General features: G+C 37.3%; 5 protein-coding genes and 1 long non-coding RNA gene across 10 annotated transcripts in view; 5 read left to right on the forward strand and 1 right to left on the reverse strand.

The window, feature by feature from the left end:
• Nucleotides 1-1,802, forward strand: part of LOC114289081 (SPX domain-containing protein 1) — a 4,673-nt gene extending 2,871 nt beyond the window's left edge. The window contains exon 3 of the mRNA XM_028232722.2: nucleotides 1,191-1,802. Coding sequence (XP_028088523.2) covers nucleotides 1,191-1,618 — 428 coding nt within the window. The 3' untranslated portion in view covers nucleotides 1,619-1,802. The remainder of the gene's footprint in view (nucleotides 1-1,190) is intronic.
• A 4,274-nt stretch (nucleotides 1,803-6,076) lies between these two features.
• LOC114289106 (putative carboxylesterase 17) lies at nucleotides 6,077-7,024 on the forward strand. Its single transcript, XM_028232760.2, has one exon. It carries the CDS (start codon nucleotides 6,095-6,097, stop codon nucleotides 7,022-7,024), a length of 930 nt encoding a protein of 309 aa, XP_028088561.1. The 5' UTR covers nucleotides 6,077-6,094.
• A 243-nt stretch (nucleotides 7,025-7,267) lies between these two features.
• Nucleotides 7,268-11,050, reverse strand: LOC114289108 (protein BUNDLE SHEATH DEFECTIVE 2, chloroplastic). Of its 2 annotated transcripts, none has more exons than XM_082894623.1 (5): nucleotides 10,753-11,050; nucleotides 10,569-10,642; nucleotides 10,331-10,394; nucleotides 7,802-7,898; nucleotides 7,268-7,606 (listed from the first exon to the last, which is right to left on the reverse strand). In XM_082894623.1, exons 1-5 carry the CDS (start codon nucleotides 10,808-10,810, stop codon nucleotides 7,528-7,530), a joined length of 372 nt encoding a protein of 123 aa, XP_082750749.1. In that variant the 5' UTR covers nucleotides 10,811-11,050; the 3' UTR covers nucleotides 7,268-7,527. The 2 variants fall into 2 exon arrangements, with proteins under 2 accessions (XP_082750749.1, XP_082750748.1); XM_082894622.1 differs by having other exon boundaries at nucleotides 7,793-7,898; nucleotides 10,753-11,038.
• A 16,274-nt stretch (nucleotides 11,051-27,324) lies between these two features.
• Nucleotides 27,325-37,594, forward strand: LOC114300613 (DEAD-box ATP-dependent RNA helicase 15). 4 transcript variants are annotated; one of them, XM_028245473.2, is made up of 12 exons: nucleotides 27,325-27,503; nucleotides 27,612-27,728; nucleotides 28,184-28,284; nucleotides 32,707-32,879; nucleotides 33,024-33,255; nucleotides 33,367-33,485; nucleotides 34,049-34,105; nucleotides 34,256-34,440; nucleotides 35,684-35,828; nucleotides 35,938-36,021; nucleotides 36,113-36,176; nucleotides 37,321-37,594. In XM_028245473.2, the coding sequence occupies exons 2-12, from the start codon at nucleotides 27,613-27,615 to the stop codon at nucleotides 37,329-37,331; spliced, it is 1,287 nt and encodes a 428-aa protein (XP_028101274.1). In that variant the 5' UTR covers nucleotides 27,325-27,503; nucleotide 27,612; the 3' UTR covers nucleotides 37,332-37,594. The 4 variants fall into 4 exon arrangements, with proteins under 4 accessions (XP_028101274.1, XP_082750751.1, XP_082750752.1 ...); XM_082894625.1 differs by having other exon boundaries at nucleotides 27,349-27,503; nucleotides 32,597-32,879; nucleotides 36,274-37,594; XM_082894626.1 differs by having other exon boundaries at nucleotides 27,349-27,503; nucleotides 32,597-32,879.
• A 531-nt stretch (nucleotides 37,595-38,125) lies between these two features.
• LOC114300614 (L-type lectin-domain containing receptor kinase IX.1) lies at nucleotides 38,126-42,969 on the forward strand. The gene is made up of 3 exons (XM_028245475.2): nucleotides 38,126-40,048; nucleotides 40,753-41,463; nucleotides 41,867-42,969. The coding sequence occupies exons 1-3, from the start codon at nucleotides 39,616-39,618 to the stop codon at nucleotides 42,685-42,687; spliced, it is 1,965 nt and encodes a 654-aa protein (XP_028101276.1). The 5' UTR covers nucleotides 38,126-39,615; the 3' UTR covers nucleotides 42,688-42,969.
• A 24,440-nt stretch (nucleotides 42,970-67,409) lies between these two features.
• Nucleotides 67,410-69,612, forward strand: LOC145803232 (uncharacterized). The gene is made up of 2 exons (XR_014345358.1): nucleotides 67,410-67,699; nucleotides 68,501-69,612. It is a non-coding gene; the product is annotated as an uncharacterized LOC145803232 (long non-coding RNA).
• Nucleotides 69,613-71,240: the final 1,628 nt, after the last annotated feature.

Genomic DNA, 71,240 nt, shown 5'->3' on the forward strand with positions numbered 1-71,240 from the left:
GGTTTTGTTGTTGAATTATAGTGCCCTGAATTACACAGGTACTTTGGCTCTCTTACATGGCAGTCCTCTTTGTTTTCCATTCAATTTTTCTTTTTCCTCTTTTTTCTTTTTCTTTTTTTCATCGTCCAATTTGTCCTTTTTATTTTCTTTCTTAATTTTATCTTTCTTTTCAAGTTATTAACTCTCTTCCACCCCTGATAAATTTCTATATTAACTCATTACCTCTTTATCAATTTACCATGACAAATAACTAGCAAGGGGGAAAAAAAACTTCACTTTTTATCGTACCATCCATTAAAATTTTTCTTTTTCAGCATTCCTTATTTACACATGTGGGAAATTCTAAACATACAGAATTTTGTTTTAAAATATATGGTAGTGGCATTTTTGAAATTGTAAACCACCTTGATGGATTTTTATTTTTTTATTTTTTTTTGGGGTGATAAGATCCAAAATATGCTCATTATATAAGAAGTACGGATACTTCTAAAATGGTGGTGTGTTTGTGATAGATACTGACACTCGTTGGACACCTTCCAACTCATGTCCAACACTCGTCAAAATGAGTCCTATTTTTTAATAAGTTTTTAAGATCCGGACACTCTTCAAACACTGGTGTCCTTTGCTTAAACACGTGTGTCTACTAATTAGACATACATGAAACTAATTATAATTTTGAACTAAATAACTTAGAATACAATAATGAAAGAAAAAATAATGTAAATCTATAAAATAAGTGTTATATTATATTTTTTTTTATTATGTTTGAATGAAATATTCATATATGACAAATAATAAATATATATAATTATATATATCGTGCGTTTTCTCCGCATGTGGTGTGTCTTGTAATTTTTGAAAACTGGCATGCCAGCGTGTTCATGTCGTGTTGCGCATGTCTCTGTCCTGTTTCTTAGCTCATTATTTTATACGAGAGTTCCTTATCATTTTCCTGTTTGTATAAGGTTTCTCTATGTGTACTTGTATTGTTGGATTACATGAAAATTGAATACATGTTTTATTAAAATAATACAATACTATAAAACAAGAAATCAAAAATCAAATAGAAAATAAGTTGACTGCTCAGTGGATAGCTCAAATTGATGAAAGAAATTTTTTGGCCGCTGATGGTGGTGCTTGTTAGAAGGCTTAAATTGATTATTTTCCAACTCAAATTTGCTCTTGTGCAGGACTAGTGAAGATACTAAAGAAATACGACAAGCGAAGCGGTGCTCTCATTCGCTTGCCTTTCATCCAAAAGGTTTTGCAACAGCCATTCTTCACAACCGATGTTCTAAACCAGCTTGTGAAGGAGTGTGAGACAATGCTTGATCAATTTTTCAGCATGAATGAGCAATTGGTCGTCGCATATCAAGCAGCAGCTGAAGGGAAAGAAGAGCTTAATGCCATGTCTGCTGAAGGCAGGCTCCAGAAAATTCCGGAAGAACTTGCAGAAATTAAGAACATTGAGAGTATGTACATGAAGCATACTTCAACAGCTTTGGAGGTGTTGAATAAGATTCGAAGTGGAAGTTCTACAAGAAGCATGTTTTCATTGCCTCCACTGCAGGGTAACAAGGCAGAGGCGGCATGGAAGAAAATCCCTATAATAGAGTAACCAGCTAAGTAGTTCGGTGAAGTTTTTCTGTTTTAGTAGGTGTTATCTCCCTCTTTTTTCCTTTGCAGATGCTTTTGCGAGGTGCTTGATTCGAATGGGCCATGTTCAAACCGTTGTTCTGTGGAACTCTCGCTAAACTTTTGTAAAGAATTTTTGTTAAATAAAAGATGTGCCTTCTTCTCTCTCTTCTTTTTGTGCGTAGTTAATGAGAGTGTGCTGATTCCCGTATGTTTGCATTAGGTACTTGCTTTGAAAAGTTAGGTTTAGGGTTGTTTGTTTGGTGAAAAAGACCCCACGCATATGGTTTTGGATGATGTTGTGGGTTTTTATGAAATTTTAGGCTAAAATTTGACAGTGTCAAGAAGGTGATATTGCTGCTGGCAGCTGCCCTTTTCTTTCTTTCTTTTTTTTCATTATTTATAATTTCTCCAATAGTAATGGCTCTAGGGTGTTTTGTTTTTGTCTATCACTAAGAGAGTAATTATAAATTTAAGAAGTATTAAATCGGTAGAAGAGTAATTATACATTCGAGACGTATTACATCAAACAAATTACTAGCTCTATAATAATTAGAAAGTCAACAATTACCATAAATAATTATCGCTAAAATCCAAATAACTACCTATAATCTCCATGGGTGAGGCTTGTCTCTAGTTCAATGTGTGGACTAGCAGGTGTTGTTGAGCTTTGTAGGTTTATCATAGGATTCATTTTAACAATTTGAATTATCTATTTTGTCAGATTTTATATGTAGATCATCTAATTATTAAATTTAAATTTTTTGTGAATGATTTACACATAACATTTGACAAAATGAATAATTCAAGTCGTCGAACCCACGAAGCCCAACAACACGCTCAACCAGAGACAAACCTAACCCAATCCACATATTAAGAAATAAATAAACATCATAAACAAAGGATATCAAACTCTTATTTATAAAAGAGTTTCGCAACTTCATACTACAGTGATATTACACAACTATTGGGGTAAATTACATTTTGTACCAAATTTTACTTGGGCCTCTACACATGAAATTATGACAGTCAACCCCTTGCACTTCTGGTTAAATCTCACTTTGGTCCCTACGCATGAAATCGTGACAGTCAGCCTCTTGTACTTTTGATCAAATCCCATTTTAGTCCCTACACAAGTGTCAATGTCTCTCTTCTATTATTTTATTTTTAAATCTTCAACAAAATCCAATCATGTGACAAAAATGTGATTACGAAATGAGTGTAAGAGAGGAAAATAATTCATATTTTCCATCAATACACTTTGTCTTATGTAATAAGTACGTGAGAATTATATAATATAATATATATATATATATATATATATATATATATATTCTTATGCTAAGAATTGAGATGAGGAGGTAAAAAAATAAAACTTTTGAAATAAAAAAAAAATGCGACTAAGAAATAAAAGAGAAAATGAAGATGAATAGACAAAAGATTATATTACCGTGAAAAACAGAGTTTCTTAATTTTAATTTATACAAAATTATAGTATCATTTTCTTAATTGTTCACAATTTCCATTTTGTTTTAGCTTAATATAATCATAATTTGATGTAAATTTTGGGACAATGCGTGCATTGGTGAAAAATGAAAATAATTTTCTTCTCTTACTCTCATGTCGTAGTCACATTCTTGTCACATTAATAGATTTTGTTAAAGATTTAAACAATTGAGTAATAAAAAAAATAACATTGATACTTTTGTAGGGACTAAAGTGAGATTCGACAAAAAATATAATGAGTTGACTCACAATTTCATGTGTAATGATCAAAATAAAATTTAACCAAAATGTAAGAAATTGACTATCATAATTTTATATATAAGAATCAAAGTAAAATTTAATACAAAATAGAGAGGTGCAAAGCGTAATTTATCCCTCCAACTCTTAAGTCAAAGACTCCCTAACTCATCGACTGTTGAGACATGACATGAGAGAATGGGAGGGACCGACGATCACGTGTGATGATATGTTGTACCTTGAAAATTGGTTGACATAGATTGCCCCTTCCAATGTGAGTTGGCAAGCATTTCCAGATTTGAGTTACAATTTCGAGTGTGGTAGAAATGGAAGTATCAGTTGGATGTTTTAGAGTAGCTCCAATGCAACTTCATGAATTTGATGTCGAATATCAAAATTCCCCAAAAGCATACTTGATAGATATGAATAGTTAGTTTGGCTTTAGTTGGTAATAATCACACACAAAACTACACTAAATTCTGTTTGTAAATATGTATTTTTTTCTCAACCCTACCTCAAATCCAATATTAAAAATAAAAATAAAAAAGGTCTAGAAATATACAAATTAATTTTTAAAAAATCAGACACAATCATTTCAGATGAAATAGATTGTACATTTTTGTGGGTTCTACTTTTCAAATAGATTATTTCTCATTTTATGATTAGTTTTTATGTAGGTAAAAAGAACTGTAATAGAATATACCATGATATTCAAATATGATCTTTTCAAAACTAATAACAAAAATATAGCTATCACTACTATAGTAAAAGAGGTATTTCAACCTGGCAGATGTATTCCTGTGCCATGCTTTTGATGCCCCCACCAATCCATTGATGACAAACTCAAGATAGAGATTATGTGCCGTTTTGGGAAGTGTCTAAAAAATGTTTTGGGAGCAGCCCAAAAATGCCAACCAGCTCAAAAACGCCAATCATCCCATTTGGCAAGAACCAAAAAAGCAACATCTAAATTTACTAAACTACTCTTTGAAATATTTTAATTAATTAATTCAAAAATCATAAAGTAAAGATATTTTGATCATTTTAAAGTGATGTGACACTTTAAAAAATATTAAATCAAAAATTAAAAAAGTCAACTTTTTATTAATTTTCCAAATCACTTTTAAAAAAGTCACAAAATTTGATAAAAAGTCAAAAATCAATTTTTTATCAACTTCCTATGCGTAATGTTGCTTATCCAAAATAAAAGACAAAGAGGAAGATATTTTGACATGATCATTACCCTTCTCATCTACGAAACACTACTCTTCAGCAATGATACATGTCTAGAAATTTATTTAGAAAAATCGATATGTGATGTAAATTCATTCACCCCGTTTGGGTATAACTAAATGTTACTTTTTGGTTAAAAAAGCTAAATGTAAATAATTTAATTTATTTTTTGCTAAATAAATAAGAGTATTATAGTAATTTCTCACAAAGAACAAAAGTTGAAAACACCACTTTCTTAAAATAGTAATTCCCAAACTCCATTTAAGTCGCACCATATAAAAATTAAATCCGTACCACACAAGTTCTTAGGGAAAGTTTTTTAGTACAAACTCTACCTTTCTTTCTTTTTTTTTTTTTTTTTTTTTTTAGTAAATTTTAAACACATCCCTTGAGATTTATTTAAAATATAAATTATTTTTTTGTGATTTAAAAAATTATAAATACCCCCTTATTAAACATTTTTATTTAACAAAATTAACAAAAAAAATAAAATTCATAATTGCTCTCCTATACAATAATAAAATTACCTAAATTATTAATTGAAACATATTTTTAATATCATTAAAAACTGTTAATTGACTTGATAATTTATTAATAAAAGAAGCGATTTGTTATGAAATTATAAACCTCAGGAAGTAGAATGTAATTTTTAAAACTACAGAAAGCGATTTGTATTTTAATCAAATATCAAAAAGAATATTTGTAATTTACCCTCTCTTTTTTTTTTTGGGAACTAAAACTCGACCTTTCTTCATGTACCAATTTACGAAACACTGCTCTGCCAAAGTTTCTCTCCTTCACTACCATACCCTCTTTACATTTTGTCCTGTTTGGGAAGTTGGCTATTTTTGCAGTTGACTATTTTAGCCTGATTAAAATAGTTGTGTTTGAGAAGAGGGTTAGATTTTTTTTGTAATTGAGGCCTCGTTTGGGAACTTTTATTTTTAGTTAAAAAGTCAAAAAGTTATTAAATTAGCCAAAAAGGCAACAATCCATACTAAAAAGTCAAAGATTTTCTTTTCTCTCTATTTTTTGCACATCTTTTCGTAAAAAGCCAAAAAATCATCCCAAACGTACTAGTTTTTTTTAGCTCATATTTTAGCCAAATAGTCAAAAAATTACTAAATTAGCCTGTTCCCAAACGAGGCCTGAATGTGATGTTTGTGAGAAAAAAAAAATAAAATAATTATAGATTTGATGTGACATTTTGTCTTATTAACTATTTTAGTCTATTTTATTTTTAGTACTATTTTAACTCAAAAAGTTAAAAAAGCCTCTTCCCAAACACCACATAATGTTGGTAAGAATTATTTCCAATCCACTTTGCATGATCAAACCACCATTCAATCCATCCTAACAAAAATCTCATATACTAGCCTTTCTTTACACACCCAATGAACCTATTTAACACCACACACTCTCTACTTTCATGCAACAATAACTTAGAACCTCTGAATCACACCTACTTCCATCTCCAAGCAAAATGTCCATAGTTGCCGAGGCTCCCGGTTACATTCAAGTCTTTTCTGACGGATCAGTGAAGCGTTTCGCGCCTGAAATAGCCTCCGCATCTTCTGAATCAGCCAATGGATACAAGTCCAAGGACGTGATCATCGACCCATCAAGGGCACTAACGGCTAGGATATTCCTCCCCGACGCCCCAACATCAGCCAATCACCTGCCTGTTATTGTGTATTTCCACGGAGGCGGTTTTAGCATCGGCTCAACCATGTGGCTCGGCTACCACAATTTCCTAGGAGATCTATCTGTTGCATCCCAATCCATTGTCTTCTCTGTAGACTACCGTCTTGCACCAGAGAATAAGCTTCCTATTGCTTACGATGATTGTTATAGCTCGGTTGAGTGGCTAAGGAACATGGTAAGCTCTGAACCATGGCTCAAAAGAGCCGACCTGTCTTGCTTGTTTCTGTCAGGAGACAGCGCAGGAGGCAACATAGCACACCAGGTTGCTATCAAGGCGATTCATTACAAGCCTTGTAATGTAACGATCAAAGGACTTTTGTCGATACATCCTTATTTTGGAAGTGAAAAGAGGACTGACAGAGAGATGGGTGATGGAGCAGAGGGGGATGTGGCAATGAATGACTTGTTTTGGGGGCTAAGTTTGCCTGAAGGGTCAAATCGTGACTACTTTGGATGTAATTTTGAGATGGACGAGGTGTCCACGGTTGTGTGGCAACAGTTTCCAAAAGTGGTGGTTTTCGTGGCGGGGTTGGATTTCTTGAAGGAAAGGGGAGTTATGTATGCGGAGTTTCTAAAGAGGAAAGGAGTGAAAGGCGTGAAACTGGTTGAAGCTGATGAGGAATCACATATTTTTCACGTGTTTCGTCCTGAATCTGAGGCAACTCATTTGCTCCAAAAGCAAATGAGTGATTTCATACACAGCTTTTAGAGATTCATATGATCATTGCTAAGCATGCTGCTATATCAGCATCTAGGGATTAAATAAACTGCTGAAAAATAAATATCGTATTCTTTTTGGAAAGACTATAATCTAGAATTATATGCACATGATATTGCAGTTCTAGCAATTGATTGACAACAAAAGATCCCAACTAAACCTACAAGACTCAACTATGCAAAATAAAATTGCCTTCAGGAAATTTTAGACACATGGGCAACTGATAGGCTGTGGTAAAGAAGAAAAGATCGAGATTCATAAATGCGTAAAGATATTATACAAAACTATTTAACTGGCCTAATATAAAGAAATTGAAAACAGCAGAATTATGGAGTAGAGGTGCAAGAATTGTAATTGTCTACCAAGTTGCAGCACCTAAATTTTTTATGATTATGTATACACAATATGATACATGGCTTTATGTAACATTTATACACATTCACACTCGATGCTAAGAAGGGTTTTCTGTAACTGAGATTGCCTTCCACTTCCACTTAATAATCGAAACCACTCATGAAACCACCTACAAAGCCAGCACCATTGCAGTTTCCACACAACATATCCTTTTTCCCCCTGCAAGACAAGTAGTTTATTTTGCAGAAGATGGTTGACACAGTACAAGAAGGCAAGATAAAGTGTCTTTCATGTTTTGATAATAATCTTCATCTAAACGTAGATAATAAACATATGATTTTGTTTAGTGATCTGGTGATATATGAGCATAATAGATACTAATTTGACAGAAATCAAGGCTTATACAGTGGATACCCGCAAAGCCAACATGATTCACCAGCTTTAAATTGTCCGCCAAAATAATCAACAGGATTCACCCCACTACCCTTGCATTGTGAGCATATAACTGCACCTGGCAATTGCACATCAAACTGTCAATTTGAATGAATCAAAATACTCATTCTTATGCAAGTCCAAACTAAAAGACGTTGATCTTCCAATTCTTAAGTAAAGAGTGCATCACCAGAGATCTTCATCAACTACGGCTGTGTTTGTGTTTGGATCATGGATTTAGGGATTTCGAAAGGGAAAGGGCAAAAAAGTAGGTGAAATATGAATAAAATATAATTACATTTCACCCACTTTTTTCATTTCCCTGTCCAAATCTATGATTCAAACACAACCTAATTGTTATAGTTCCAGGTAAATAATAGCGTTGTGTTTAGTTAGGGGATTTAGGAAGCGATTTTGAAAGGAAAAGGGAAAAGGGGTGTCAAACTAGGTGAAATGTAATTTCACCTACTGTTGGCACCATAAATCTGCAATTTTTATTATTATTTATTATTTATATAATTGCAGGACATGTGGCATCCTCCTATTCATTTGAAGGTTATGAGAAGTTATGAAATGTGAAAAGATGATGGAGAATGAAGTGGAAAACATGGAGCATTAATTGGAGGTTAAAGGAAGTTATGAAGACATGAAAGAATATGTGGCATTGTGGGAATGAAAATAGAAAAGTGGGTAGTTTTAGGTGGTTATGGGTAGTTATTGCTGGAAGTTTTTTCCTACAAATATTTGTCTATAAATAGCCATTCGTGGCTACATTGTAAAGGACCCTGAATTCAAATCAAAGACAATTGATTTCAATATTTCTTGTCATTTTTCTTATCTTAGGAGTAGTTTAACATAGATTTATACTTCGAAGTATTTATTTTCAGCACTTTCTTTTCGAAGCATTTTATGCACTTCATTTTCGAAGCATAGGAGTAGAGGTAAGTAATGATTACTTTGATTGTTCACTCAATCGTCTTTCTCCGTCTCCCTCATTCTTCTTTTAATTTTTCTTTTCTCTATACTTGGCAATTTTGAAGTTCTCTTTGTTGAGGCAAAAGAACCGTCAACGTAATCGCTTGATAATTAACTTGAATTTAATCTGTAAAGATTTTTCAATCCTTGCTGGCACGCTCGCATTTATGATATTTTCCTTCGTAGGAAAAATAAGCCAACACCTACCTTCTCCTTTTTTCTTCTCAAATCCCCCAACCAAATACAATGTAGAAGAATTGTTGGATAAACTTGGGTGACAACAATAGAACTTAGTAATAATTGGAAGAGAAAATGCAATTCACTTATGCATAGCTGACCTTGAGAAATTTTCGGCACTCCTAGAGGCTGCTCATTTTAATAAATAGTAAATCAGTGACAAATAGTAAAATATTTTCAGACAAATCGTGTGCCATTATGATGGATTCCTTTTAAATCTTTAAGGAATGGAGCTTTCTATGTGCCCTAAGTGCCAATTCCCTCTCCTCAAGTTAGTTCATGCACCCTGCTGGAGCTATAAACATAGACCATGTTGATTCGCAGGTAACGGGCGGGATAAGACTATTTTATGCTGAGATATAAAATTATTCTGCATTTTGTGACCCTGGATAACTTATTCCAAGGACCCTTTCATCCTGCATATACAGGATTATTTTGTCCCAGATGGGAGGTGGAACAACCTATCCATGACAATATTTTTGTTGAAAAACACATAAAATGCCCTTCTCAAGTAACTTATCCCGCCTAATCTTGCCCACGAATGAAAAATGGTGATAGAGAAATAGCTGCCTCCAGCAGAGCAATTTTCTCTGATTTTTCGCAAAAGATCCAAATAGCGCCTAGAACAAAAACAGATTATTATTTATTTTTTTGCCAAATATTTCAATAATACAATAACCAAAACATCAATAAGAAAGGGAAGACTAATAACAGCCTCTCTTTTTTTATAACTAACTAATTACAGAGTTTCTTCTAGTATAATGAATTAAACCATTAGATCATCATCATCTTTAAATGTAAAATTATGACAATAACAATAAATAAATAAATAAATAAACCCCAATAACATAATAATGTATATAGGAGAAACAAATTTGAGAGTGGCTTTCAACAACAACAACAACAACAAAAAAAAGGCAAATTAAAAATAAGTCTCACAAATTTGACATAATTACATCGGTTTCCTTTTTAGTAAGGCTACAGGGATTAGAACTAATGTTGATGGGTTGTGGACGAAAGGATTATCAACGGTAAAATATATATATTTCAGTGTAAAATACATGATATCATTATTTTTTGTCCATACGATTGACAAATAACTGATGAAAAAGGGGCAAAGTGTAATATGAATAAAAAAACCTCAAGCGGGTGTAATCATCCCAAACTAATGGTTATTTTTTCCGAAATCTTAAGGGAAGTTTCTCTAATTTACCAAAAAATGAAAAAGGAAGAAGAAAATCAATTGGAAAAGGGCATCAATCCAGCAATGAAATGAAACAAAATAACACAATCACTGACCATTGCCATCACAATCAGCACAAATAACACTATTGGGTTTGGTGCCTTGATCACCTTCTGCTGCCTTTTGTAAAAAGAAAAAAAAAACACAAAAAATTGGAACAGCTTAATCAAAATACAGTATAATAAACCAAAACATTCACAAAGAGACATAGCTCAATGCATCAAAATCATAAATATTGATAATCAGATATATGTGAAGATTGAAGTTGTAAATTGAAGTTAGTGTGTCTCACACCTTAGCTTTTACAGAGTGAAACTTAACTGTCCTCCTCAGAGGCTTCTGATTGATTGAATTCACAATATGAAACCCTAAGGATTATGATTAACAGACAAGTCAAATAAATTGTAGAAAGGCTTGGGGCAATTGAGCTTACCACCACCAACAAAAATATGAGAGAGAGAGAGAGAGAGAGAGTTACCTGGCTTTTGGGTAGCTATGAAAGAATTTATATGTATGAAGCATGGAGAAGTCGCCATTGCAATCAATCAAAGAACAGAGATTACTTCACTTGAGAATAAATTATATATATATAGAGAGAGAGCGAGAGAGAGAGAGAGAGAGAGAGAGGAATTTTGTTAAGTTGGTTAGTCTGGTGGTGTGTAGCTGCCACAAATAGATAAGAGCACTTTTTCTTTTTTTTCTTCTTTCTCTTCATTTTTGATTATGACTTGAGCTTTTAATTCTCAATTTGAGAGAATTTACCCTTGCTTGGTTTCAATGATCCAAAATCATTACTCTTTGTTATATATGGCCTGTTCTGAAAAGTTAACTATCTTAATAGGTTATTTTAGTTTTTTATTATTTTAATAATTAAAATATTTATATTTAGAAAGATAATTAAATTTTTTTATAGTTAAATATAATATTTATAAGAGAAAAAGTGAAATAATTATAAGTTTGATGTGATATTTTATTTTATTGATTATTTTAATATATTTTATCTTTTTTGTGAATTTTAATCCAAAAGAAAAGGCCAAAAAAAAAAAAACCTTTGCCAAACGAGGCCTATTTATAAATTAAAAAAAATTAAGTCGATTTGATAATCATAAAATTTTATTATATCTATTATTTTTAAACAAACTTGATAAAATTAAAATCTTATAATTATCGAATCAAATTAATATTTTTCATGAATGATATAAATTAAGGACCTTACAAAATAAACTATTTGAATTATCGAAATGAGACTCGTGGTGGATATCATAGCCCCCTCAAGTTCATATACAATTTATTTTTTTGCCTTTTTGCCAATATTTATAGGCATGCATTTTAAGGGTTCTTATTATTAAAAATTGCATTCTTAATAATAAAACTATCTTTCAATTATTCAAACATTTGGTTTTATTAATAAATTTTATAAGAACAAATTGATAAAAATTTAAATAAAGTGGGTTCAACTATTATTATTAATTTTATTTTAGATAGTTAACATTTTTTTTCTTTTTGTTTATTGGCTAAAATAAGAACTTGTACCAATCAACTATACACAAAATAGTTTATGCATAGTGGCATAGCCAACAAAATTGTTCCATGGTGTCATTCAGTTATTAAGTTATTTATTTATTTTTTGTGAACATTATTTAGTTAGTTATCATTGATGTCATTTCATCATATTTTTTCATTATATGAAAATTATCAACACAAACTTTCATAAATTATACTACAATTTATATAAGCTACAATTGTAAAAGAGTAATGCTATGTTGAGAGAATTTTTATATGTTATTATTAAAATGATTTTTATGTCACTTTTTTTTTCCCACTTCTATATTATTGAATATATTATTTTTATTAATTTTTAATAATTATATTTAAATGAGATAATTAATTATGAGTACTTAGGTAGACAGTGATATATAAAAGTAACAAAAATTATGTAATATATAGTAGCATTTCTCTATTTTAAAACAATAATACTATAGCCACCAATTTTTCTATTTTAAAATGGTCATCACATTTCTAAACAAGAACTCATTAATTGAGCTCATAATTATACAAATATTAAGCATAGTATTATTTTTTGTGTTAATCAAGGCATTATTATATGTCAAGTTTGACTACTCTTACTCAAGTTCCCTCAATTAGGTTTGTAGAAACTGAGCAAGAGCAAAATGAAAAGTATTTTGAAAGCATTAATTAATAAAAATATGTGTCCTTATAAAAAAGCATACAATTATTTTAAACTATCAATAAATGCATGGTAAACAAATTTATTTATTCATCTATCTTAAAAAAGTATCTAATCTAAAAACACTTTATTTCTATTTAATTATATCCAACGCATATAGGGTTATAAACAAGTTGAATATTAAATTATTCAAAATTATTTTTTAAATTTAACAAATTTCAAAATGTGTTTAAATTCGATTTATTTACATAACAAACCGATTATGAACAAGCTTTTGATGAATCGAATACAAATAACATGATTTTTTACAATGTATAATGGTTTATCAAGCAAAGTAATAGGTTGTTCAAATTTAGTTTGAAAAATTAAGTTCATCTTAAATTTGTTTATATAATCAATTGATTTTGTACGAGAAAGAAATAAACCTTCTCGTATAATCCTGATGATCAAGTCCGCGCTCCTCCAAATGCCGTCGCTTTATTCCCTGAAAACACAAACGTGAGCTAGCCGGCGGGTGTGTGCCGGATACCTCTCCGATACCTAAGTCAGCAAAATAGACAAATAGACAAAAAACTCGGTGTATTCGATAATCAAAGTTGTGTTACCTCTCCATAGGTGCTGTTATGAGCCTTTATAGGTTCCACGTGTCACAATCCTAGTAGGATTCTTACTCCTCCATGTAGAGTCCTCCTAGGAATCACATTCCTGAAAGATAATGCTTATCCTTCAACACCCCCCTCATTGCTTAAACCAAGTGAGATGGTTTTACCATGGTCGGGTCCCAATACAACCGAGATAACATGGCCATGCTAAAGCCGCAGAATAGACCGAGCTTCACCAGGCTCGGTTCTTCCTTTCACTGCGTGTACCTTGGTTTCTTTTGTACAAACCATACTAATCCATAGTGTGCTTAGGCCGTGCTAACGAATGGTTAGGTCTGACCGAGCTAACTGCATTATGCCATGACCGGGCTAACTCTAAGTGTGGTGACTGGGCTATCTGCAAATCTCTCATAGATCGGGATAACAATAAGACTTTCTAAGATCGGACTAACTCCAAGACTCTCTTGGACCGGGCTAACGCCAAGTCCCTTTTACTCCGCCCTTCTTACTGTGGCCCACAGCGGCCCATTACCCAGTGGGCTCAATTTATATATAAATTACCCTTTTAATTGCCCCTTAATTCCATCTGTATAGCATGATAGGGATTACCTTTTTACCAGCCGAGCAAAAAAAAAGTTTTAGCCTACCAACCGAGCTAAATTCTTTAGCTTTACAGCCGAGCTAAATTCACACCGGGCTCTATCTGTCCGGTCAAAACGTCTCTTCAATCGCCGCAACTGAATTGCTTCTCATTCCTAGGACACGTGGCACACTCTTATTGGCCCAGTGCAGCTGTCACGCCGTCTTCGTACTTCACGTAATTTAAACAGTCTCGCCTTTTTTGTCCTTCATTATACATAAAACAAAACCCTTTTGTTTCTGAATCTCTTACTTCACTTGCACTATTCACCCTTTCTCTCTCCCTTGCTTTCTGATCTTCCATTGCTCCTCAAACTTGCAACTACAAAGCTCGTTAATCCCTCCAGTGCCATTTCCAACTTCCAATTCCTTCCTGTTCATCTGGTAAGTTACACAGATCTGTTCTATTTTTCTTGTTTTCGCACTTGTTTAATACATAGCATATTGTTTGTGTTTTTACAAAACATATGTGTTCCCATTTTTTGTTCTGCCTTGTGTTTGCTAAGAAAGAACCTTGTAAGAACTATTTGTATTTACGAAATAATCTGCAGAACATGGTATTTGATCCAAAATCACCATCTAATCGAACTAGGAAGTTGTTTGTGGTTGATGTCAGTCTGGCCAAACTAACCAACCGAACTAGCACTTCGCGCTATACTAGTAGTTTTAACAAGTCAAACCATCCTTTGATTCATTTTCACCGAACTATTGAACCGTACTAAGTCTGCGCAATAGCGTGCTTGACCGAGCTACAGCTTGGGGCTAAACCAGCCCTCTTAGTCCAAACCGAACTAAGAACGCTACCCTTAGAGGCTCAACCGGGCTAACAAACACCTTACTTAAACCGAGCTAAGACCCGCAGTATCCCACATAGCCGAGCTAGGACTTCATTTATCTTGCCTTTATTTGTTTTAGCACGGTCCAACGATCTGTGCTTAACACCTTTGTTTTCGCTTTGCAGACTTAGGTTGCCCAGGCACTCCTTTGAGCGCTCAACCGAACTACTCAACGTCATTCTTCGACCGAGCTAACATTCCAGTTTAATTTATTCATAACTTAAACCATAAATGGGAAAATATAGGTTCTTAGTTAACTCACCAGGTGCCATGGCCGAATTCCGAAAAGATTATAACATCCCTGATGATGTCCATCTCACCCTAGCCGACCTGGATATCATACCATGGGGAAAACACGGCTTCATTCCCTTTACCTTGCTGTCCATAGTAGAGACCGGATTAAGATTCCCTGTACAGCCTCTCCTCTGTGAATTCCTTAGGTAGACCAACCTTTGCCCAACCCAACTTTCTACCAATTCTTATCATATAATAAATGGTATTGCCGAGCTAAACCGCCAGGCTGGCCTAAATCTCGGTTTAGCCGAGCTGTTCCATCAATATTCTATAGGCTCCGCCGAAGATGGATGGGTTTATTATTTAAGAATAAGACGCCAGCGTGAAAAGATAATAAAGGATACCCCGAATAAAGACATAAATGATGATGACTTCCTTTGGGTGTCTGGAAATTTTGAGAACCAACAGGCCCAGATCCCTAGTGACAGAATAAATTGGAACAAAGGTGTAGCCGGTAGAGTTACCTCGGTTTCATACTATGCCTTTCTTTACTTTGGTTTTCTCATCTTAAACCGCACTAACTGTTTGTCTTTTTTTATGCAGATTTGAACTTCCTCAAGTCCCAATACAGCTACCCCAACTTGAATATACTTCACGTCGCCCTGCGATATCCAAACCGAAGTTGGACCGAGCTACTGGACTTTCAACCGACCTACCGATATAGTGGCAAATGGAAGACCAAGGTAACTGATTTCTTATTAGAAGCCTCTCCTGAACTGGACCCAAACTTGCCTCAAATCAGATTGATCCCTTTAACCGCTGAGCAAGAGATGGCCAAAAAATGAGCTGTGAAGGCCCTTTTGACCGAAACAAACCAAGCCGAGGTACCACCAGCAAGCCTACCCCAAGAGACCATAGTGGCCTTACCGACGCATCAACCCTCTTCATCTCGTCCAAACAAGCGTGCTCGGATTTCCACGACCGAGCCACGCCTTGTTGATGAAGAGGATACCATTCCTCCACCAAGCCCTCTACGAAGCCCACAACCGGAGCGCTCTGACCGAGCTAACTCTTCCAAGTGGGCTCCAAAAATCACTTTTCAGAACCGTGCTATACGGGATACTGACTCGGTGGTCGCTGAAAAAGATCACCTAATGGCCTTTAATCTGGCCAAAAGTGTTTGCCTTCCACCTGACATGGAGCACCACGACCACCTAACCGAGCTAAAGGCACTTCGCTCATCCACAAAATCCATGGTGCTGGTAAGTAGCTCTCTTGCTTATCTTTCAAATTCTTATAACTTTCTGCTCGGTTGTACTTAAAAAAGTTTTTTTCCATCCCTTTGTAGGCCATAGAGAAGAACCATATCGCTCATAAGCGAGTGTTGGAGCTTCGGAAAACAACAAGGCAGTCTATGGCCGAAGTAACTGAAAAAACCGCCGAGCTAGAAGAGGCTAGGAAGCAGCTGGCCGAGCTACGAACCGAGAATGGTCGTCTGGCCGGTCTTGTTAGCTTGGTTGAGGCAGACAAACAAAAGGCAGCGGCCGTGGTAAAAGATAAGTATTTACGCAAGCTCGCCAAGCTCGAGGGAAAAAAGAACACCGAGATAACGAAGCTTGAGAAGAAACTGGAAGATATGGAGGACCGTGGTTTCAAGGAGGGGGAGGCTCTTTACATTAAGCAATGCCAGGCGGCCAAAGACTTATTCTTTAAATGCGGATGAAGGGCGGCCGTGGCACAGCTCGGTCATGGGCCAGAGACCGAGGTCTTTAACCCTCTTTCGTATTTTATCCCTGGTTTGATGACGGAGTACACTGCTGCCATTCAGTAACAATTTTTTCAGGCTGAGGATGACAAAGAAGAGACCGAGCTAAACAATACCCCGGTTGTTAATGAACCTGCTGTTCAATCAGCTCGGTTGGAGCCACCGGTTGAAGATCTGACGACTGAACTATCAGATGAGACCAGGCTACCAGATGAGACCGGGCTTTGAGTTGATCTTGACGCAGAAATAGATGACCTTTTTGCTTAATCTCTGTATTTTCCTCTTTTTGCTTTTGGAGAAGAAATTGTAATCGGGCTGAGGTCCCACCTTGTGTATTCAATTTGCACTTAATGAAATCCTCTTTTGTTCCAACTGTTATCTCGGTTTACTTCCATGCTGGTACTTGCTTTCTAACTGTAATCTGAATGAAGTATAACCTTCTCTTGCCAAGATACTTTATCCCGATCTTTAGCTTTCCAATCTATCAAGCCATAGTTGCCAACCTCTTCAGCCTAGATCCTTATCCCAACTGAAAAATAATAAGTGTTGGTTTTTCCAGCCAACCACTCTTCAGCCTAGATCCTTATCTCGGTTGAAGAGTACAAAGTGTTGGTTTTTCTAGCCAACCACTCTTCAGCCTGAATCCTTATTTCGGCTGAAAAGGACTAGGTGTTGGTTATTCCAACCAACCTCTAAGTTGGTTTTTCCAGCCAACCTAGAGTAAAGTGTTTGGTTTTTCCAGCCAAACGTCCTGCAGCCTGGATCTTTATCCTGGGCTTAGGAGAGGTGTTAGTTATTCCAGCCAACCTCTAAGTTGGTTTTTCCAGCCAACTTAGAGTAAAGTGTTTAGTTTTTCTAGCCAAACGTCCTGCAGCCTGGATCCTTATCCTGGGCTTAGAAGGGGTGTTGGTAATTTCAGCCAACCTCTACGTTGGTTTTTTCAGCCAACTTAGAGTAAAGTGTTTGGTTTTTCCAGCCAAACGTCCTGCAGCCTGGATCCTTATCCTGGGCTTAGGACGAGTGTTGGTTATTCTAGCCAACCTCTAAGTTGATTTTTCCAGCCAACCTCTTCAGTACTGATTCTAATCTTAACTGAAGAGAGTGCAAAGTTGGTTATTCCGGCTAACTATGCTTACTAAAACAATCTTTTACAAAAGGAAACAACTATACTGAAAAGAAAGTACTTGTTTTATTGAGAAAGAAAAAATTACAGATACTTGAAATGAAAGCTAAAAATAAAATAGTTTGAGATTGGCAGTGTTCCATGGCCTGGGAATGACCTTGCCGTCCTTGTCTTCTAAATGGTATGCCCCTTTTTCTGCTAATCCAACCACCTTGTAAGGTCCTTCCCAATTAGACTCTAACTTGCCATCTTCGGGTACCAAAATGTTTCCCATTACTTTGCGAAGTACCCAATCTCCAATCTTGAACTGTCTTGGATGCACTATCTTGTTGTATTTCCTTGATAACTCTTGCTGGTATGAGACGATATGAAGCAGTGCTCTTTCTCTTCTTTCTTCCACAAGGTCGAGCTCCAAGGTGATGGCTTCTTCATTTAGGTTTGGATCAAATTTTCACTTCTGATTGTAGGGAGGACGACTTCCAATGGGATTACTGCTTCCATGCCATAGGCCAGGGAAAAAGGTGTTTCCCCAATAGATCGACGATGTGTGGTACGGTAAGCCCATAAAACATGAGGGAGTTCTTCAGCCCATTTGCCCTTTGCTTTTTCTAGCCTTTTCTTCAATCCATCCAAGACAACTTTGTTTGATGCTTCGGCTTGGCCGTTTGCTTGGGGGTAAGCCGATATAGAATTGTAGAACTCTATCTTGTATTCTTCACAAAAGCCTCTAAAAATTTTGCCATCGAACTGGGTGCCATTGTCTGATATTAGAGCTTTTGGTATGCCGAACCGAGTAATAATATTCTGCCAGACGAACTTCTTCACATCTTTCTCTTTTATTGATGCTAGTGCTTCTGCCTCCACCCACTTTGTGAAGTAGTCTGTTGCTACTATAAAGAACTTCCTATTGCCAGGTGCTGTTGGGAGTGGCCCTACTATGTCCAAGCCCCACATAGCGAAGGGCCATGGGCTAGTTAATGGTAGAAGTTCTCTGACTGGCTGATGTATTTGGTGTGCGAACTTCTGACATTTCTCGCACCTCTTTACATACTTCTCTGAATCTGCTTGCATGTATGGCTACCAATATCCTTGCGAAATGGCACTGTAAGCTAATGATCTTCCTCTTTGGTGGCTTCCGCATACGCTTTCGTGTATCTCGAACAAGAACGCTTCAACTTTACTGGAATGGACACACTTTAGATAAGGTCCTGTAATGGATTTCTTGTACAAGGCTATTGATGAAGAGAGCCAAAATCGCTACGACTTTGCTCTGATTTTGTTGGCCTCTTTATTCTCTTCTGGTAGGACGCCATCTTTTAGGAATGCTATGATGGAATCCATCCATGAAAGGCCTAGTTCGGCGCAACATACTTCTTCTATTTCAGGTTCTTCAATGCTTGGTCTTGGTAAGTAGTCAATCAGTAACGGATGTGGGACAGATGTATCTGCCATTGAAACAAAGCCTGCTAATTCATCCACTCTACTATTCTCTTCCCTACCAATCTGTTCTATCCGCACTACTTTAAATTTCTTGATCTCTTTTCTGACTAATTCTTGGTACTTAGCCATCATGTCGTCTTTTGCCTCGTAGTCACCTGAAATTTGGTTTACCACCAGCTATGAGTCACTGTAAACCATTAGGTCGGTGGCTTTCATGTAGGATGCTGATTTCAGTTCTGCTAAAAGTGCTTCATATTCTGCCTCGTTGTTTGATGCTGGAAAGCCAAGGTTGACTGCTTGTTCCACTACTAGGCCATCTGGTGAGATGAGAACTATGCCGAGTCCTACTCCGTGCCTGTTGGATGCTCCATTTACAAAGAGCTTCCGCATCTCTCCTACGAATAACTTCCAGCAGGTAGAGGGATCGGATGATGCATTAGGGTCCTAAGTGTTGCTGGTGTTTTCGTCAAAGTCCATGCTTGCTGTTTGTCCCTCATTATTTGATTGTACCAAGTCTTCATTTGCTGGTGAGTCTTTGCTTGGTGTAGCATGGTTTGCTTCTTTTTCCCTTTCTTTACTCTGGTCCGCCTGAGGGTCTGACTGGGTATCCTGCACTAGGGGTTGCGCTATTCCGGCGTCAACTTCTAACCCTAGTTTGGTTGTATCGGTCAGGTCGACTAAGTAGATATGATGACTTCCTGGGGTGAATTCTGCGACAAAGTCTGCCAAGGCTTGGGCTTTTTATCGCGGTTCTGGGTTGGAACTTGATGTCAAATTGTCCCAATTCCACTACCCACTTCAAGATTCGCCCAGAAAAGTTCGCCCTCTCAAACAGAGCTTTTAATGGGAAAGCTCTGAGGACGATTATAGTGTGGGCATGAAAGTAGTGCGACAACTTCCTTGATGCCATCATCAAGGGTAAGGCCAATTTTTCCAATGGTAAATACCTGGTTTTCGAGCCCAGCAATGTCTTGCTGACATAAAAGATGGGTAGATGTTGGATTCCTTTCGCTCGGACCAACGCTGCGCTAATTGCGTGCTGTGAGACTGCCAGGTACAAAAATAGTTTTTCTCCAGGTGTTGGGGTCACTAGCAGTGGTGGAGAAGACATGTATTCTTTCAAACTTTCAAGGGCACAGTCGCATTCTTCATCCCACTGAAACTTGGCCTCAGTGTTTGAAAGAATGGTCGACATCTGTCCGACGACCGACTTATGAACCGGTTTAGCGCAGCTGCCATACCGGTGAGGTATTGTACTTCTTTTACTGAGTTGGGCCTCTCTAGATCCTGGATTGCTTTGATCTGAGAAGGGTCTGCCTCTATGCCACGGTTGGTTACCAGGAAGCCTAGGAATTTGCCAGATTCTACGTCGAACGCACACTTAGATGCATTAAGGCGTAACTTGTGTTTCTTTAGGATCTGAAACATCTCACTTAGGTCCTTGAGATGGTCACTCTTGTCCTTGCTCTTGACCACTATGTCGTCGATGTAAGCCTCCATTGTTCTGCCCAACAATGGTTCAAACATCTTGGTGACCATCTGTTGGAATGTTGCCCCTGCGTTCTTTAAGCCAAAGGGCATGACCTTGTAGCAGTATAGTCCTCTTGGCGTTGTAAAAGATGTGACCTCCTGGTTTGGTTCATACATAGCGATCTGATGGTAACCTCTATACGCATCAAGGAAGCTAAGACAGTTGTGTCCTGCCGTTAGATCTACCAGTTGGTCTATTCGTGAAAGATGAAGGCTGTCTTTTGGGCACGCCTTGTTGATCGTTTTGTAGTCCACACAGACATGCCATTTTCCATTATTCTTAGGCACTACCACTGTATTGGAGATCCATCTGGGGTAGTGCACTTCTCTGATAGCTCCTGCTTCTAGCAGGTTTTCTACTTCTTCCGCTACTATCTCGGCATGGTGGAGTGCCGATCTGCGAGTGCGCTGTATAATTGGTCTGGCAGTTGGGTGGACATTCAATTGGTAACAGATGAAGCTTGGGTCAATGCCAGGCATGTCGTACAGCGTCCAGGCAAACACTTCGATGTTAGAGGTTAAGAATTCCATGACCTCTATTCTTTCGGTGCTGGACATAGATGAGCCAAGCAAAAAGAACTTATTCGGGTTCTTTTCATCTATTCTTACCTGTACTAAGTCTTCCACTACCTTCTGTTCAGCGGCTTTGCCAACATCCATAAACAATTCATTATTTTCGGGCTCTTCTACCATCTGAACAAACCCCTTGGCAGCTCGGCTGCCATTTATTGTGACGAAGCATTGCTTGGACATAATTTGGTCTTCATAGACATCTTCAATTACTCCGGTTTCGTTAGGGAACCGCATGACTTGATGATATATTGATGCTACTGCTCTCATGGCGTGCAGCCATGTTCTTCCCAAGATTATGATGTAAGTGGAGGGCACTTTCAATACCCAAAATTTCATTTGTTTAGTCATGGTTCCAGCTCTGACTGGGAGGATTATCTTGCCAACTGGCCATTCTGGCATTGAGTTGAACCCAATCAGGGGAGATACGGTAAGTGCCAAGTCTTTGTCCTTCAATTTCAACTGTTTGAAAGTTTCGTAGTACATTATCTCACGTGAGCTTCCTTGGTCAATCAAAATTCGCTTGACATCGTAATCCTTGATACGGAGAGTGACACCAGTGCATCGTTGTGAGGGCAATATATCCTTTCAAAGTCTTTGTCTGAAAAAGACATAATATTCGTGGCTTCTGTTTTTTCCTTTTTGATGGTGGGCTGTGCACTTAATACTTCCCTTAAGTGCTCGGCCTTCTTTATCATTCCCCTGAGTTCACATACTCGTTCAGGCTCGAATACCCTATGTATTACGTTTATCACGCCTTGAGGTGGGCCGTCAATTGGTGTTCCGTCTGGATGATCGTGGTTTTGGGGGGCTGGCTGCGTTCCTCCTTCTATATAACGGTCTAGGTGACCAGCTACCACTAATTCCTCCAGATGTTGTCTCAACAGCGTGCTGTTTTCAGTGCGGTGCCCCTTTTCCTTATGGAAGGTGCACCGAGATCTTTCGTCATAGTCCTTCTGTGCTTCTCCCAATTTAGTTGGCCATTTGACGAAAGGTTCATTGCGTATCTCACTGAGAATCCGGTAGATTGGTTTCTTGAATACTGTGGTAATGGCAGTGCGGACTCTCAACCATCTTTTATCTCGGTCCTCTTCGTTGTCTCGCTTGCATCGTCCATTTTTGCTTTTATGGTCTTCCGTATTAACCTTCGCTGTAGTCTTCTTGTCTAGTGTTGCTGTTGCACCAGATTTTGCCTTGACACCGGCGCCATCCTCCTTCACCTGAATATGTTGGTGTACCCTCTCCATTAAGGCTTCCATTGTGAGGGGTGGCGTCATGGTGATTGAGTCCCTCAACCTGTTTCTGACTGGAAGACCTCTTTTGTACTGCGCAATGGCGAGATTTGTGGGGAAATCTCCTATTTGGTTGAAGGACTCCCAATAACGACTGTTGTAGGATCTCAACGTCTCCTTATCGCCCATGTCAATGGAGAGTAGCTGATCGATCTCTACTGGCGTCTTGGTGTTCGTTCTGAACCTTGTCACGAACGCCTCCGCTAATTGCGCCCAGGAGGCTATGCTGCCTTCTGGTAGCCTTTCAAACCAAGTTAAACCTAGGTCGCCAAGGCTTGATGAGAATAGGATGCACATCAAAGCCTCGTTTCGCCGGTATACTGCCATGACCTGGCGAAAGTGGCTTAGGTGCATGTAAGGGTCTGTCTTCCTTTCGTACGTGGTAAATTTAGGCTGGATGAAACCTGAGGGTAATGGTGCGTTCTCAATCGCCGGAACGAACGGTGAGCTATGCAGTCTTGCCAATGCTTTATTTGTTGGTTCGTAGGCAAGGTGTGGTATTGGCATTCCAACCTCGATGCTTTCATGCATTCGAGGAGCCAATCGCTGAAGGACTGAAACTCTGTGCGGGTCGCGTGCCCTGGCATCCTTCTTTCGTCGTGCCCTTTCTTCAAGCACAATCCGTAAGTCGGACAATCTAGGCAACTCCGTTTGCCTGGATGATGTCTGCTGCGTATGTGAGGGCCGATATGTACTTCCCTCAGTGTAAGACCTCAATGATCTCGTTCTCTCAGACCTAGAGTAACGAGTTCTAGAAGTCCTTGATTGAGTGTCGCCTGTTCTGAGGTTTCTTCTTTCTGCTTGTGATGGCATGGTATGCCTACCACGATCTTCTGGGTGGCGAGGAGGCGTATTGCCTTTACGCCCCTCTCTTGTCGCCACCCCTTTTTACTTGATCTGGCGCTTCATGGCCTCCATGTCCGCCGGCATCTTCCTTATTAATTCATCTTGCTCTTTTACGTGATCCTCCAGAGCTTGAGGGTTGATTCTTCGCCTTTGACTTTCAGGACTTTGTGAAAGAGAGCGACGGGGGCTGTTGTTCTACCTCCCCATTGTATCCCTCCGGGGATTCTGTCACTGGAGCTCTAAGTCTGCCATGGGAGGAATAGAGGGCAATCTTTCGCGCCTCCCACCCCCCTCTGGGGTTTGTCTGTCGATGGCGGACTGCGGCAAATCTTCGTTGTGCGCCATTCAACTAGCGAGGGAAACTTGATCAAGCGGTTTTGTTCTTTGTTTGATTTTCCCACAGACGGTGCCAATTGTATGGGAAAGAAATAAACCTTCTCGTATAATCCTGTTGATCAAGTTCGCACTCCTCCAAACGTCATCGCTTTATTCTTTGAAAACACGAACGTGAGCTAGCCGGCGGGTGTGTGCCGGATACCTCTCCGATGCCTAAGTCAGCAAAATCGACAAATAGACAAAAAGCTCAGTGTATTCGATAATCAAAGTTGTGTTACCTCTCCATAGGTGATGTTATGAGCTTTTACAGGTTTCGCGTGGCACAATCCTAGTAGGATTCTTACTCCTCCATGTAGAGTCCTAAGAATCACATTCCTGAAAGATAATGCTTATCTTTCAACACCCCCCTCACTGCTTAAACCAAGTGAGATGGTTTTACCATGGTCGGGTCCCAATATAACTGAGATAACATGGCCATGCTAAAGCCGCAGAATAGACCGAGCTCCACCTGGCTCGGTTCTTCCTTTCACTGCGTGTACCTTGGTTTCTTCTGTACAAACCATACTAATCCATAGTGTGCTTAGGCCGTGCTAACGAATGGTTAGGTCTGACCGAGCTAACTGCATTATGCCATGACCGGGCTAACTCTGAGTGTGGTGACCGGGCTATTCGCAAATCTTTCCTGGATCGGGATAACAATAAGGCTTTCTAAGACCGGGCTAACTCCAAGACTCTCTTGGACCGGGCTAACGCCAAGACCCTTTTACTCCGCCCTTCTTACTGTGGCCCACAGCGGCCCATTACCCAGCTGGGCCCAATTTATATATAAATTACCCTCTCAGATTTCATATTTGTTTTTAATAAACCAAACACAAGTCAAATTCAACTAACTCGATTTGTTTAATAATCTTAACTGCAGACAAGGCGGTTGCCCATTGATCTATATAAGTGTCTCTTGGAATAGTGAGAAAGTTAGAGATTTAGGATTCGAGTCGATGATAATTTTTCATTATAATCTAACTTACTAATTTCCTACATTCTTAGATTGCTTCCAACCCTTGGGTGGTGTTTGGGAAGTGTTTATTTATTTATTTTTTGTGTGTGTTTTTTTTGCTAAAAAAAACACTAAAAGACAAAATTGGTTAAAAAATAAAAAATAAATAAATCCAGACAAAATGTCACATCAAATTCATAATTATTTTATTTTTTCTCTTACAAATATCACATCCAACTACAAAAAAAAACCAATTATCTTCTCAAACACAAAAACTTTAACCTCCTAAAATAATCAAAAACTAGAAAAACCTACTAAAATAACAACTTTCCAAACACCCACTTTTTATCAAATTTAAATTTGATGAAAAAAGCTCACTTTTTTCTGCTACAATGTTCCATATCAAATGAGGGGAAATCCAAAACTTTCATTAAATTAATGAAGGCTTTAGCGTTCATCAAGTTTTTATGGATAGCTGTTGAGACTTCACGTACATCAGATGATGACTGCTCAACCAATTACTTGCAAAGTTGCCTATTATTGCTTGCAAAGTTACCTATTGCCGGTTATCCTGTCAGTTGTCATTCCGATCAACCGATTGTTTGATGAAACTTAAAAAATTTACGTTGAAATGCATGATATCAAATAAAAATTTTCATTAGATATTTATTCAAATTTTTTTAAAAAAATTAGCGTAAATGTTGAAGATACTCTTATAACAACAACAACAATAACAACAGAAAAAACTGAATAATTTTCATTCAAAAAAAATAAAATAAATCAGGATTTACTTTTCAGAAAATTGAATTTTTTTATTTTTCGTGTTTTTTTTACAATTTAAAAAAAATATTTTACGTATTTTTTTAAAATTTTTTAAATACACCGAACATAAATACACTTAAAAAGTATAATATTTATGATTTTTAAAAAAATAAATACCAAAAAATATAAAAATTTAGTACATTTTTATATTTTTGTGTATTTATTAATTTTTTAAAATATTTTTTTTACAAATATTTTAATTTTTAGATACATTTAAGTGAAGTACATTTAAAAAAGTAAAAACATTGTTTAAAATTTTAAAAATATTGACTGAAAATAAATAAATAAAATAAAATAAAAGGTAAATTACACTAACACACCTGAGGTTTATGTTTATTATAGTTTTCCCTTATCTTTTGAAAATTACATTTCCTCTCCGAGGTTTAAACTTTCATTACGGATTCCCCCTTAGCAATTTAATTTTTTTAAATACCAATTTTGCCCTCATTGGGTAAATTACATTGACACCCCTCACATTTTAGAAATTACAATCCCCTCCTTAAGGCTTGCAGTAGCATTACCAATTATCCCCTCGGTTAGTATTAGTTGGGAAAAAAATTCATTCAAAAAGATTTAATTGAAAAAAATTTTGTTAGTCAAATTTTTAAATTTTTGTTTAAAAATCAATGTAAACTCATTTTTTGAATTTACATTTTTTTCTCAAATTTACAAACTGAGACAGCTATTTATAAACCCAAAAAATTATCAAATAAGTTTTTATGACAGTTTTTAAAATTTTTGTAAATATAAATTGAAAACTGAAAACAAAATGATTATCAAACAGACCTCAGATGGTAAAAATGTTGTAAAATTAACAAGTAATTAAATAAGTTACCAACGTAAGAAATGACTTATCAAAAGATTCTTAGGTTATGTATGGTTTGATTTTTAGAAATTTTTTTAAAAATAAAAAATTAATTTGGTTAAGAAATAAAAAATAAAAAATAATTATCGTTTAAGGGTAAAAAATAATTATCATTTTAACATTTGGGCAGGTTATATACATACGTATGGCTGTTTCAATTTAATTTGTAAAAAATTATTTATAACCACTCGAAAGGTAAAAATTATATAAAAATGATAATTATTTTTTATTTTTTATTTGTTAACCAAATTAATTTTTAATATTTTTTCTCCTAAAAATCAAATCATACATAGCCTAAAAATCTTTTGATAAGTCATTTCTTATGTTGGTAACTTATTTAATTATTTGTTAATTTTACTATATTTTTACCATCTGAAACCCGTTTGGTAATCATTTCGTTTTCAGTTCTCAATTTATATTTATAAAATTTTTAAAAACTGCTATAAAAACTTATTTGATAATTTTTTTGGTTTATAAATGGTTGTCTCAGTTTGTAAATTTGAGAAAAAAACGTAAATTCAAAAAATGAGTTTACGTTGATTTTTAAATAGAAATTTAAAAATTTTACTAATAAATTTTTTTTCAAAGAATTTTTTTTCCAAATAATTTTTTTTCAACGAATTTTTTTTCCAACTAATGCTACTCGAGGGGGCAATTGGTAATGTTACTTTAAACCTTAGGGAATGAATTATAATTTCTAAAATGTGAGGGGGTGTCAATGTAATTTTACCTAATAAGAGCAAAATTGGTATTTAAAAAAATTAAATTGCTGAGAAAAATCTGTAATAAAACTTTAAACCTCAAAGAAAAGATGTAATTTTTAAAAAATGAGAGGAAAAACTATAATAAATCTAAACTTCAGGAGTATCCGTGTAATTTACTCAAAATAAAAAATTAAATTTTCAAAAAATTAAACACAGAAAATTAAAGGCTAGTGAATAATTTTTGGAACTGATTCAGGGACATAATGGTAAACAGATACACATTTCTCCGGTTATAATAGTCCACCAACTCCCGATCACAAAACCCTATCTCTCTCTCTGTAGCGGAGGTCCGTCTTCTTCAACTTTTTTCCGATTTTTCCTAACAAATTTTCTCTGCAGACGCTTCAAATCCTAACCCTTCCAAATTTCTCACAGATTCAAAGGTGAGCAACCTTTTCCTTAAAAACCTCAGGTCTCTCTCTATTTGAATTTGAAACCCTAACTAATCGCTTTAATAATTTTTTTTTTTTTTTTTGATCGCTGTGTATTAGAATGGTCGAAACAAAGGACAACGATGCTTACGAGGAAGAGCTTCTCGACTACGAGGAAGAGGATGAGAAAGTCCCCGACTCCGTCACCGCCAAAGCAAACGGCGAATCCGCCAAAAAGTCAGTTTATTTTCGATTCTAAGCCATGTGTTGTGTATTTTTATTGAATCTAAGTTTCGATCTTTTATTTGTTGCATTAATTGATAATGAAAACTCCGTTTATATTTGGTAATTAAAACTCCTCGATCTTTTTGCATATCAGAAAAGTTCATTATCCAAAAATTTAGGTGGTGTTTGGTAATTTTTATTTACCAAAAACCAGGAAACAAGTTTATACCAGACAAGGTTTCCTTTTCAGTTTCCGGAAAAAAAATGAAAACAAAAATAGAGAACGGAATCGTTACCAAATGAGGCCTTATAAGTAAAAAAAATTTACTTTTAAGTGAATGGAATCATAAGATGAGTGTGTTTTGGTAAGACTTGTCAAAAGACAGACTTACATGTTTAATAGGACAGTTGGGGTTCATAAATGTAATTGTGTATTCTAAATTTTTCATTCTTTATTTGTTTTCTAGGGGCTATGTTGGAATTCACAGTTCCGGATTCAGAGATTTCCTTTTGAAGCCAGAGCTTCTGCGGTCTATTGTAGACTCTGGATTTGAGCATCCTTCTGAAGGCAAGATATTTATTCATTTTAGCCATTCATATTCATGAGTTGAATGTATCTCTCTTCAAAATAAAAAGTACACTCAAATTAGTCCCCATTGAATGGTTCTTGGGAGGGATATATTATTGGGTACAATTTACAATTTACAAATATAATATTTGGCAGTATTTGTATGTAGTGTTGCTCTCAAGTTTGAACACCACCTTCAAGGTTAATTTGTTTTCATATATATAGCTACTTTATTCCAGTGTTGGCCAGAATGTTATGTTTATCTATCTATTGATATCTGGATGTCATCTTAGGTGTTGATAGAATTACATCAAAGAAGGATGAGCATCTTTATTGAGGAATTAATCTCTTTTAATCATCCCTAGCTTCTTTCCTTTTCCTTTTCCTTTTCCTTTTCCTTTTCATTTCCTTTTAGTTTTCTTTCTTCTAAATTGAGAATGATTTCTTGCTATGATACTGGATTTCTAAGAAATTAATTTGCAAGTCTATCGTATAATTTGTCAGCCAATGAACTGTTTAAAAATACAAAATTAATATATGCATATTGCATGGAAGTCACTTGTTATGCAAATTAAAGATTATATAATGTGGGCATAGTCTATCTTAGGATAGAAACAAGTGTATCATCTTTTCTTGCAATTTCTAGACAGTCGTGTTTTCCTTATAACTAATTTATGTTGTATTTTGCAAGTTCAAACTTGGAGGTTCGTGTATGGCTAAATATTTTTTCTGAATTCATTCATGTAAAATTTGATATCTTGAAGAATCTGTTTCATGCTACATATTTGGTGTTCTGATGTTTCAAAGTCAACTTTACTTGAATTAAATATCTTCAGGTGCTGAAATGTGTGCTGGTCATGACTTGTAACCAATGAATATATGGTTGTGTATGACATATTTTAAAAATATTGGTAATCATATGTTTCATGCACAGTGAATTATCTGTATGCAGAATTATTTCTATCTGAAAGTCTGTAGATGACTAGAAATGATTGATTTCCTTTGTGGTAAATGTGTGAAAGAAGTCAATTTGCCCATTTCTAGCATTGGTCCTCTTTAATATAGGCATGGGCCACAACACATGAATATGTGACACGGCATGCCAATTTTCAGAAAATACAAGACCCAGTACGTCTGGGACATGTTAAAAATTTATGGGTCTTTTGGGAACAATGGTAAAAAGCCAGCTTTGGCTTTTTAGCTTTTTTAGCTAAAAAAATCAGCTTTTTTACCAAAAACAACCCAGTTTTTTGCCAAAAAGGTCACCAAAAAAATCAAAAAGTCAGTTTTTTACCTACTTCCCAAAACACCACTTATATTTTTATATAATTATTATGTGTAATATATGGATAGTTATTTGAGGGTAATTGAAAAAAAAACAACATAATGTTAATTAAAATTAGAAAGCCATATATTCCGTAAGTTAACCATCAAAACATAATTCACGTAACTATTATAGCTATTATAATCTAAAGAATGCAAAAAAATTGTAGAATATAGAAATACAAATGATGTATTAATCTTATAAATTTTTAAAAACATATTTAGAGTGAATAAGTTACATTCCAAAGAATACAAAATATTGTTAGTATGAAGAAATTCATCACATTGGGTGTTCTTGAGAGGGTTTAAGAACTGTATCCGAAGTTTCGGAGATGTATCTAAAGTTTGCGATATTATAAATTTTCATTTTAAGTAAGACATGTTGAAGCAGTATTTTTAAAGGCTCAAGGCGCACTAAGGCGCTGAAGGTCTCTCGGGGCCTAGGCGCAAGGCGAGGCGCGGACTTTATTGAAGTAAGGCGCACAGTCTTAGTACAATGTAATGCAATTGTGTAATGCATAGTGTATTAATTAATTGTGTAATGTAATGGTAAATTAATTAATACAATTGTGTGATGCATAGTGCATTAATTAATGGAAAATTAATTAATACAATGTAATGGAAAATAATATAATGTAACATGTCAATTTAAAAAATAATTAATGTAATGTAATGTGTCAATTTAGAAAATAATGTAATGTAAAAAAAACAGAGACCAATAGCAGTTTGTTGATTAATTATTTATTTTTTTGTATGTATTTTAAAAAATATTTATTTTGTTAAAATATTTAATTGACAAAGTCATAAATATTTTGTATTTATTTTGTATTTATTTTTTTTGTTTTAACAGAGACTCAAAGGCATAAATAATTGAGAAAAAAAAAAACAGAGTAGAGCAGATGATCAGCGAAGAAGAGAGAAGAAGGAGAGAATAAGGAGAAAAAATTAAAATAAAATGAAGACGGATTAGACGATTGAAGTCGAAGGAGGGCGAGAGAGAGACGATCGAAGTCGAAGAAGGCAGAAGGGGAGAGAGAGAGAGTGTAGCGCACCTGGAAGTTGAAGTCAAAGTCGTAGCCCAGTCTAAGTCGAAGCCAAATCGAAGTCGAGAGATGGAGAGACGACAAGGTTAGGGCTTTCGTTTCAGTCGTATGTGGAGAGACGAAGAGACGACACAACCGTTAGATCAAAGATTAGGGCGTAAACATCAGTCGCACCTAGGCGCGAGCCTTGCGCCTCTCTCGCCTGCTTCCAGTCGCGCATAAGGCGCGCGACTTCTTCAACGCACCTCGCCTGGGACCAGTTCAGGTGCACAGGTTGCGCCTCAATGAGCCTTGCGCCTAGGCGCGCTTTTAACAACACTATGTTGAAGAAGGGTCGAACACACTTTTTAAGACTATTTGTAGTGTCATGTCCAACATGGGTGTCTGACTCGATGTGCCTCCTCTATAGAAGTGTCTGTGCTTCTTAGGGCATGGGCCGTTTCTTTAACTCTCTTCAATAACAAATTTCATGATATTGGGCAGTTGGCTTCTCAAAATTCTTAATGGTAATCTTTGTTGGTTAAGCTTGTAATAAGAATTTAGTTGATTATAGCCAATTGTCGATCATTGGCATGTCACTTCATGGGATTTGCAGTATAAAGCTGGTTCAGTGTTCATGAGACAGCTGAATGATATTGAACATAGTGAAATTTTTTAGCCAACCTTTAGATCACTTTTCGTAGTTACTTAAATAGTATTCCTTGAATTGGGATAAATAAATATAAAATCAGTGCAAGGATAATTCCCTTTGAGGGGCATTTGTGGTTTGTTCACAAGCCAGCGTCCTAAGCTATGTTAATCTTGGGACAATCATGATGTTGGAAAAAGGATTGGTGAATGTTAAAATAATTTACAGGCTAGGTCGTTGGAGTTAAATGTGATATCTTAATCACATCATCATGATATGATTTCGTGATCATAACAAATTATGAAGAGACTTGTGCATGAGGCTCCCACTATAGCAGGGTCAGAGTAGGTCAAGTTGTGCACAACTTTACCAACTTACCCCCTAGTTCTAGTGAGGCTATTTTTGTGACTCGAACCCGCTGCCACTAGGGTGCTAACAAGAAGCAATTACTATTTGGTCAAACCTCCCTTTCATAAAATTATGAAGAACATGTCATACTTTGCTGTATATATAACGTGTGACAGGGGATTTCATGATGTCAAATGTAGAATACCATGGATTTTATAACATGAAAATTGAAAATGGTTTATGTATAACATGAAAAATGTGCATTTGTTTTTACATTTTATTGGAGAAAAAGGTGTTGCATAGAAGAAACTGAAGAGAGAATGAGAGCTAACAGAATGCCTCACCAAAGTTAACAGCGTATGATTATTGCCAGAAAGGAGAAAATTGAGGATTATTGGAGAAAAAAGTTAGGAAGAGTATGGGGGGAGGGGGGAGAGAGAGAGGATTTCCTCTTTTCACAGGAAAAAAAAAGGAAAGAGATGGTTTTGCTTCTTTCTTTCATCGCAGGATGAAATTGAAGCAAAGAAAGAAAGACTAGTTTTGGCCTGCACTTCCATCACTGGACCAATTTTATGCTGGATTCTTTATGCTGCATAAGTTGTGTTTTTAAAAGATTGTTTATGAACTCTCTCTCTCTCTCTCTCTATATATATATATATCTATGGATCGTTTTTTCCCCCCTCGTGGGGGAGGGTTGGGGTTTCTGGTTACAGTATTTGTGGACCTGTGATTGTTACTTTTGCTTTGGTGCTTTTAACTATTAGTTTATTTTTAATAGAATTATTTTTGTTTTCATTTGCTGGTGCCAAACATGTTAATGTATGATATTTATTTCATATGGTCTTAAAATCTTGTTTTTGGTAGCTGCCTACTTTGTCCTTCCTGTCTTTTGTTGTTTTAACAGATCAACATTTTAGTGATTAGCTTCTTAAAATTGCAACTTTGATAATTTTGGTCTCGACTTTCTCAGGTAATTCACTATTATCATACTCTTCATTTTGGAGAAGTAAAAAGGTTTGGTAAAGCTTTCAATTTAAACTGAGGGTTCCTTCGCTCCAATTTTATTTAATTCTTCATCAGTGCAACATGAGTGTATCCCTCAAGCGATATTGGGCATGGATGTCATTTGCCAAGCTAAATCTGGGATGGGGAAAACTGCTGTTTTTGTTCTGTCAACACTGCAGCAAATTGAACCTGTTGCAGGTCAAGTTGCTGCCCTTGTTCTATGTCATACAAGGGAATTAGCTTACCAGGTATGTATTGTAATCCATATCTTTGGTTTGAAAACCTCATCAATACTCTCTTTTCCTCACTCAGCACACATGCATGCATGCATAGACAACCCCATGTTCGACTTATCAATTATTCTTCATTTTTGGTGGTTATCCCTTGTGTAGATCTGCCATGAGTTTGAGAGGTTCAGCACTTACTTACCTGATATCAAGATTGCTGTTTTCTATGGTGGTGTCAATATCAAAATTCACAAGGATCTACTAAAGAATGAATGCCCTCACATTGTTGTTGGAACACCTGGAAGAATACTGGCACTTGCCAGAGATAAGGATCTTTCTCTGAAGAATGTTAGACATTTTATCCTTGATGAATGTGACAAGATGCTTGAGTCACTTGGTATGCCTTCCCCTCTCAACATGCTAAAGTGTTTGAACGTCAGAGCTTAAACTCTTCAATATATTTTATTAGTTTTAAGGTTTTCTCATTTCTTTGTTTGATATTCTGCAGACATGAGGAGAGACGTGCAGGAGATATTCAAGATGACTCCTCATGATAAGCAAGTTATGATGTTTTCAGCAACACTCAGCAAAGAAATCCGTCCTGTTTGCAAAAAGTTCATGCAAGATGTAATGTCCCATGGCCAGTTCTGCTTAAATTTAGAAGAGTTTTTCTCCATAAATGCCTGCTTTCTGCAGGCGAAAAGTAGATAAATAGGAATGCAGTGGTTGCAGCATTATATGCTGACAGTTCTGTACTGTGTTTATGCTGTCTCTTTATTCAATAATCCACGGGGTAATGTTGTTGGGTAGGGAAAGGGTAATGGCAAAAGAAAGATAGGTCTTTAGGATTGAAGTTGTGTGGGGTTGGGGTTGGTGTTCAGATTCTTCAGTAGCTTCCCCCCTCTCCCTTTATTTCACGTTTATTTTTTTTTCTTTTTTTTCCCTTTAGATGTGTGGGTTTAAGAGGGGTTTGTTCTGGGTGTCTAACATGTGGCTCCTGTCAGTTGCATAATAATGTGTTGAGCGAAAGTGGACTTGGTTTGTCACTTAAAAATGTATCTGCAAGGAGACAAATCAGATGGACCGGAATCTTGATTCAAGGGATGTTCATCCATCCTTCATTTGATACTGGATTCCATTAGCTTCAGGAAGGCTCCTAACATGCTTACTGTGACATTTGTTCCTTTCAGCCAATGGAAATTTATGTGGACGACGAGGCCAAGTTGACCCTTCATGGTCTTGTACAGGTATTTCTTTGGAAGTTACATATATATATATATATATATATGTGGATATAGATACCCTATAGATCTTATAACAAATATGTAGATTTTATTTTCTGGTATTTTCTTTAGTTTTGAAATTTATTTCACCTTGGTATTTTTTCTCCACGTCAGCACTACATCAAATTGAACGAGCTGGAGAAAAACCGCAAGTTGAATGACCTTCTTGATGCTTTGGACTTCAATCAAGTAGTTATATTTGTCAAGAGTGTGAACAGAGCTGCGGAGCTGAACAAGTTGCTGGTAGAGTGTAATTTTCCATCCATCTGCATCCATTCTGGCATGTCCCAAGAAGAAAGGTTTGTATTTTATAAATGTTTATTGTGGGTTTATTTACGTTCCTTTAGAAAAATTCACTATTTTGCTCATGGCTGTTCTTTTATTGATGAATATGTCATTTAGTTGTTCATATGATCTGAATCTAATCTGCATTGTACCACCTTGCATCATTAATACATTTTTTGTGCCAAGACAGCCAACGTTTTATGGCACATGGACTAGTTAATTACCTAGTCATTAGGTGTTGCTCAAACATATATGTTCTCAAAGATGAACATGTAGGGAAATTCTAACAAAGACACTGTGTACCAAAGAAATGTGCTTTGACATGTATTTACATCAATTCCTTTGTGTAAGATTTAGACCCCAGGACTTATGTATGATGTTTGATAATGTATGCCATGAACAGGGTCCAAAATATCGGCCCTTATGTAACAGATTTTGGATTTCTGATACAGTTTTTAATTGATATATTGGTTGATATTGTCTGATATTAGCTGATATATGATTGTATCGTCGTTAAAACCATGGCTATGAATCTTTTTTGAGTCACTGTAATCTTTTTATTTTTTCATATCTGTGCTTTAAACTGCCTTTAAAATTAGGATACTTGTGGTGTCCTTAAATGGATTTCTCTTGTTTTTAAGTGTAAATGATAAAACACAAAAGCCTGTTTTGATGTGATGGATGGGCATGCCGTTCTTTCTATTTTAGCTCAAGATGGGCAGGCCTTTTCTTCTCCTTTTGAATGCTACTTAATGTGCAGTATTTGTCTTCTAAATTAATGACTCTGCAAAGAGGAATTTGAGGGTCTTAAAATTTATGGTCACGAAAATGCTTCAAATTATGTAGCAGCTATATTAAGAGCTTGTGGTCACTAGCACAAATGAGTCAAGCTTGGCCCTGCCGGGGCTTGGCTTGTTTATGGAATGAGCTTTTAAATTTGGCTTAAACTTGGTTATTTTTATGAAAGTGAGCACACCAATGCTAAGCCTAGCCTGGGTTGTTAATGAGCAGCTCTGTTCATTTGCAACCTCACCGCCATATGTAAGTGTTAGCTTTTTAAGATAGGTTGAGTCAGTGTGTTCAAGTTGTGTTTTTTCTCTTCTTTTGGCTATTTCTGTGTTTCATGGCTATTGCTGTTCTTTTGGCTAGCAACTGACTTTTGCCGATCAAATTTTTTTTTTTAGACTTTTTACCTATAGTTTGACTGCTATTTTCTACTGACACATGTATAAATTTATGTTGTTTTTTAATTTGCAGGTTGACACGCTACAAGGGCTTCAAGGAGGGGCACAAGAGGATACTCGTGGCAACAGATCTGGTTGGTAGGGGAATTGACATCGAACGTGTTAACATTGTCATCAACTATGACATGCCAGATTCTGCAGACACTTATCTGCACAGGGTAAGTCCAATGTTTTTTTAGCTTGTTTTATCTCAAGACTGGCTTGTCCTTTCCTATGTCATTCCTGAGCCGTCTTTCTTGTTCTGCTTTTGTTTCAAATTCTTTGCAGGTGGGTAGAGCTGGTAGGTTTGGTACCAAAGGACTTGCAATCACATTTGTTTCATCTGCATCAGATTCTGATGTTCTCAATCAGGTTGGGAACGTGTATGGTTTATTTTTCCTTGCGTAATGGTGTTGCTCAATTTCTATACGTGTTTGATGACATGCTGGTTGGTTGCTTGCAGGTTCAGGAGAGGTTTGAAGTTGATATAAAGGAGCTTCCTGAGCAGATTGATACGTCTACATATAGTATGTCCTATTCATCCTAGATAGCTTCAAATGATAGTCATGGCTGTTTACTCTTTCCCTATCAAACTAGTGAACATAACTATTTTCTTCATTAAAGAAAACTTTGGTAGGAGAGTAGGCAAAATTTTCGAAATCTCTTCATTCCCTCGTTTAGTTTTCTTATCAGAAGAGAAAGGAAAGAAACGGTAAAGAAAACATTTTTGAGTTTCCCTGTCGTTCTTACAAAAACATTTTTCGCAGGTACAAACTAATCCCTTAAAATAAAATCTATGACGATTTTCGTCCTTGATTTTCTCTTTACTGTCTTTCCGAATCAGACTAGTGAACATAACTATTTTCTTTTCTCTCCACCTCTATTTTCTCTTTTATTTTCTCTTCTCCAATTCTCTCTCTCTCTCCCCTACCAAACATAGCATTTGGAGGGAAGGGAAGGGAAGGGAAGGTAGGAGGGACTGGGAGTGTATCCCTAAGGATGGGATTGAGCTAACAAGCATAGACATTTCAAAGAAGGTAACGTGTTTTGTTTGACACAACACTCATCATACACTTCCCAACACTCATCAGACACACATAAAGCACGTTACAAATTTAAATAAAAATAACTTGAAATCCAATGATAAAACAAAAACAATATAAATTTATATCTAATTGTCTCCTTTAAACTTTCAAAATTATTATATTTGACTTGTATATTCATATATAATTAATATTTCAAATTATATATTTTGCGCATGCCCATGTGTCGTCTCTTACAATTTTTGAAAATTTCCATGTCAGCTTGTCATTGCTGTGTCACGTGTGTGTGTTCATGTCTTTCTTTGTTCATGCTTCTTGGGGATTGACGGTATTCTTGTTTGGTATCAAATTTTTTTTCAAAGGAGATGACATGCGTTCTTTACCGAAACAAGGGAAACCCTTATTACCACCCTCTCCCTGTCACCCGACCAAACGGCCTGTCAATCTAGTTGCATCCGCTTTTTTGTTTTGTTTTGTTTTGTTTTGAATGTTTGGGTTTAATATCTTCTCTGCATCAGATGCGTTTCATAGGTACTTTGTAATTGACCCATCATCTGCTCATGTATTATGTTTTACAGCAATTCTGTTTAGTTGTAATATACTTACCATTTTGAAAATGGTTTTGTAGTGCCATCGTAGAGGGGTTCGGTGACATGGAAAGCGTATGCATGGATGGTGGAGTGGCGATCAACCTTTTGGAAAACTTTTGTTGTTCTGCTGTTAAATGATCAAACCAGTTTTGAGTGGGGAGAGACAGATGATTTACTCTTCTATGCTTTACACTGCTTTGGATTATTGTACTTTTTAAAACCCATTCATGTGGTGGTGCAGCTAAACTAGAGCTAGAAATTACTTTCTTATATGACTTGCAGGATCTGTAATTTATTAGTGAGTTTGCTTTCTCTCTGGATTCTTATATTTGAAAATGATGGCGATTGTGGTTAGGGTTTTCAGTTTCGAAACTATTGGTTAGAACAACACAAGTAAGGTACTCAGAGGTTGTGCTTGAGTTACGAAAATGGAAACTTTGATTGTGGAGTGCATCAGAGGGAAGGCCATCCAGTTTAATTCTTTTCTCCCTTGCTTAAAAAAGCAACTAGTTGAACAAGTAGTTATATTTATCAACAATATCTTACATTTTTGTCCCAGTGGGGTTTGAAGTATATCTGCCTTATTGAGTAGATTGTGTTCTGCTGTGGGTTACCAATCCACTCTTAGTACCGAAATGGGTTCATATGATTACTTTCCATATGAGTTTGTATTAGATGTAACTCTCTATATGGGTTGTGTTTCTAATTGAACTGTATTTATTGATGGGTTAGCTGAGGTATTATGTTGGAAAAATGCTTGGGAGCACTAATTAGTGCTCCCACTAATTAGGTGGCAGTGGGTCCCGTCATTAATGATGTGATATTTTGGTCTTGGAGTTGTAATTTTTTTTTTTTTTTAACTTTTTTAATGCATTAGTGCTATTAGTGGTGATGTTTTTAGTGAGATGAATCATTGTTGATTATGTTGTGGCTGTATATCATGATGGATTGGGGCTCAGAATATTTGGTGTTGTGTTGAGTCTCGTACTTTAATTTTTGGGTGACACTTACCTCCCCCGACGTTTAAGCATAATACGGTTATTTTCATTCTTGATGTAATTACATTGGCCTCTCTTTAGGTTTTAAATCACATAATAGTTGGATTGATTTTCATTAGTAATATGTTGGTCATATGAATAAAGAAAATGATTTTGCTATTTGTTTCCAGTTAAAATGTACATTCATTAATTTTTTTGTGTCTACTCTCATTATTTGCATTACATTTAGCTCTTTTAGTAGAGATCTGTATAATTATGTCAAAAGTGGATAGAAGTGTAATTATGTTAAAAGTGTGAGATAAAATTGTTTTTTGTCCAAATTTTGTGGATGTCAGTGTAATTTATCATTTTTTAATATATAAAGTTCTAGTAGTACAATTAGCTTGCGGTGAGAATCTCTGTTTGGTAGTGGTTTTGAAGTTTAATTGTATCCCTTAGTTTGAGTGTGTTGTTTGGTTATAGTTTTAGAAAATTAATTTCACTCACTTTTCAGAACACTTTTCAAAATATCCACTTTTCAATATCATGTTATATCACTCAATTTAAACTTTTTTCAAAATTCATAATCAAATAATTTTTTTACATTCAAATAATAATTTTAAAATTTACAAATTTAAAATATAACTGTATTTTCAAATCATAATTTTAAAATTTTAGCAAAGATAACTGGTTTTTTTATTTGTTTTGAGCGGGCTTGTGGTGAGAATCCATTCACATCTTTTGAACACAAAACTAATTCAATTGGACTGACACCAGGCATATTTGGTTAAAGTATAAGTTTAAAGTACTCATCTCTGAGATAATCAGGTTTTTTTTTTTTTTTTTTTTTTAACTCATTTAAATTATTTTTATTTAAAATATTACAAGTAAAAGTTGTACGAAATAGTTTAATGTAAACTGTCAATAATAAGATAAGCAGTTTATAAAATCTATAAAGTCTACCAAACAATTTGCGAAAAAATATTCACAAAAGTCTGTGACATAGCATTTTGAAACGAAATAGCTCGGTACAACATAGGGGTTTAACCCCGTATATTCGTTGGACTAGCTACTATTGGGTTAATCTTACATTCTTCTAATTTGAATTGACTAATATACATATTATAATGTTTCAATAGGCAAGGAAAAAAAAGACAAGAACTTGAATCTTCTATCCCTTTAAGTGAACTTATTAAAGCATACAAATGAGAGCATTTGAAACGTAGTACTAGTAAAATTCATTATGTCAAAACTCAACTTCATTAACAAAAATAAAAAAGCCAAAAGCAGAATAAGCATTCCCTTAGCTCCACAACCCCTTCACAAGTTATATAAATGAAATAATTCATTCATTTTATGTTGTCACTCTCATTCTTCTCATTCACAGCCATGTTAATACTTGTAATCCTCTACACCTTGCTCATCCCATCTTGTTTCTGCTCTGGGGATGTCTTCAACATCTCATTCCCATCGTTCGATTCTAGCAGCTGTGGCAATGGTGGAAACTTAATTTGTATGGGATCGGTGTCTGTAGGCAATGGGAGTTTGAGCATCACACCGATGGATCCAAACACGGCCATTGACCAGGTTGGACGGGTTTTGTACCGCCACCCTGTGATTGCATGGCCAGCCTACATCGTCACCACCTTCACTATTAGGATAATAACCAGTCCTATTGGCTCATCAAGAGCTGGTGATGGAATGGCATTTATTTTGGCACAGGATAGTAGTCCCTCACCACGGGAAAGCTATGGATCCTATATGGGAATCTTTGATAAGTCGACTCAAGGTGAAAACTTCTACTCTTTGTTCTGTTTGGTAATTGTCTATGTATCATCGGATGAATTTTATTGTTTATTTCACCGTTGTTTTTTCAACTAGATTAAAGAAAAAAATGGCTATATTGCGTGTTCATTTTTTTACATATATACACAGATAGATTGAACAATATATATATATATATATATTTCTCATGAGATGAATAAAAAAGACTGATGTAAGGTAAGATTAAAGTCCTTATTCTTTCAATTATGATTTACTTGATTAGATGAAAGAATAGGGGGTTTTGCTATTTATCAGATAGACTGAACAATTATCACTGTTATAGAAAAATATTTAAATTTTCAAATTTTAAAGATCAATTATTATTATTTTTTATATGATAAGTTTGATTTTATTACTTAAAGCGAAAGATTGTCATGGTGGTTTAAATAGATTAGGATTCCAGATTAAAGGGGCCTTTTTACAGAGAAGGAAGCCCAAGGCTTAGAGTCAGAGTTTTGGAGACATTTATTGTATTTTTCGACTAGGATTTCAGTGTGTGAGAATATGACAGTATTGTAGAGTGGTTGAGTAGGGTATAGTGACGATGTATACCTTGAATTTTTTATGTTTGCTTTGTTTCTCTTTATTGTCTTGTGATTAGAACGATTTGATTTCTACATAAAAGACTCAAATCTTACAAAACTTATTCACTTACAAATACACATATAGGTGCTCTTCATCAACTTGCAGTCGAATTCGACACTTTCAAGAACGAGAATGAACCAGACGCAAACCACATTGCAATCGACACAACAAGCATAGACAATCCAGTTGCGGTGAAGAGTCTCAACAGTACCGGCATTGATCTCAAGGGTGGAGGAGAAATCACAGTCAAGATTGAATACGATGGGTGGACTAAAAATCTTAAAATTTATGTCTCATACGCTGGGGAACCCCTTGTGAGTTTTCTAAACCATACCATAAAAATGAGGGGCACGGTCCCAAACTTTGTCTACGTGGGCTTCACAGCTGCCACGGGTGTTCTTACAGAAACCCATCAAGTCCTTTCGTGGAATTTCACATCAATTCAATTGCCAGAGCAATCTCTTGGGATAAAAGATAAGAAGAAGTCGGTGATAGTACTCGTTGCATTCATCGCAGGGCTGTTGGTTCTTGCAACAATTGTTGCAATATTTGTTGTTAGAGCTCATAGGAGAAATAGAAAGAGGATTGCAAAGAAAGAGGATATTGAAGAGCTCATAGCAATATCAGCCAATGGGCCAAAATTGTTTGCTTACAAGAAGCTTTCAAAGGCAACTCACAACTTTTGCAAAGAGAACTTGTTGGGAACTGGTGGATTTGGAAGTGTTTACAAAGGAACCTTATCAGATCCTCATACTACTATTGCTGTCAAAAAGATTTCTTCAACATCAAAACAAGGTTTGCTTTACTTGCCTTTTGTTTCATGTTATTTATACTAGTTACGGGAATGCTACATACCTAGAAAAATTACTCAGAAAAGTGTCTAGAATTTGAAATGTGTGGATCAGATTCATCCATCAAGTTTAAATCTTCACCTTATATTCAAATTATAGACAATTTTCTAAGTATTTTTTCTGGATCCTTAGTAGTTCTGTATTTGCTATTATTAAATCATCTTGATTTCACTCAACATCATAGTGGACTCTATTTTTTTATTTTTTTTGGAACATCATAATGGACTTTTTTAAAATGAAAATTCACAAATTTTGTGTCATTATTGCGGCACGTTTTATTGATTCCCCAGTTTTCCATTTGGATTATCCCAAAGAATTCACAAATTTATTCATTGTCTACATTGTAGGTGAGAAGGAATACTTGGCAGAAATATGTACTATTGGGCGCCTAAGGCACAAAAACTTACTACAACTCCAAGGTTGGTGCCATGACCGTGACCAACTCCTCCTAGTTTACGAATACATGCCCAATGGCAGCCTTGATCGATTCATTGGCAAGAGCGAGTTTCTTGACTGGCCAACCAGGTACAAGATACTACTAGGATTGGCATCGGCGCTAGTTTATCTCCACGAAGAGTGTGGTAATCCTGTTGTTCATCGAGATGTAAAGCCAAACAACGTGATGTTGGATTCAGACTACAATGCCCATTTGGGTGACTTTGGGTTAGCAAGGTTACTTGAAAACAATGGGTCGGTCACAACCATGATAGCAGGGACACCGGGGTATTTAGCCCCAGAGGTGAGCTTCATGGGAAGGGCTACCCCAGAGTCTGATGTTTATAGCTTTGGAATGGTGGTTTTGGAATTAGTTTGTGGGAGAAGAACAAAAGGAATGATGGATGAGAATAGTTTGGTGGATAATGTGTGGAGGTATTACGAAAAGGGAGCGTTGCTCGAGTGTGTAGACAAAATGGTTGAAGATAAATCGGAGGAAGAGCAAGTTAGGAGAACATTGATGGTAGGACTAGCATGTTTGCATCCGGACTATACGTTAAGGCCTAGGATGAGAAAGGTGGTTCATATTTTCATGAATCCAGATGAGCCTCTGATGAACTTGCCAGAAACTCGGCCTATTGCAGTACATTTATCGTTTAATTCTACTTCTTTTTCGACTTCAACTACGACTGATTTTGGACACAGTGCCCCTGGCGAAATTCACACAGAGTAATTGGAAGATGAGATATGAGTTGTGACATGTAGAGGTGTTTTTTATTTATTTATTTATTTTTTTAATAAATGTGATGCGGTGAAGCTCCGTCGGCGGATCATGGAAATGAATTTTTTGTTGCCATTGCTTTGTAAAACATAATCATTCATGTATGATATGTAAATACTGTATGATTGATTAGTTTGAATGTTGTTTAAGTAATATACACATTGTAAATATTACTTTATAGCAGTAATATAGCAAAGTCAGGCCCTGACTTTTTGAGAGCCTAGGCCTCGTTTGGCATGTTATAGTTTTAGTTTAAAAGTAAAAAAGTTACTAAAAATCAAAAATTTATAATCTATACAAAAAAGTCAAAGATTCTATTTTCTCTCTACTTTTTACACTTCTTTTCGTAAAAAATTAAAAAATAATTCCAAACATACTAGTTTTTTTTTACCTCATATTTTAATCAAAAAGCTAAAAAGTTACTAAAATAGCTTATTCTTAAACGAGGCCTAAGATAAAATTAGAAGATGGCACCTCGACTCTCATAAATATTTTAAAATATATATAGGTAAAAAATAACAATCTTCAATTTATTTTTATTTTTTGCTTATTATACCTTCTATAAATTTGTTGCATATGGTACACATAATTATTGACTTAAATCATAATTATTGAGATAAATTTTGAACATTTTCAATTGTTAATAGTATTAATTTATTCACACTTTTTCCGGACATGCTAAATTAAATTGTAAAATTTGATTAACTTCAACTTAAAAAAATTGTTTCACCAGAAGCAATTGTAACTCGCATAGTCAAACAATATTCTATAAATAATTCATACATTTAGCAAGCAACCATCCATTATTTTTAAATCATTCACCAATTGAATTGTTTGTTTAAATCTTCATTTTTTAAACTACTAAAACTATAATGTTGTGTTTGGTTCACTGAAATAAAAATGATCATTCTTTAATCTCTTTATAAAATTACTATTCCCTCATAATAGTGCATGTGATTTTGTTTGTAATCTTTTTTAGTAAATCAAAGGTAAAAATAGATATTATGATCGAATAATTACTCTATTCAACTTTATTTTAATAAACAAAACATAATTTATGATCGAAATTATTTTGAAACCCTATTTTTTAAGATAGAATTTGGAGATTCCAGGTGGCGGCCTTACCTCAAGGCGGCGCTGCTCTTAGGAGTGTGCAACAAATCTGCCATTGATAATAATGCTATGTGTTATTCAAATACTACTGATGCATTGCATAATTAAATTTATTGAACATCTTCTCAAAAGTTAATTTGGGATTTAGCAATGGGTGGAGATTTTGACTTGAGATGATTTTGAATTTTCATTTTTTCATTTTGGATCCAGATCTCAAGATCACCAGAGTGTTTGTCTCCGATCACCGGATACTATTTATCACCGGAGTGTTTCTCTGTATACTCGGCCTCGTTTGGGAACAGGCTAATTTAGTAACTTTTTGGCTATTTGGCTAAAAGGGTAGGTAAAAAAAACTTGTATGTTTGGGATGACTTTTTGGCTAATTACGAAAAGATGTGCAAAAAGTAGAGAGAAAAGAGAATCTTTGACTTTTTGGTATGGGTTGTTGACTTTTTGGCTAATTTAGTAACTTTTTGGCTAATTGACTAAAATAGCCTCTTGCCAAACGAGGCCTCACTCACTGTTAAATATCAAAGCTTTGAATACTGTAGTGCAAAATACTTGTGAAAAGTTGACTACTTATTGAATGAAATCAGAGACCTAGTTTAAATAGGCTTATAGAAACAAACTGAACAGAAAATTAAGGAAAATAATATCCCACTTCTAATAGCCCAAGACTTATGGGATTCTCCAAAGGAATAGATCAAATGCTAATTAAGTCCCTAACAAATAGGGATTATTTAACAAAGCAAAACAAAAACAACGGCTAAATATCTAACACTTTCCCTTAAACTGAATGCTACTCAAGCAATCAGTTTACAAAGGAAATTGAACAGACTCCAAGCAAACCTCATAGTTTCACAAATGCTTCTAGCTTCAATGGTTTGGTTAATATAGCTGCGATCTAGTCTTGACTCTGACAATGAAACCTGACATCTATATGTTTGCTTGTTCCATGTAGCACTGGATTCTTGGAGAGTTTAATAGTTGAACTATTATCACAATAAATCAATGTTGGTCCAACCTGATTGCAACATAACTCTTCGAGAATTCTTTTTAACCAAACAGCTTGGCAAGCACAAGAAACAACTGCTATGAATTCAGCTTCAGTTGTGGATAAAGTGATGACATGTTGCTTTTTCGAGGACTATGAAACAGCTCCTGAACTCAGCATAAAAACATGGCCAGATGTACTCTTTTTATCTTCCAAATCCCCAGCATAATCACTATCACTAAAACCAATTAATTTATTCTCTTCTCCCTTCTTGTAAAACACTCCATAATCAACAGTACCTTTCAAGTATCGAAGCACTCTTTTTGCAGCTTGAAGATGAAGTTCTGTTGGAGCTTCCATGAATCTGCTGATGAGACTAACCACAAACATCATGTTTGGTCTAGTGGTTGATAAATACATCAAGCTACCAATAATTTGTTTGTAATGAGTGTTATCAACTCTTACTCTTTCTGCATCTCTTGTGAGCTTATAACCTGGAACGATTGAATTCTGAACACGATTGCAATCAATCATCCCAAACCTTTCTAAAACTTCTTGATCATACTCTCTTTGGCCGATGAAAATTCCAGCTGGTGATTGTACCACCTCAATACCAAGAAAGTAACGTATCTTTCCTAGATCAGTCATATCAAACTTATCCATCATAGACTTTTTAAACTCAATAAACATTGTTTCATCATTTCCAGTGAATATCAAGTCATTTACATATAGACAAACAATAAAACGGTTACCTCCCTTTCCAGATTTGATGTACAAAGTATGCTCATAGGGACATTTTTGGAAGCCAGCACTTGAGAAGTAAGAATCTATACGACTGTACCAAGCCCGGGGTGCTTGTTTTAGTCCATATAGAGCCTTTTACAGTCTATAAACTTTTTGCTAATTCCCTTTTTGTACATACCTGGAGGTTGATCAATGAAGACTTGCTCATTCAACTCACCATCAAGAAAAGCGAATTTTACATCAAGCTGATAAATGGACCAAGAATTTTGTGCTGCCAGTGAAACCACCAAACGAATGGTGTCATGCCTTGCAACAGGTGCAAAAACTTTAACATAATCAACGCCATATTCTTGTGTATATCCCTTAGCCACCAGCTGAGCCTTAAATTTATCAACCTCTCATTTCTCATTTAGCTTTGTTTTGTAGATCCATTTAACACCAATGGTTTTCTCTCATTCCAGAAGATCAATTAATTTCTAGGTATCATTCTTTTCAATTGTTTCTATCTCTGTATCTATGGCTTTCCTCCATTTTAAGTTCTTGACAGCATCATTAAATACTATAAGATCACTATCTGCAAACAGAGCAAGATGACCAAAAGTTTCATCATCAGATAATTCATTCCCACTTGCATAGTCTGTCATCCAATAGGGTCTTTTTCTTAGACGTTGAACATCTTTACTTGAAGGTTCAATTTCAACTAGCTGATTTAATGGAACATGTGATAAACTGTCTCAAACGGATTGCACTTCCTCTTCAGTGTTGCTTTCATCTTTTGCATCTAAATCAACTGAAACTGATTTATTTCTTGTGATACTCCAATCTCAGCTGCTGTCTTCATCAAACACCACGTCACAGCTAATGATTATCTTCTGAGTGAGTGGATTAAACAGTCTATATGCTTTGGATTCTTCACTGACATCGAGCAACACACATTTCACCCCTTTGTCATCAAGTTTGCTTTTCTTCTCGCCAGGTACATGTGCATAGGCTAAGCATCCAAATATCCTGAAATGATCAACTGCTGGTTTATGCCCAGTCTATGCTTCCTCTGGTGTCATGGTCTTTATAGAAAGTGTAGGGCTTCTATTCAATACATGAACGCTCCAGTTTACAACTTTAGGCCAAAAACTCTTAGGAATGTTCTTCCTTGCAATCATGCTTCGCACCATATTTAGGATCGCGCGATCTTTCCTTTATGACACACCATTCTGCTGTGGTGTGTATCCGACAGTAAGCTGTCTACGAATGCCATTTCTTGCACACAAGTTAGTGAATTCATGTGAGGTAAATTCACCTCCATGATCAGTATGGAAAACCTTTATGGACTGCCAGTTTCTTTTTCAACTTGAGCTTTAAATCTTTTAAATATAGCAATAGCCTTAGACTTTTCTATCAAAAAATAAACCCATGTTTTTCGACTGTAGTCATCAGTAAAGGTAATGAAGTACCTTTTATTGCTGTTTGATGTTGGATTAATTGGCCTGAAAATGTCTGAATGGACTAGCTATAGTGGTTGGGTGGCTCTCCATGCGCTCTTTTTAGGAAATGGGTCACGATGTTGCTTGCCAATGATGCAATCCTCACAAACCTTTGAAGGAGATTGAATATGTGAAAGTCCTTTCACCATTTTGTTTTGTTGCAAGGTTTTTAGCCTATTAAAGTTCAAGTGCCCATATCGATAGTGCCACAGCCATGCAAGATCTTGTACTGTTGATTTGTGACATATCTTATCAGTATGTTCAGTTTGAGTTTACAAAGGAAACATCCGATTTCCTGTTATTTTGACCTCTGCAATAAAGCCCTTATGTAGATGATGAATTTGACAGCAACTCTTTTGAATGATAATGGCAAAACCTTTCTCTTGTAACTGACCAAGACTAATCAAATTACTTTTGAGTGTGGGAACATAAAACACACCAGTAATAGTGTACGTATTGTTATTCATCAGAACTTTGATGTTACCCTTCCCCATGACACATATATTAGTATTGTTTCCAAGTTTCACATATTCTCTAAAAGTCTCATCTAAATCAGAGAAAAGGAGTTTGTTACCACTCATGTGATTGCTGCAGCCAGAGTCTAAGTACCATGCATCATCTGATTTAGTCTCTCTCTTGTCGATGTACGTTATCAAAAGTAGCTCTTATTCAGTTTTAGCAAAATTCATCTTTGTATCCTTCTCCTTGTCAAGGCATTCATATTGGAAATGGCCAAGCTTATGACAGTGATAGCATTCCATACTTGCCTTGTCAAATGGTGCTCCTTGATTGTAGGAAAGCTAGCGTCCTCTACCTCTTCCTCTTCCTCAAAATCTGCCACGTCCTTTGCCTCTCCCAGGGGATGTTTCTCCATGAATTGAAACTTGCAAGGCTTGCTCCTCCATAACATGCCTAGTCATCCTCTGTTCATGTACCAGCAATGAGCTTTGCAACTCATCAATCGAAATACTATCAATGTCATTCGATTCTTCAATGGAACATACAACATAATCAAATATGAGAGTCATTGAACGAAGGATTTTCTCAATGATTGCAACATCTCCTATTTTCTCACCATGAACAAGCATTTTGTTTGCAATTGCTAGTGTTCTTGCAAAATAATCATTGACTGACTCATCTCCATTCATGTGAAGAGTCTCAAACTCTTGGCGAAGAGCTTGAAGTTGTGCACGTTTGACCCTTGTTGTGCCTTGATACTTCTTTTTCAGGGAGTCCTAGATTTCTTTAGCAGTGTCCTTCTTGAGGATGGTTTCCAGGATGACACGATTTATTGCGTGGAACAAGTAATTTTTTGCCTTCAAATCCTTCAGCTTTTATTCTTTGAGAACCTTTGTTTGTGCATTAGTCAGAACTGCATCGTCTGCTGGTTCAGCAATACCATTTACTATAAGACCCCAGTACTCTTTAGATTGCAAAAAGTTTTCCATCAGCATGCTCCAATGGTCACAGTGACCATCAAAGCGAGGGATTGTTGGTTGCACAAAACTATTATTTTCTGATGCGATGTGATCTTATTGCTGCAAGTGGAAAGACTGCTGTTTCTTTGATAATCAGGCCCCTTGATGGAGCTCTGATACCAAATGTTAAATATCAAAGCTTTGAATACTGTAGTGCAAAATACTTGTGAAAAGTTGACTACTTATTGAATGAAATCAGAGACCTAGTTTAAATAGGCTTATAGAAACAAACTGAACAGAAAATCAAGGAAAATAATATCCCATTTCTAACAGCCCAAGACTTATGAGATTCTCCAAAGGAATAGATCAAATGCTAATTAAGTCCCTAACAAATAGGGATTATTTAACAAAGCAACACAAAAACAACGGCTAAATATCTAACACTCATTGTATCTAAAAAACCTAACCGCATTTTGCTTTCGTTCTTTTTTTCTCACTGTTCAGCCTCTCGTAACTTAGGCTTTCTCTTCCAATCCATCAATGACGGAAGTCAATCGGTCAAAACCCCTAACCCTATTTGAGGTAATATATATATATATATGAATGTATATGCACATTTATTGTGTAATGATTTTGGACACTTAGGATTGTATTACCAATTCGATCTACATCGCTTCTCTATTTTGTTTGTATGATTTAGGCTGTTCTCACTTTTCTGCTCCAGCTTCTTTTAAGATTTTCACTGTTATTTCTCAAGATCTACACTTGTTGAGTTCTAATTTTGTATAGTCTCAGATTTGATTGTGAAAGAAGATAATGATGATGATGATGATGATGATGATGATGATTTGTATGTGTAGGTTTGTGTTTGTGGCTAATGTATTTGTTTATATATATATATATATATATGAAAAATGCTTGGGACCTTAATTTTGGAGACTCCACAACCCTAAAGTGATCCACACCACTTATGTATGTGTGGGGACTAAATCATGAGAGGCATAGATCACTTTGGGGGTTGTGGGATCCCCAAAATTGAGGGTCTCTATCATTGTTGTATATATATATATATATATATGTATTTTGGAGTAAATTATCAATAGGTCTTAATAGTTAGATTTAATTCCCATTAAACACTATTGAAAGTTATTATAATAAAATTATCGCTCAAAATAATTTTTTGTGACGACTTTTTGTGTATGTCGCTAAAAATTAATAAATAGTGACTTTTTTTGTTACGGTTTTTATAAATTGTCGCTAAAACTTACAATTAGTGATTTTTTTTTTGGGTGATAAATTTTTCTAATTGTCGCTAAAAGTTAAAAATTAGTGACATTTTTTGTGACAATTTTTTTTAAATTGTCGTTAAAATTTATAATTGGTGATGTCTTTTCTAATAAAATTTTTAAACTGTCGTTGAAAATTAACAATTAGTAACTTTCTTTAATCGTGTTTGATGAAAAATGCCATTAATTATCACAGGACCTATTGAACAATAAGTCTACTTATTAGGACGTATACATAAGTACTCCTATTTTTTGTTATTGTTATTGTTGTTGATGTTCATGATGATGAAACATATTAAAAACCAATTCGACAGATAGAATAGATTTGTTCAAATTTTGAACATTATCTGTTCAAAATTTGAATAGATAATAAAATTTTAAATAGATAGGAAAATTTTGTTTTGAATAGATAATAGGATTTGAATAGATATTATTATAAATCTTTTCAAAATTTGAACAAATAGTGGTTTGGTATTGAGAAAAGGCAGAGTATATGCACATATATTGTGAATTTTTTTTCTTCTGAAAGTTATCTAATTTTTGAAAGTTATGATTTGTTTGAAGTAGTGGGATATGCACAGATATTGTGAAAAATTGAATAGAGATTGTTTGGATGCACTTTTGTTCAGATGAAAGTTGAATAGATAGGTATAATAAACTTGTAAATTTGTACAGATAAATTTTGAATTGATAAAAAATTAGATAGATAGAAAATTTACAATGATGAAATTTGGACAGATAGAAGATTTACACAGATAAAATTTGGATAGATAGAAAAAATTTAAACAAATAAAATTTTATTTGGACAAATATTTAAACAGATAAGGGAAATTTGAATTGAAAACATTAAAAAATTAAACAAATACGGTAAAAAATTTGAACAGATAGGGAAATTTTTTGAACAGATAGTCAATGAAAGTCAACAGATAAAAAAAAGTTAACAGATAAATTAAGGGATAAAATTGAAAACAAAATGTCTTTCAACACAAATAAAAGTAATTTTCACTAAACTATTTTACAAATAGTGGACCTAATGCCTTATACCCTCCTTACTTAGGACTTTTCAACAATTTATCTTTATATATATATATATATATTGTGTTTGGATTATGAATTTAAGTAGGAATATGAAAAAAGAAAAGAAATATTTCATTCACATTTTAAGTAATTTTTTTAAATCTATACCCAAATTTATAATCCAAATATAGTACTTTATAATCTAAGATATAGGATTTATTTGGTCAATTGATAGAAAATTATTTACAATTATTATGGGAATTATATTACATCAAAATAAATAATTAATTATGCAACATGGGTAGTGTTTGATAAAGTTGAAAATTGAAAACTGAAGATTGAAAATTAAGTATTGAAAACTGAATATTGAATTTGTTAAACTAAAAAGTTGTTTGATAAAATTTAAGTACTAAAAATAAGTTGTTTAATATGTCTAAGATCAAATTTGAAATATATTATTTTTAAATTATGCATTTTAGTTTTTATATTGTGGTGCTAGTGGTGGTGGTGGTGGTGGTAGTGGAAGCGGTGGCATGGTGGTGGTGGTGGTGGTAGGAATGGTAGTAGTGGTAATGGCGGCGATGATGGTAGTGGTGGCGATGGTATGGTGGTGGTGGCGGTGGTGGTGGCGGTTGTAATGGTGGTCGTGGTGGTGGCAGTAATAGCAGTGGCATGATAGTAGTGGTGGTGGCAGTAATGGTAGTGGTCGTGGTGGCAGTGGTAGTGGTAGTGGTGGTGTTGGTAGTGGTAGTGAGTCTATAATAGTGTATATCAATACTTATGTTTAGTATTTTTAAATCCAATCAGAATTAAGTAAGTTTCATATGACTTAAAATCTTCTTAAGTTTTAGTTTACATTTTAAAAGGCACTTAAATTTTTAAATGATATCAATTATAATTATCAAACGGTTTTAATAGATTATCACTTAATTAATTCAATTTTAAATGTTGAATTATATTATCAAAAAGGTTGTTTGGGATGTTCTAAATAAGCGTACTTTTTGCCTTTTTATGAAATATGAGTTGGGTTTGAAGTGATGTGGTAGAGAAGTGATGTGACTTAAATAAGATGAAATGACTTAAATAGGATAGTAACTTTTTGACTTTTTGAGATACCAAACCTAGCCTAACTCTAAAAAATCTAATAATTATAACCACACAATATAAGGAAGAGTCTTATTATAAAAAGAAAATAACAAAATCAAGCAAAAGTTCCATAATATATATTGTTGATACAGTTTATCCCAGTGAATGGAGCGAACTGGTCCAAGCTCCTCAAGCCCAAGCCCAAGCCCAAATGATTGAACCCACCGGATATCCTGCAAACAAGTTTAACGGGGAACGGGGTAGTCCCCCATGAACCCTCCGACGATCAAGTTAGGAAGAGAAGTAGAGTATATGGGGGGGAGATTAGAGATAGAAAGCTTAACCTTTTTCTTGTCTACAACGTTCGCTTATATCCTTTGGTAATCATTTTGCTGTCCCTTCCGACCTGCTCTCCTCGCCGAAAGCCTATGCTGTAGCTTACCTTGCTCAGGGTAAGGGGGTCCTGTTCCAGCGGAGAGGTGTTGTCATAATAAATGCTGTGATGGGCTGTATTAATGGTGATGTGCAGTGGCAATAACTTTGTAGATCTTTACCTACTGATGTGGCTCGTCCTTCTCTTGCCGTGTGTCTGAATGTCATTGGCTCTTTATGCCATGTTGGACTCCAGCTGTCCTGGACCTCACCAGCTGGGTTATGCACTGGGCTTCAAGTGATGGGCCATAGGTGATTCGTGGCCTTTATGGGCTTATACATGTCAGTAGTCCCCCATTCCCGAGTGCAGCTTTAGTCCAACGAAGGGAATATTAGTGACGTAGATGAGTGTGTTAGGGATTGGTAGGATGGAGGTCAACCGGAAGGGGTGATCGAGGGGGGTGAACCGATCGGGAGGTGGTCCGACTGCGCAGGGCGACCGAGTGGAAGGGCCGATCGCGGTGTTGGCTGAGTGGTAGGGCTGACCACGAGGAGGGCCGACCGCGGCGTTTGGCCGAGCGTGAGGGCTGACCACGAGAAGGGCCGACCGCGGAGTTTGGCCGAGCGGGAGGGCTGACCACGAGGAGGGCCGACCGCGGCGTTTGGCCGAGCGGGAGGGCTGGCCCCGAGGAGGGCCGACCGCGGTGTTGGCCGAGTGGTATGGTTGGCAGCAAGGAAGGCCGACCGTGAAGGGTGAGGTGGAGGGGCGTGGGGCTCGAACGCGGCGGGTCACGTGGTGAGTTGAAGTGGAAAAGACAATGTAAGGGGAGGAGACAGTGGATCGTGGACGTACACGTGGCAACATCCCGTAGGGGGGGAAGATTAGGCGTTGGATTAGAAATGAAACGGTAAGTCATTATGGGTGTTGAAGAGACAGTTTTGGCGGATGATTTTGAAAAGTTTTCAAACTGGCGAAAATTAATTGGGATCCTTGGAATACGGGCAAACCGTGGGCTTTTGGCATTATTCGATTCACCTACCTGTTTACGAAAAATCAAAATATTCCAAGTGTGAATTCCTTTGTTGCTCATAATACACCTCTGCAACACTTTTTCGATTTCCTTGTTCCTGTCGCCGAAGCGATTCGCAAACATACCACAGAAATGGCCCAAGAAGGGAATGCGATTGTCAGGGTGGACCCACTTGGAGATGACGATGCTGTGGAGCTAGCGGCGCAGTATAGGACAGAGAGGGTGGGGGAGTCGGTGGTACGATCCCACGATTCCACCATGATAGCAGCTCCAAAGGCAATCAGCCAGGCGGAACCAGATCATTGGCACACGAAGGCTGACAAATCCACGATTATTGAGGCGGAGTTGGAGGCTATTCGCAAAAAATACCAAATCCCTGGGGAAGTGGAGTTATTGCTGCCGACATCAACGGAAAGGCCGTCTGACGCTAAGCCAGGAGAGTTTTCCCTTTATGAGGAAACTCTGAAGGGTGGACTGAGGTTGCCACTGCCGCAAGTGGTGGTGGATGTGCTTAATCGTCTGGAGGTAGCACCGGGACAACTAATGCCCAATGCATGGAAGATCCTGCTGGCCTGCGCAAGTGCGTAGGCGAAAGCGAATGGAGGGGAGGCTATGACAGTAGATGAATTCTTTGCATGTTATAAGGCCTCGGGGCAGCAGAAGACGTGGGTCACTCTGCAGGCAGTAGTGGGGAGAGGGTTGGTGGCGGGGCTACCGTCGTCGATCAAGGGGTGGCGACCGCGATGGTTCTACGTGTCTGCCAATGGGGGGCTTGGAGTGCGCACAATTTGAAAAGTACCCATCAGGTTTGTGGAGCCGAAACTGGGAGTAGCCTCGGAAGGCAGGGTGAAGATGGTGAAGGAGTGGAGGGAGAAAGAAGGGGCCAAATGGGACGAGCTCGTTCAGCCATCTGCATTGTTTGAGGCAGGGTTGGGTCTAAGGCCAAGTAGTGGGGACCTCGACCGAGCGGAGTTGGAGGCGAGGAGAAGGGCTCAGGAGGCGGAGGATCAGGCCATTCTGGCTAAAGCCCAAAAATTCAAAGTGTCCCAGGCCGACCGACCACCAAAACCGGTTGCGAGGGAGAGGATTCGACCCCGCCCCAAACCCTTGGGAGAGAAAAACTTAGGCGATTTTGTGCCATGGCCGCCTCCAACAGACCCTTTGAAGGAGAGGTCTTTGAAGGAGATGGAGGCGTTGGGCGTGGGGAATAAGAAGAAGAGGGTGAGGCGGAGTGAGGAAGTGTCTGCCCAAAAGAAGAGGAGGGAGACAAGTGTGAAGGAAACCAGTGCTGCCAAGGGGGCTGAGGGGGGAGAAGTGGAGGGGACCCCAGGAAGGGTAAGTGGCCCAGAAGCGGTGGATGTTGCTTCAGAGGGCATGAAGGTGGTGCCAGTGGTGGCGGCGATCACCGCGGGGGTCGCGAGGGCTGTCCCTGAAGGGCAAGGAGAAGACGGGGCAAGCGGCCCTAGCTCAAGAAGAGAAGAGCAGCCCCAAGGGGACCTTACACCACAAGGAGGGGGAGTTGGTCTGACCACAGCGATCTACCACGCTCGCGCGGTGGCTGGGCGGCTGGAGGGAGAAGAAGGCCCAGCTAGGGCAGGGGCAGACCGCCTGGTGGGGATCATAAAAGAGGCAGCCCTGCGCTCGGCATCCAGATTCAACGAGGCTGAACTGCTGAGGGGGTAATGCTCCGCCCAAATGGAGGTAACCACCTTAGTAGGGGCTCTGTTGAGGAAAGCGGGGGCTGCCAAACTCAAGGCAGATGAGGCCAAGGCCCAACTTGCGAAATTGGAGAGGGAGAGGGCAAGTTGGAAAGCTGTCCATGCTGATCTGCAAGCCGTTGAGGTGGAGCTGGAGAGCACACGATGCCAGGTTGTGTCGCTTGAGTTCCAACTTGCTGGCGAGCAGAAGAAGTTGGAGGAGGCCCAAAGAGCCTACGCCGTCGCGGTTGAGCAACATGAAGAGGCCATGAGCAGTAATGAAGAGCTAGTCAAACAAAAAGATGAGGCCGATGGCAAAGTGGGCGATCTTCAGAAGGAACTGGAGGGCGAGCGCGCCAAGGCAATAGAGGAGAAGGGGAGGCTTCAAAAGAAGTTGGAAACAGAGAGAGCGCAGGTGACGGCGGAGAAGGAGAGCCTAAAGAAGGAATTGGAGGCGGAAAAGGCAAAGGCTACGTCGGAAAGGGTAGCCCTGCAGAAAGAGCTGGACGAAGAGAGGGCGAAGGCAGCCTCTGAAAGGGCGGCTTATCCCGATCTGTGCGTTGCAGCAGTGGAGCAATTCAAAGGGTCTGCCGAATTTCAGATGGCGGTTGATGCCGCGGTCGCGAGCAGCCTGATTAGGCAAGAATCTGGGGGGGCGGGCCCGTCGAGGACGACTGCTGGAGGAAGAACTGAAGCAGAAGTTATTGAAAGCTTCTAGCAGTCAGACTTTTATAAGCACGAAATGGCTGAGTACTGGGACAGTGGCTGGAAGACGTTCAAATGTAGAGCTGAAGAGCTGCTCCCAGACTTAGACCTTAGTAGTGTAACGATTGGCGGAGACGATGTGGCCCAAACCCCCCTGGACGAGGGTATTGAAGAAGAAGACCTCCTCTCCAGTGAGGAGGAGTAACTGGGGAGGAAGGAGAAAAAGACTGGGCATCGACATTGTTTTTGTTATTGTTTTTTTTTTTTTTGAATTGTTGTAATGAACTTTTGTATAAAGTTTGTGGATAAATGAAATTTCAGTTGTGTTGTGCATTTCACTGTTTTTGCTTGTGCGTCTGAAATGGATGAAAACATGTGATAAAAACTTGTGGTGAGCTTGTGATAAAAACTGCATTTAGGAATTCCTCAAGACAGAGTGGGATTGAAATTGTAATAAGAACTGGGTAGACTCCTTAAGGCAGAGCGAAATTGGACTTGTAATAAAAACTCAATGTAGAGTAAAGTTAAACTTGTGATAAAAAAACTCAATGCAGAGTAAAGTTAAATTTGTGATAAAAAACTCGATGCAGAGTAAAGTTAAACTTTTGATAAAAACTCAATGCAGAGTAAAGTTAAACTTGTGAAATGTAGTAAAATTACAAGTGTGTGTTTGCCACATTGCTCAGGTAAGTTAGTGGTTCATGGAGAGAGGCGTGGTTTGTGAGGAGGAGAGAGCTAACTTGTGAGGGTTTGACTGAGGAGAAAATAACCTGTGTCTGACCTTTGGGCTGTGGCGCTCGGTCTGGCTAAGACTTGTTAGACAGGCCGAGTGTCTCTTGCTCGGTCTGGCAGAGGCTCTTGCTGCTCGGTCGAGCCGAGGTTTTTGATGCTCAACTGGCTGAGGCTCTTGTGCTCAGTCTTGCTGAAGCTTTGGATGCTCAGTCTGGCTGAGGCTTTTGATGCTCAAGTGCACATTTGAAATACGCTCGGTCTGGCTGAGGCTTTTAATGCTCAGTCTGGCTGAGGCTTTTAATGCTCAGTCTGGCCGGGACATTTTCGTGCTCAGTCTGGCTAAGACTTTTAGTGCTTAATCTGGCTGAGGCTTTTAGTGCTCAGTCTGGCTGAGGCTTTGGATGCTTAGTCCGGCTGAGGCTTTTAGTGCCCAGTCTGGCTGAGGCTTTTAGTGCTCAGTTTGGCTGAGGCTTTGGATGCTCAGTCTGGTTGACGCTTTTTGAGTGCTCAGTCTGGCCGGGGCATTTTCGTGCTCAGTCTGGCTGAGGCTTTTAGTGCCCAGTCTGGCTGAGGTTTTTAGTGCTCAGTCTAGTTGAGGCTTTGGATGCTCAGTCTGGTTGAGGCTTTTTGAGTGCTCAGTCTGGCTGAGGCTATTGACGGTCGATCTGGCTGAGACTTGTAATAAGTGCTGCAAATGAGAATGTTATGGAGACAACACATAGATAGCCAATGTATAGAATTGTTGCCATGATCAGTGTAATTCAGTCGATGTAAGTTTACGTTATGTAACAAAACAAAAAGAAAATACAACAATTGAGCAATACAATAGTAGGGACTTATTGAAAGTAGCGCTTCAGGTGTTCAGCGTTCCAGGGGTGGGGGAGATCTCGACCTTCCATGTCCTGAAGTCAGTAAGTGCCCGGACGCGGTCGGGCCTTCACAATGTAAGGTCCATCCCATTTGGGTATCAGTTTACCCTCGGTCGGATTTTTGGTAGCAAGGGTTGCTTCTCTTAAGACTAGGTCTCATACAGCGAACTCCCTTGGTCGGACTTTGCGGTTGTAGTGTGTTCGCATTTTCTGTTGGTATGAGGCCAGTCTGACAGCAGTGGTTTCTCTAAGTTCTTCAATTAGGTCCAGGTCTGCCCAACGGGGCTTTTCCGTTAGTGTTGGATCCGGATGTAAAACTCTAGAGGTAGGCAGACCGACTTCTACCGGAATAACCGCCTCAGCGCCGTATGTCAAGCGAAAAGGAGTTTCCCCAGTGGGAGTCCGTGCTGTAGTTCGGTAAGCCCAAAGTACATTTGGTAGTTCCTCGGCCCAAAGCCCCTTGGCAATTTCTAGCTTGGTTTTGATGATCTTCAGAAGAGAACGGTTGGTGACCTCAACTTGGCCATTGGCTTGGGGATGTCCGGGGGAAGAAAAACATGGTTGAATTTGGAGGTCCGCACAGAACTTCCTGTACTTGGCGTTGTCGAATTGTTTGCCGTTGTTGGAAACAATGGCCTGGGGAATGCCAAATCTGCAAACGATCGACTGCCAGATGAACTTGGTTATGTTCCGCTCGGTAATGGTGGCAAGGGGTTCTGCCTCTACCTACTTAGTAAAATAATCAATGGCGACAATGGAAAATTTGGTCTGGCCTCGGCCGGTGGGTAAGGGGCCAACTAGGTCAATCCCCCACTTGGCGAACGGGTAGGGGCTGCAAAGTGTGATCAATTCAGTAGGAAAGGCACGGGGAATACTGGCAAAACGCTGACACTTATCACATTTGAGCACGAAGTCAGCCGCATCTTGGTTGAGAGTAGGCCAGAAATATCCAGTGCGAAGTATCTTGTGGGCCAAAGACCTGCCGCCTGAGTGATTGCTGCAGATACCCTCATGAATTTCTTGCATCACATAAGTTGCTTGAGTCGGATTGAGGCACCGCAGATAAGGGCGTGAGAAACCACGTTTGTACAAAATGCCGTTGACGAGGATGTAATTGGACGACCGGGCCCTGACTTTGGCGGCTTGCTGTTGGTCGTCTGGAAGTTCCCCCGTTGTCAAAAAAAGAAAGATGTCCGACGCCCAAGGGATGGGCTCATTTTGGAGGAATTGGATTTCATGCTGGTCGGGGGATATGGAGGGGTGGGATAGGTATTCGAGGCGGACACCACTGCTGAGGTCAGACTGGTCTGTGGAAGCCAACTGGGCCATCTCATCTGCCTTAGAGTTCTCTACCTGATGAATGTGCTTGATGTGGAAAGTATTGAAGAGGCGAACAAGGGGAGGTGCAAGATCCCTGTAAGCCCGCATTGTGTCCTCCTTGGCATCGAAATCTCCCTTGATCTGTCCGACGATGAGCTGGGAGTCACTGAGCACTCGGATGTGGCTGACACCAATGTCCCTGGCTAGGCGAAGGCCTGCTATCAGTGCCTCATATTCGGCCTCATTGTTACTGGCTTCAAACAGGAAACGGAGTGCACATTTGAAATAACCATCCTCAGGGGCGGTGAGGATGAGGCCCGCCCCACTACCTTGCTTGCGGGATGATCCGTCGACGTTGAGAGTCCAAAAATGAGGGTCTTCTGGCTCGTTGGGGGCTGGTGGGGGTGGAGAGGCAGTGGTCGGGATAGGATTAGTGAATTCCAGGATGAAGTCGGCTATAGCCTGCCCCTTAATTGCTGTTCGGGGTCGGTAAGAGATGTCAAATTGGCTGAGTTCCACCAACCACTACATGAGTCTGCCGAAAAGTTCTGGTTGCTGCATGACCTTCTTCAAGGGCTGGTCGGTGAGGATCACTATGGAATGGGCTCGGAAGTAAGAACGGAGTCGTCTGGAGGCGGTGACCAAGGCCAAGGACAATTTTTCTAACAGTGGGTAGTTCTGTTCCGCTCCCCTGAAGGCCCGACTGATGTAGTAGACCAGTCGTTGGACAGAGCCGTCTTCCCTGATAAGTGCTACACTGACAGCGGTGTTTGACACGGCTAAGTAGAGGAGGAGGGGCTCGCCCACGATTGCCTGTGAAGGGAGGGGAGGGTTGGCCATGCACTGTTTCAACTGTTGAAAAGCCTCTTCGGACTCAGATGTCTATTCAAAAGTTTGCCGAAGAACTTTGAAGAATGGTAGGCACTTATCTGTGGCGCGGGAAATGAAACGATTGAGGGCTGCAACTCGGCCAGTGAGTCTTTGAACTTCTTTAATCGTTCTGGGTGACTGCATCTCGACTAAGGCCTTGATCTTTTCAGGGTTAGCTTCAATGCCCCACTGACTGACCATAAAACCTAGAAACTTTTCGCATCCTACGCCGAGGGCGCACTTCTCTGGGTTGAGCTTCATTTGGTACTTGCGTAGGGTGGCGAAGGTCTCCAGCAGGTAGGTCAGATGGTCAGTGGAGAGTTTGCTCTTGACTAGCATGTCGTCGACGTATACTTCCATATTTCGACCTATTTGGTGATGGAAGATGGCATTGACCAACTGTTGGTAGGTGGCCCTAGCGTTCTTCAATCCGAATGGCATTACTCGGTAATGGTAGATACCTCGGTCGGTGATGAAGGATGTATGTTCCCGATCGGACGGGTGCATCAGGATTTGGTTGTAGCCTGAGAAAGCATCCATGAAGCTGAGCATTTGATGACCGGCCGTGGCATCGACCAGCAGATCTATTCGGGACAGAGGATAGCTGTCTTTGGGGCAAGCTCGGTTCAGGTCAGAGTAATTGACACAAAGTAGCCATTTGCCATTGTTCTTGCGGACGGGGACAATGTTTGACAACCATTTAGGGTAGTCGACATTTTTGATGAATTGGGCCTCAAGGAGTTTGTCGACCTCTGCGGCTATAAGAGTATTGCGCTCCGGATGAAAGATGCGCTGCTTCTGGCGGTAAGGTTGGAAATGAGGTTCAATACTGAGGCGATGAGTTATGAAAGAAGGGTCGATGCCTTGCATATCTGAATGAGTCCAGGCGAATACATTATTGTGCTCGGTCAGAAGGGCAGTAAGGTCGGCCTTAGCTTGGGGGGATAGCTGGCTGCCGATCTTAGCAGTTTTCATTGGGTTGGTGGGATCGATGGGAATCTCAACGAGCTCCTTCACAGGTTCGCCTCTGACCAGTTAGTCCTCATCTCGGGCGTCAAGTCCTTCAATGATCATGGCCTCCTTCAGCTTGACTTCCTTGAGTGAGGCGACATAACATTCCCTGGCTATGGTCTGCTCTCCCTGTACTGTCCCGACCCCCTGGTCGGTGGGAAACTTTATGGCGAGGTGGTAGGTTGAAGTGACAGCTTGAAAAGCGTTGAGGGCGGTGCGACCAAGGATGATGTTGTAGGCAGAGGGATAGTCGACCACAAGAAAAGTGAGCAACTTGGTAGTCTGCCGTGGGTATTCACTGATGGTGATGGGGAGGTCGATGGAGCCGATGGAGCTCACCCGGTCACCAGTGAAACCGACCAAAGGGGTTTGGAGGGGGGACAAGCTTTTCTCTCTAATTTTGAGCTGGCGGAAGCAGCTGAGGAATATGATGTCTGAAGAACTACCGTTGTCGATGAGAACCCGTCTGACCTTATAGTTGGAGAGAAGGGTAGAAATGATGAGAGGGTCATCATGAGGATAACGGATGCCAGTACAGTCGGCGTCCGTGAAGGTGATGGGCTCTGTCCACTGCTTGGGTTGTTTGGAGGGCCGGTCTACCGTGTCCACTGCTCTGTCCGAGCCTTGTCTTATCTTCCTGATTCTGCCCTCTGAGCGGAGCGGGATGGTCCGTCACAAGCAAGGCCACCAGAAATGAATCAGATTTCACCAACTGGCGGAGGGGGATTACCTGGGGGGGGCCGAGGTTGTTGTGGGGGGCAGTCGTGGCCTTTGTTAGGTTGGGCTGGCTGCCGGGGTGGGGTACGCCGGCGGTTGTCTCTGAGGGGCTGGGTTCTTTGCCTCTGTTGTGGGCGGGTGTCCGTGAACCGGCTGAGACGCCCTTGATGAATGAAGGTCTTGACCTGATCCTTGAGGTTGATGTAGTCATCAGTGTTGTGGCCATGATCCTGGTGGAAACGACAATATTTGGACTGGTCTTTTCGGTTGGAAGGGGTCCGCGAGGGCAGGGGCCATTTGAGGGGATAATCCCGTTGGATTTGGTGGAGGACTTGTTCCATGGGAGAATTAAGGGGCGTGTACCGCTCGAACCGACCGGGCGGTCGGGCTGGTGCCAACCGGTCAGTGCGAGGAGGTCGGTCGGTATATTGGGGTGTTTGGCTGTTATACTAGGTGTTTCTAGGTTCCGAGTCTTTTCTCTTTTCTCTGGGGGTAGGGTTTTTGGATATTGGATCCTGCTGAGCGGCTAGTGAATCTTCGACATTCATATACTTCTGGGCTTTGGATAATAGGCTGCCATGGAGGTCGGAGGGTTTTTGAAGAGGGAGAAGAGGAAATCGGACAATCGTAGCCCGGCCATGAAAGCCGTGAGGATGACCTTATCGTCATTCTCCGCTACTTGTAGGGCTTCGGTGTTGAAGCGGGTAACGAAGCTGCGCAGCGACTCCCCCTCGGTCTGACAGATGTTGAGGAGTTGGGTTGCAGGGCGGCGTTGGCGCTGGGCTCCAATGAAATGGCTGAGGAAGGAGTCGCTGAGATGCTGGAAAATGGAGACAGAGTCCGCTGGTAATTGACTGAACCACAGTCGAGCTGACCCCTTCAGTGTTACGGGGAAAGCCCGACACATGATCTCGTCAGGGAAGGCATGGAGGATCATGAGGGCACGGTAGGTCTCCAGATGGTCGACTGGGTCCGTCGTACCGTCAAAGGAGTCAATGGTGGGCATCTTGAACTTGGCGGGCAAAGGTTTGTCCCGGATGGAGGCAACAAATTGTGAATTTGCCGTGGTAGAGGGTTTATGCTGAATATTCTGCATGACCCCTTGGTGTTGGAGCTTCATTGCTCGGAGCTCAGCGTCCCAGAGGGGAACGTGGTCACCATGGTCAGTCAATGGAGGCTAGACGCTGCTGGCCTCCCCTTTAGGGGCTGGTGCTACGACCGACGGGTGTGGGGGTGGTGGTGGTGGATTTATATGTGGGTGGGGAGGTTGCAAACCTTCCAAGTTGGGTGGATGGGGTTGTAGAGCAGTATGGCTCGGGGCTCTTTCTTGGTTGGGGGGAATATCTGGAAGTGGTGGAGGAGGTATTGGAAGGTTTCTTTGGAGTAAAGCATTTATCAAGGTCTAGTTTTGCTCGGCCATGCGGTTAATACTGTTGGTAAGCTCGATAAAATACTGTGGTGGGTTGTTTGGATTGGGGGGATCGGCTTGATGGTCGGCAACATTATTGTGAGAAGCCATGGATCTAGTCGTGACCATGCACTTTGACGAGTAGGAGAAAGAGGTTGTTGGAACGGGGTCTCCGGCGACAGTGAACACAACTGGCGCGAGGAGTGAAGCGTTTCCCACAGACGGCGCCAACTGTTGATACAGTTTATCCCAGTGAATGGAGCGAACTGGTCCAAGCTCCTCAAGCCCAAGCCCAAATGATCGAGCCCACCGGATATCCTGCAAACAAGTTCAACGGGGAATGGGGTAGTCCTCCAGTGAACCCTCTGACGATCAAGTTAGGAAGAGAAGTAGAGTATATTGGAGGGGGGATTAGAGATAGAAAGCTTAACCTTTTTCTTGCCTACAATGTTCGCTTATATCCTTTGGTAATCATTTCGCTGTCCCTTCCGACCTGCTCTCCTCGCCGAAAGCCTATGCTGTAGCTTATCTTGCTCAGGGTAAGGGGGTCCTGTTCCAGCGGAGAGGTGTTGTCGTAATAAATGCTGTGATGGGCTACATTAATGGTGATGTGCAGTGGCAATAACTTTGCAGATCTTTGTCTGCTGATGTGGCTCGTCCTTTTCTTGCCGTGTGTCTGAATGTCATTGGCTCTTCATGCCATGTTGGACTTCAGCTATCCTGGACCTCACCAGTTGAGTTATGTACTGGGCTTCAAGTGATGGGCCATAGGTGATTTGTGGCCTTTATGGACTTATACATGTCATATATAAAAAAATAATAAAAAAAAAAAAATCAACACTTGCCTTTTATCAGTTTGGAAAAGGAAATTGAATTTATTAATTCGTGAGTTCTGTCGAAGTCACATTTGATTGGAAAAAATTGTGTCCATTGGATTATAAATTCCCTAAATGGTGGGATTAACTTTTGTATGGGTGGATTCTAATCATATTCCATGGACTGAATGTACAAAATACAATTTTGACATTTCTTTATAAAAATTGTTGGAAATCAAACTCATTAAATTCAAAGAAGAATAGAAGAAGCTAGAAGTGGAGGTGCGATTGTAGAAGAGTAGAGGAGTAAATTTGAAGAACGCTCTACATAGAAGAAATGAGAGAAGAAAGATAAAGCTTCCATAAAGTCTCCATAGTCAAAGCTTAGTGACGAGGCAAAGAAGAAAAATGTGGACAATTGGTTCTGTCTAGCTTATGTTTATACCTGAGCAAAAACTTGTAAATAGATATGTTGTTAGATTGTTTTAGATGGAGTGAGAGAAATAAATCTCCTGGGAGATATCTGAGAGAGTTGTTCCAGTGTGGGAGACATTTGAGGGAGTTGTTCCAGCTTATGTTCATACTTGAGTAAAAACTTATAAATAGATGTGTTGCTCGATTGTTTTAGATAGAGTGGGAGAAATAAATCTCTTATGCTGTGTTTGGTTGGGGAATTTGGAAAGGGATTTGAAAAGGGAAATGGAAAAGGTAGGTGAAATGTGAATAAATCATGCATATATTTCACATAATTTCACACACCTTTTTCCTTTCTCTTTCCGAATCCATTCCCAAATCCCCCAACCAAACACAGCATTAGTGTGGGAGATATCTGAGGGAATTGAACAGAAACTTATAAATAGATGTGTTGTTAGATTATTTTAGATGGAGTGGGAGAAATAAATCTCCAGTGTGGGGGATATTTGAGGAAGTTGTGAGAGATAAGAGAGTGTGCTTTGTTATTGTAATTTGTTTGTGTGATTAAATAAAAGTAAGTTTATTTAATTTATCCTATCTTTGTGTACCCAACAACATTGGTAACACGGACACGGGATCCCTGCTATATTTTGTCCCTGCCGTGCTTGCTGTGTGTCTCAAAACGGCACCATTTTATCACTTGCTTTTGGTACCCGTACCAACTGCCGCCATTTCTACACTCCAAGCAAGAGTAGAATAGTTAGTTTTATTTATTTATTTATTTTGTTCTACACTCCAAGCAAAAGTGTGCTGTTTTGGAGTAGAAAAGTTAGTTTTATTTATTTTTTTTTTTTCTACACTCCAAGCAAAAGTGTCTGCTGTTTTGGAGTAGAAAAATTAGGCTCCATCACTGATTTGAGTGTAGTATTTGGTTGTATCTTTTAAATCATAATTATACATTCAATTTTCAAAACTCATTTCAAATCATAATCATTACTTTTCAAAACTCATAACCAAACACACAACTCAAAACTCAAAAATAACTTAATTTTTATTTTAAATATTTTTTATTTTATTATTTTAAATATTTTATTTTATTTTATAGGAATATTTTTAATATTTTAATTTTCATAAAAATATTTTGATATGTTAATTGTAAATATTTTGATTTTGGGAATATTTTTAGTATTTTATTTTTCGGAATATTTTTAATATTTTAATTTTTTAAATAATTTTAAAATATTTTTAATATTTTTAATATTTATACAGGTCTTAAAAATGAATTGACAGAAAAATTAATGGACATAAAATAATTGACATAGAAGTTATTTGAAAAAAAAAATTATTTGAAAAAAAAATTATTCAAAAAAATTAGTACTTAAAAACAATTAATTGAAAAAAAAATATTTTTTTTATTTGAGTATTTTAAAAATAATTTAGTTATGACTGTTGATCAAAAATACGGATATCGAGTTATGAGTTGTGTATTTGATTATCAATTATAGGTTAAATTAAATTTTGAAAATTATTTTAAAAACTCATCACCAAACAAATTTTCTTATTTCACATGTCACATCAAACTTTCAAAACTCAATTCCACATACAATTCAACATTCTATTCAAAAACCATAACCAAACAAATTTTTTACACTCAAATCATAATTCCACAACTCACAAACTCAAAATACAACTCATACTCTCAAATTATATTTACAAAACTCTACCAAACGCAATCTTAGTTTTTTTTTTTTGGTTAAATTTTTTATATATGTAAGAGTCTCATTAATTCTTATTTTATTATAATAAAACAATCAATCTATCAAACTAAATTGTATTTTTTTTAAAAGATTAATTTTAAAATTAAAATCAAACAAACAATATGTTTTGACTTTTTCAAAACTGGCTTAAATGCATCAAAAATAAAATTGAAAGGGAAAAAAATTGTAATTGAACAAATCAATTTATCAAACCATAAGCAAAAAAAATGTAACTTAAAAAAAAAAAAAAGTAGTTGTATCCAAAAAAAAAAAAAACCAACTTAAAGCCAAAATATATTAACTTTTCTACTCCAACATAGCACACTTTTGCTTGTAGTGTAGAAAAAAAATAAAAAAAATAAAACTAACTATTCTACTCTTGCTTGGAGGGTAGAAATGGCGGCAGCTGGTAAGGGTATCAAGAGCAAGTGATAAAACGGTGCCGTTTTGAGGCACACAGCAGGCACGGCAGGGAGAAAACACGGCAGGGACCCTGTGTCCTTGGTAACACATTCCTCTCCCATTTTCATCAACGATATCAGAACATATATAAAAGGAAATTTCATTTCATTCTTATAAAATTTTCATTAACATTATCACTTTTATATAATGAAGATTTTAAAGTAATTTTATAAATTTATTCTCAAATAACTAATATCACTAAACTAATGCCCCCAAAAAAAAAAAATCATAATTTATCTAATATTTCTAAGTTAGTGTCATACTACTAATGACATTAATCTCATTGTATTTAATCTCTAAGTCAACTTAATCCAGCAATCAAAGATGGCATGAGTATAAATTTAATTGGTGCAACTTAATTGAGTTATTTGTACTTATTATTATTATAGGAGTGTGTCATACTATCTGGGGCAATTTTTGTTTACAAATTATTAGTGAGAAATAATTTAAATAAATAAATTATTTAACAGTTAATTACTTAAAAATCTCATTTACAAATATTATGGTAACTCAAGTCTTATTTAAGATTTTTTAAACCAATAAGTCCTAATAAAATTGAGAATATTATCAATTTTTCTCAATTTTTAAAACCAAGAACATTATCAATTTTGCATATATAGTAATGTTCTAGATAGTTGTTTCACTAACTGATGGAAAAAAATAGAGCATGAGATTGAATGTTTTTGCCATTCTACTTATTGGTTTGATTCAACTATTTAATAAAATGAGAATATTAACAGTTTTTTTTTTTTTCAGTTTTAAAACTGAGAATTGTTGGAAAAATGGTATTTTATATGGCTTATTTTGGGCCAAATTTGAGGCCAATTTTGAGTGGGCCCCAAATGTTGTTTGGGGTGGGTCCGAAGAGGTGAAGACAAAACGTCAAAACCATTTATGTGTGAATGGGAGTTGACGTCGTTTTCGGGTCTAACATTAATTTTTTATTAGATAAAATTCATTTGAATTTTTTTTTCAATAAAAAATTATTGTTGGAATATAATTTAATTCTAAATTCAAATTTTGGATTCCTAAATAGTTTCCTAAAGTTTGTACCTCTTCTTTTATTTATTAAATTATTTAAATATATATATATATATATATATTCTAATTATTTAGTATATATATTTACCAAATAGTTTAATAATAAAATTTCCCAACAGTTGGTAGAAACTATTCCACTGAAACGGTTGGTTTTTATTAAACTATTTAAATGGTTTAATAAGTTTAGTACAACGGTTTGAATTTTTGTTCTACAACGGTCAGATTCAATTTTTCAATTAGCACCTGTTCGGCTTCCTCACTTGTTCGGGTCTAATTTTTTGGCTATATATACAACCATTTTGCCGCAGTTCGGAGGGGATAAAAAATATCAGTCTGAAATTTCAGTTTTTCTGTCCTAAATTCTGCACTTATGCATTATTCTTCATATTAGATTTAGAATAAAATTCAGAGAGTTAGAACACAAGTTTGGTTCGCCGAACAAATTGTTTGGAGTACTACTACAATTTGTGAAGATCATTGTATCCTGGGAGATAGACGCCACTCAACCGTAAGTACCATAGCGGGGCGAATCTGTCTTAAGGACAGAGTGTCACACACTCGACTTGGTCTTAAGTTATTTATTCGGTTCAACGAAATAAATTTGGTATGTTATTTATTTATTTTGTTTGAATTATTTCTAGTTGTTTTATTTACACAGAAGATTGTTCCAACAATCTTAAGACAGATTCGAATTATTCTATTTACTGAATTTTTCGTTTGTTTTCCTTTTTCATTCTTCGTAAATAATTTCGGAAGAAAATTATTTTCTGTGGATTTACAAAATAATATTCTGGTTGGAAAAATAAATAGTGATTATATGCTATTTGACAGATAGTAGTAATATACTGTCTCTTTTCTTTGACAACAACTAGTAGTACGATACTGGTGTCATTAACAATTCAGAATATATTTTTGTGAAATTTTTTCAGAAATTAATTTTGGGTTTTAGAAATTATTTTCTGAGTTTTCATTAATTAAAATTTTGTTTCAGTATTTTAATTATTGAAGTGTTACTGAAATTAATTTTCTTCTGTGGAATTAATTTGGTTGAATAGAATTTTATTTTATTTCCAAATTAATTGAAAAATAAAAGTTATAGTTTTTATTTCTTTTATTTTTACAGAATTTAATTTCTTGTGTGGAATTATTTTGGTTAAATAAAATTTTATTTTATTTCCAAATTAATTGAAAAATAAAAGTTATAGTTTTTATTTCTTTTATTTTACAGAATTTAATTTTGTGTGGAATTAATTTGTTTAAATAAAATTTTATTTTATTTTCAAATTAATTGGAAAATAAAAGTTACATTTTTGTTTCTTTTATTTTTACAGAATTTAATTCTGTGAATTTGGTTTAATTTTCTGTGTAGTATAAATTCTAATTATAATTTTGTTTTATATATTAGAATTGATGGCTACTGAAGCAAATGCCCAAACAAGTACTACTATGGTGGCTGCAATGACGCCAACCCCCTCTCCTGTTGTAACAGTACCGGTAAATCACGGTGAAAAGCTAGAGAAGTTCTTAAGAACTGACTTTAAAAGATGGCAACAGAAAATGTTGTTCTATCTTACAACTTTGAATCTGGCTCGTTTCTCCGTGAAGATGCTCCTATCCTGAAAGAGGATGAAACCGACCGACAAGTGGTTGCTGCGGTTGATGCTTGGAAACATGTCGATTTTCTTTGCCGGAATTATGTCTTGAATGGACTTGACAACACATTATACAACGTTTACAGTACAATCAAAACAGCAAAAAAACTTTGAGAATCGTTGGAGAAAAAGTACAAAACGGAAGATGCCGGCTTAAAGAAATTTGTGATTGGTAGATTCTTAGATTTTGTAATGGTTGATTCAAAAACTGTGATCAGCCAAGCTCAAGATTTCCAACTCATCCTGCATGACATTCACGCAAAAGGTATGTCTCTCAGTGAATCCTTTCAAGTTACAGCCTTAATTGAAAAATTACCAAAAGGCTGGAAGGAATTCAAGAACTACCTCAAACATAAGCGCAAAGAAATTTCTATGGACGAGTTAATTGTGCGTTTGAGGATTGAGGAGGACAACCGCAATTCTGAAAAGCGGGCTGGTAAGCATCCTATGGAGTCTAAGGAAAATGTGGTGGAACATACTTCAAAAACCAAGAAACGAAAGTCTTCTGGAGAAAGTTCATCACATGGCTCTAAAGGGGGGGGATAATAAAAAGTACAAGTTTAATGGCAAATGTTACATCTGTGACAAAGAGGGACATCGGAAAAGAAAAGATTGTACTCAAGATGACATTTGGAAAAGAACTCACTCTCAACAATGTGCTGCATGTACCGGACATTCGCAAGAATTTAGTTTTCGGATCTTTGTTGAGTAAGAATGAGTTTAAGCTAGTTTTTGAAAGTGACAAGTTTGTACTTACCAAAAACGGGATGTATGTAGGAAAAGGTTACATGTCTGATGGCCTTTTCAAGTTAAATGTAATGACCGTTGTACCCTCAGTTATTAATAATACTACATCTTCTTCTTACTTGCTTGAGTCTTCAAATTTATGACATGGTAGACTAGGACATGTTAATTATAGATCTTTGCGTAGATTAATTAATATGGAATATTTACCTAAATTTAACATTGATTCAAATCATAAATGTGAAATTTGCATTGAGGCAAAATTATCTAAAACTCCTTTACATTCAATTGAAAGAAGTACGGAACCACTTGAATTAATTCATAGTGACATTTGTGATTTTAAATCAATTCAAACCAGAGGTGGAAAAAAAGTATGTAATCACTTTTATAGATGACTATACTAGATATAGTTATATTTATTTAATTCGAACCAAGGATGAAGCTTTGGAAACTTTCATTCAATATAAGAATGAAGTTGAAAATCAACTTGGTAAGAAAATCAAGAAACTTAGAAGTGATAGAGGTGGTGAATATGAATCACCTTTTGGTGAGTTTTGTAAAGAACATGGAATAATTCATCAAACCACCGCTCCTTACTCACCTTAGCAAAATGGAATTGCTGAAAGGAAAAATAGGACTTTAAAAGAAATGATGAATGCCATGTTAATAAGTTCTGGATTACCTCAGAACTTGTGGGGGGAAGCAATACTTTCTGCTAATTATATTTTAAATAAAGTACCCCGAAAGAACATAAATAAAACACCTTATGAATTGTGGCATGGAAGAGTACCATCCTACAAATACTTAAAAGTGTGGGGGTGTTTGGCTAAAGTGGCTATTCCTAGTCCTAAAAAGATTAAGATAGGTCCTAAGACTATTGATTGCATTTTCATTGGTTATGCCAAGAATAGTAGTGCATATCGGTTTTTGATTCATAAATCAGAACATTCCAAAATGCATGTAAATACTATAATTGAATCTCAGAATGCATCTTTCTTTGAACATGTATTTTCGAATAAGATTGGACAAGAGACTAATAATAAGAAAAGATCTTTTGATGCTATTACTAGTAATGATCAAGAACATAATTAAGAATAAGAGTTAGATCAAAATGAAGAAGAGGAACCTAGGCGTAGTAAACGTGCTAGAACCTCAAAATCTTTTGGTCCAGATTTTCTAACATATATGGTAGAAAATTAGCCTTTAACTTTTAAAGAGGCTATGTCTAGTCCTGAAGCTCCTTTATGGAAAGAAGCTGTCAACAGTGAAGTTGAATCCATCTTGCAAAATCACACTTGGGAATTAGTGGACTTACCACCAGGTTGTAAACCTCTTGGATATAAGTAGATTTTCAAAAGGAAAATGAAAGCGGATGGATCAATTGACAAATACAAGGCAAGACTTGTAGTCAAAGGATTTAGACAAAAAGAAGGTCTTGATTACTTTGACACATACTCACTGGTTACTAGAATAACATCCATTAGAATGCTAATTGCCATTACATCTCTATACAATCTAGAAATTCATCAAATGGATGTTAAAACCGCTTTCTTAAATGGTGAGTTAAATGAAGAAATTTACATGGAACAACCAGAAGGGTTTTCTGTTCTAGGGAAAGAAAAGAAAGTGTGTAAATTGGTTAAATCATTATATGGTTTAAAACAAGCGCCAAAGCAATGGCATGAGAAATTTGACAAGGCAATGATGTCAAATGGATTTAAAATTAATGAGTGTGACAAATGTGTTTAT

The sequence above is a fragment of the Camellia sinensis genome, chromosome 11 (assembly GCF_055761805.1).
Source record: "Camellia sinensis isolate YWXY chromosome 11, ASM5576180v1, whole genome shotgun sequence".
Classification (NCBI taxonomy): domain Eukaryota; kingdom Viridiplantae; phylum Streptophyta; class Magnoliopsida; order Ericales; family Theaceae; genus Camellia; species Camellia sinensis.

Coding starts and splice junctions, on each gene's coding strand:
- LOC114289106 (XM_028232760.2), top strand. CDS start 6,095: ATGTCCATAGTTGCCGAGGCTCCCGGTTACATTCAAGTCTTTTCTGAC.
- LOC114289108 (XM_082894622.1), bottom strand. CDS start 10,810: ATGGCGACTTCTCCATGCTTCATACATATAAATTCTTTCATAGCTACC. Junction 10,643..10,752: donor CATAGCTACCCAAAAGCCAG/GTAACTCTCTCT, acceptor CATAATCCTTAG/GGTTTCATATTGTGAATTCA. Junction 7,607..7,792: donor TGGCTTTGCGGGTATCCACT/GTATAAGCCTTG, acceptor CTTGTCTTGCAG/GGGGAAAAAGGATATGTTGT.
- LOC114300613 (XM_082894624.1), top strand. CDS start 27,613: ATGGTCGAAACAAAGGACAACGATGCTTACGAGGAAGAGCTTCTCGAC. Junction 27,729..28,183: donor AACGGCGAATCCGCCAAAAA/GTCAGTTTATTT, acceptor TTTGTTTTCTAG/GGGCTATGTTGGAATTCACA. Junction 34,441..35,683: donor GGCATGTCCCAAGAAGAAAG/GTTTGTATTTTA, acceptor TTTAATTTGCAG/GTTGACACGCTACAAGGGCT.
- LOC114300614 (XM_028245475.2), top strand. CDS start 39,616: ATGTTGTCACTCTCATTCTTCTCATTCACAGCCATGTTAATACTTGTA. Junction 40,049..40,752: donor CTTTGATAAGTCGACTCAAG/GTGAAAACTTCT, acceptor ATACACATATAG/GTGCTCTTCATCAACTTGCA. Junction 41,464..41,866: donor TTCTTCAACATCAAAACAAG/GTTTGCTTTACT, acceptor TCTACATTGTAG/GTGAGAAGGAATACTTGGCA.